General features: G+C 37.9%; 1 protein-coding gene, 1 non-coding gene and 1 pseudogene across 2 annotated transcripts; 2 read left to right on the top strand and 1 right to left on the bottom strand.

The window, feature by feature from the left end:
• Positions 1 to 4,290: 4,290 nt before the first annotated feature.
• On the bottom strand, positions 4,291 to 4,397 carry LOC129509180 (U6 spliceosomal RNA). Its single transcript, XR_008664294.1, has one exon. It is a non-coding gene; the product is annotated as a U6 spliceosomal RNA (small nuclear RNA).
• Positions 4,398 to 13,760: 9,363 nt separating this feature from the next.
• Positions 13,761 to 48,872, top strand: RNF138 (ring finger protein 138). Its single transcript, XM_055324557.1, has 7 exons — positions 13,761 to 13,981; positions 29,924 to 30,089; positions 31,267 to 31,382; positions 41,770 to 41,826; positions 42,637 to 42,745; positions 44,284 to 44,391; positions 46,522 to 48,872. Exons 1-7 carry the CDS (start codon positions 13,872 to 13,874, stop codon positions 46,588 to 46,590), a joined length of 735 nt encoding a protein of 244 aa, XP_055180532.1. The 5' UTR covers positions 13,761 to 13,871; the 3' UTR covers positions 46,591 to 48,872.
• An 8,085-nt stretch (positions 48,873 to 56,957) lies between these two features.
• LOC129508649 (60S ribosomal protein L17-like) lies at positions 56,958 to 62,236 on the top strand (annotated as a pseudogene).
• The last annotated feature ends 9,853 nt before the right edge of the window (positions 62,237 to 72,089 follow it).

Raw genomic sequence — 72,089 nt, 5'->3', positions numbered from 1 at the left:
TTTTTTATTCATTCATGAAAGACACAGGGAGAGAGAGAGAGAGATAGGCAGGCAGAGACACAGGCAGAGGGAGAAGCAGGCTCCATGCCGGGAGCCCAATGTGGGACTCGATCTTGGGACCCCAGGATCACGCCCTGGGCCAAAGGCAGATGCTAAATCACTGAACAATGCTGGGATCCCAAAAAAATTTGGGACAGCACACAACCTGGCGGGGACGGTGGCTCGAGGGAGAAGGAGAAGCAGACTCTTTGCTGAGCAGGGAGCCGGATGCATATTTCCACCCCAGGACCCTGAGATCATGACTTGAGCCAAAGGCATGAATGAGCCAACTAGGTGCCCCTCCTTTCTTTTTTTCTTGTTTTATGAGTATTAATCCCATCATGGGGAGATCCACTCTTATAAATTCATCTAAACCTCTTTACTTCTCAAAGTAATAACTCCAAATAGTATCACATTGAGAGTTAGGACTTTGACCTGAATTCTGGGAGATAACATTCAACCATAATGATAAATATGCAATGAAGGTAAATATATAGTTAAAAATGAAGAAATATTGGAAAGCACATATGTAAAAAAACATGCAAATGTTACCAGTTATCTGAGATATTAACTTGGACACCATAATGATACCATTTTTTTTCTCTCTTGACACAATATCTGGCATTGTGTGATCTCTCGATAAATTTTTGAATCAGTATCGGCAAAATTTCTCAACTGATAGTTTTTCACACAGGAAAGATGTAGTAGAACTGACACACTGTGGTGATGGTAGTGGTATAATTTATACATTCCAAAGCAGTTTGGTAATGGTATCTTACCTCTTGACCTAATAATTGTACTTCTGGAAATATTTCCTGGCCCTCTAATCCAGAATGGAACCTCTATGCAGGATCGTAATTATTGCACTGCCATCCATACTAACAAAAAAAGAGAGGGTATAAATTAGAGCTATTTTTTATTTTTGCTTTTTCAAAGGCCTCCTTTTTTGTTGTTTCGTTTTGTTTTTGTTTTTGTTTTTTTTTAAGTAATCTCTATGCCTGACATGGGGCTCGAACTCACAACCCAGAGATCAAGAGTCACATGATCTATTGACTGAGCCAGCCAGGTGCCCCAAGTCCAGTAATTTTTAAAACATAGCCTTTTTATTGACACTGTCATTCAATATGTTAATACATAATTCAGTTTACTGTCAGGTCAGCCTGGGAAGAAGATTATATCTAAATTATCACACTTAAACTCTGTCATCTATGGTTAGTTTTAGTTTAACTCCCAGAGAGCAATCCTATTCACTATTTTCAAGCTCTTTTTATTTTTTTTTTATTTTCAAGCTCTTAAAATATTTTATCATTGTTCTAGACCTTTTACCCCCAATACATTATATTGTTTCCTGCCTCTGTGATTTTGTATACTTTTTTCTTAGCCTAAAATAAATTCCATGATTTCTCTGAAAAGACTTTTTTGAGTGATCCAAGTAGAGTCAATGACACTATCCTTTATATCATTACTATCCCTCCACCACACTTTCATTGCTACAGCTATTCTATTTCTTTGTTTATATGCCTAATGCTCAGGAGACTGGAATCTCCTTAAGGGCAGAGAATGATATTGACTTTATCTTCACAAAGCCCCACTATAAACTCAATACAAGTGTCTTAGTCTGCTAGAGCTGTCATAATAGAATACCTTATACTGGGTGGCTTAACAGAAATTTATTCATAGTTTTGGAGGCTGGAAAGTCCAACAACATGTTCCACCAGCATTTGGTTTCTAGTGAGAGCTCTGCTCCTGGCTTGCTGATAGCCACCTTCTGCTGTGTCCTTACATGAGCTAGAACACTCTTATGAGGCACTAATCCCATCATGAGGAATTTGATATACTAGATATTTTTTAATATACCTTTAAGTGCATTTCACATTGTCCCTTTGATACATTTTTAATAATGTGTGCAAGAAGGTCAAAATATTTTTTTAAGAATTTACTTATTTATTTATGAGAGAGAGAGAGAGAGAGAGAGAGAGAGAGAGAGTATGAGAAAGGGAGAGGAGGCAGAGGGAGAGGGAGAAGCAGACACCCTGTGAGTGGGGAGCCCGATGTGAGGCTCAAATCCAGGACCCTGAGATCATGACCCAATTCGAAGGCAGCTGCCCAACTGACTGAGCCACCCAAGAGCCTTAAGAAGGTCAAAATCTTTTTTTTAAGATTCATTCATTCACTCATTCATTCATGATAGACATAGAGAAAGAGAGAGGCAGAGACACAGGAGGAGGGAGAAGCAGGCTCCATGCTGGGAGCCCGATGCGGGACTTGATCCCGGGACTCCAGGATCCCGCCCTGGGCCAAAGGCAGGCGCCAAACCGCTGAGCCACCCAGGGATCCCCAGAAGGTCAAAATCTTATAAATAAACTCACACTGTCCTTTGATAGTATTTCAAAAGTATGTTCTCCAAATATTCAGGTTTGAGGCATGTTGGTTTGAAAACTATCTTAAAGAGAGAAATAATAATTTCGTTATAAAAAAATTTTAATCATCTAGTAAAACTATTAGAAACAAAATGGAATGGTGGTTGTCAGGTGCAAGAGGAAGGGGGTGTTATTGGTCAGTGGATATAGAGCTTCAGTTTTAAAAGATGAAAAAGTTCTGGAGACCCATTGCATAACAAGGTGCTTATGGTTAACACTAGTAAGCTATGCACTTAAAATGGTCAAAATGGTAAATTTTATGTTATATATTTTTTTACCACAACAAACAAACAAACAAACAAAATTAGTATGTGGGTAAACCAAATACCATGGTGTATATATAATTCTACACTACCCAGTTTGGAAAATTATAATTGTCAGTGAAATTTAGGAAAGAAGTATCATCTCACTGGTAAAATTCTTGAGATTTCAAAAATAAAGTATTTAAATATAGAGAGCAAACAATTCTCCTCCCTGTTGCTATTTTTTCCACCCACAGGTCTCTCTCCAGACTTGGGATAAAGTTTAAGGCACACAGCTTTGTTTGATTCTTTTTTCCCCTATTTGTAGTGGTTGTACATTCTCTTAGATATTTATTGTTTTGAGTCAGCAATCTGGGTTTGTATCACTTATAGGTTTTTTGATGGAACGCTTAAGACAAGAAGGCAGTTTTTGTTTTTGTTGTTGGTTATGCTGTTAATGTTGTTTTTTAAACTGAGAATCCTAAACTCAAATAATTTCGTACTTGGAGACCACTATGAGGGAAGTATGCCTGAGGCTAAAGTGAATTCAAGAAAAGCAGAGCCAAGAGGAAGTGAAAAACTCAATCCTAATGATATCTTTTGAGTCTCTGGTTTCAAACACGCCTCATCTCAGCTTTACCACTGGAATTATGTGAACTAGAAAATTTTATTTATTGCTTAAGACATTTTAATATTTGGATTTCTATCACTTGGAATGCAAAGAAACTTGATTAATATGGATTCCATTCGATATTTCTGCACCCTTAAAATGCATTTCCCCCATCACCTAGTTCAAGTTGGGTTCTGTAATGTGACCACCATAGAGTTCCAAGTGATAATAGACATCAATACCAGAAGTGGGATCATTGTTTCAGATCATCAGAGAAAATGCATAACTAGCTGAGCTGTGGCTCTGTGGGAGTTGAGGCAGTAGATTCCTGCAGGTAGAGTTAGAAATTTAAGATTGTCTAAGTTATAAAGCAATGGCCAACGCTATATCCTTAAATTTCTTGGGCTTAAGGCATGTGGTTGTGAAGGGTAAAACTTTAGAAAACTTAGAAGCAAAATGTCAATGGGTCAGTCTGCCAGTTATCAGTCTATTAATTCTTAAGTTCCAAATGTATTCTTTTTGCTTGTTGTGTGAAAATAGATCTGGGCCCTTAAGTACTTTTCCTTTGCCAGCTGGCACTATACTAGATTTTTCCAACAGATGGCACTAGAGAGAAATTGCAGGAGGAAAGGGGTATTGTTTCCCATTTCTGATGTGCTTGCTTCGCTATAGCGCACAGGGTCAACCCCAGCTTCTGCAGTGCGCAGTGGCCAGCAGCACCCAGCAGATAGCAGCTTGCTCCAAAGTCCCCCTGGTTGGTTTTATAACAAAATGCCTCCATGAGACACATCTCTGTAAACAGCTTTCCCTTGCATCCTAGAGGATGTATTTCCAGCAAGTTCCCCCAGCATGATACTATAGAGACTTCTCTGCCATCCAGTGAACCAGGGCTGCGTCCTCTCCAGCAAGGTCAGGATCTCCATCCTACTGGTGGAAGGGCCCTTCTCTGGGCAATCAAGTCTCTTTTAATTTTTTTTTTTTTAATATGGAATGCTTCGTGAATTTGCGTGTCATCCTTGTTCAGGGGCCATGCCAATCTTCTCTGTATGGTTCTAATTTTAGTACATGTGCTGCTAAAGTAAGCATTGAAGCCTATATTCTTTAGCCTCCTCTTTACTTATTATACCAATCCCTTACTAGAGTTTTAAAAACTTTATATTAAACTTGCTCTGGATGGGGCATCTGGGTGGCTGAGCTGGTTAAGCATCTGCCTTCAGTTCAGGTCATGATCTTAGGGTCCTGAGATCAAGCCCCACATGGAATGTGGCTCTCCACTCAGCAGAGAGAGTCTGCTGATCCCTCTCCCTCCGCCCCTCCCCTTTCTTGTGTGCTTGCACTTTCTCTCTCTCTGTCAAATTAATAAATAAAATCTTTTTTTTTTTTACTTTTTCTGGTCAAATTACTATGTGATTTTTTTCTCCTGATTATACTCAGACTGATAAATCAGATTATGCTGATTTTTCCTGAGTAACTTCAATAAGATACAACAAAAAATTTGCATGCACCCATCAAGATTTTCCTGCATATGGAATGCCTGGGTAGCTCAGCGGTTGAACGTCTGTATGCCTTTGGCTCAGGGCCTGATCCCTGATTCCCGGGATCGAGTCCCACATCAGGCTCTTTGCATGGAGCCTGCTTCTCCTCCCTCTGCCTGTCTCTGCCTCTCTTTCTGTGTCTCTCATGAATAAATAAATCTTAAAAAAAAAAAAGTGGTTGCTTTTATCTTTAAGCAACCCCGTAAAAAAAATTAAAAAATAAAAAATAAAAGGTTTTCCTGAATGTGAGCAGGAAAAAAAGAGGAGTTGGGAACTAATAATGCTGAGGTCCAAATCAAGATAGACAAAAGTGCAGAGAAGTCAAGTTCTCAGACTTGCTTCATTTTCTCTGTGTAACATTGAAGTACTGACTGAGAAAATGGAAGATCCTGTCAACTACAACAGGGAGGAATTAATGGAGGATGTGGGATACCTGATACCCTGAGCCACACCACTGGGCCTCACACTCACTCTCCTGACAAACAGGATGATGCTGCCATTGCAAACTACACTGGCCTGGAATTTGCGGGTAGGGTGCTATTCTAGAAGAAAAAGAAGAGTTCTCGGCCAGCTCAGACAGTTTCTTCACCCATACTGTCCTGAAACAAAGTTTGCCAAACAGAGCGCACTAGGTATGTGTGGTCCTCAAAGTTGCGACTAATGAACAGAAAATTTATCATTATAGCCCAGCCTTGGCTCTTCAACTCAACAACCATGCTGACCTGATAAAGTTTTTGTTGTTTGATTTTTAGGATGTTGCCATAAAGTGAAACTCATAGGTGACTATGGTGTTATTCGAATTGTAGCACCAGCAAAAACCAAACTATATAACAGGCCTGTGATGCACGGAAATCAATGGGACAGAAGAGCCCAATTCCTTAGATGGCTTCAGGCCATTTTTAGACCCCCATACAGTTAACAAGTGAATTGCAAATGAAATATACCCTTCCTTCCCAAATGGGTTGTCTAATGTCCTTATATGTATTCCCTTGGCGATAGGAATGATTTCAGCAGGCAATATCAGAGAGCCACATTAGTCGACAGTAGAATTCTCACCACTGCCAAGTCAACCAAATGATGCTCATGAGACTCAGTGATTCATTCACTACTTTGCTTCATTACCTCTGTCCAGCAGCAAATGATACATATTGCATGATTTCTTCCCCTCTCTCTGTGTTGTTCTAAATGGAAGTTTCCATTGTAGTTGTATTTGCTCTGTGTTGTGGTACATAAGAGGTGGTTGATAGGGATTACATTTATGATTTAGTCTAGGCTGTAGGATTACGAGATATTACAACTGGATCAGATTAAGACTCAACTAAAGGAATAAATAAATAATTTAGAGACACTGGACTGGAAAAATAGTGGTTTCATGACATTGCCTCTAGAAGCATAGCTAGAAGGTTCTTTGGATTGTGTTCTTCTGAATAAGTAGTTATGTGTATGTATTGAGGGGGAATGGCTGGAATAATTGAACTTTCTGTATAGAAAGAAGGGTGTATATTTCTGCTGGATAGTTCTTCTATTTCTTTAAAAATTAGGCTTTGTTTGCTTTTTAAAATTGGTGTCAGGCTTTTGCCTCCACTGTTATGCTGGAACTGTAGTTGCCTTTATTCAAGGTATGTGCCCAGAGGATGTCGATAAATATGTGAAGTGAAAGGGTGGAGGGGGAAGGAAAAAAAGGGCGGGGGGGGGAAGGGGGGGAGGAGAAGAGAAAGAGAGGAGAGATGTTTTAGCTTTAAATTTACATATTTCACCTCCAAACCAGCTCTGCAAGAAATTTTAAGGGGGACTCTTAAAACTCCCCTTTAAGAAAAAGTTCAAGTAACTCTGAACGTGAATGGGCTTAATGACCCCATCAAAAGGCGCAGGGTTTCAGACTGGATAAAAAAACAGGACCCATCTATTTGCTGTCTACAAGAGACTCATTTTAGACAGAAGGACACCTACAACCTGAAAATAAAAGGTTGGAGAACCATTTACCATTCAAATGGTTCTCAAAATATACCCTAAAAACTACAGAACACTTCTGAAAGAAATTGAGGAAGACACAAAGAGATGGAAAAATATTCCATGCTCATGGATTGGCAGAATTAATATTGTGAAAATGTCAATGTTACCCAGGGCAATTTACACGTATAATGCAATCCCTATCAAAATACCATGGACTTTCTTCAGAGACTTAGAACAAATTATTTTAAGATTTGTGTGGAATCAGAAAAGACCCCAAACAGCCAGGGGAATTTTAAAAAAAGAAAACCATATCTGGGGGCACCACAATGCCAGATTTCAGGTTGTACTACAAAGCTGTGTTCATCAAGACAGTGTGGTACTGGCACAAAAACAGACATATAGATCAATGGAACAGAACAGAGAACCCAGAAGTGGACCCTGAACTTTATGCTCAACTAATATACAATAAAGGAGGAAAGACGATCCACTAGAAGAAAGACAGTCTCTTCAATAAATGGTGCTGGGAAAATTGGACATCCACATGCAGAAGAATGAAACTGGACCACTCTCATGCACCATACACAAAGATAAACTCAAAATGGATGAAAGATCTAAATGTGAGACAAGATTCCATCAAAATCCCAGAGAAGAACTCAGGCAACACCCTTTTTGAACTTGGCCACAGTAACCGGAGAAGGACAAACAGTGTATGTTCTCATTCATTTGGGGAATATGAATAATAGCGAAAGGGAATATAAGGGAAGGGAGAAGAAATGTGTGAGAAATATCAGAAAGGGAGACAGAACATAAAGACTTCTAACTCTGGGAAATGAACTAGGGGTGGTGGAGGGGGAGGAGGGTGGGGGGTGGGGGTGAATGGGTGACGGGCACTGAGGGGTACACTTGACGGGATGAGCACTGGGTGTTATTCTGTATGTTGGTAAATTGAACACCAATAAAAATTAATTTATAAAAAAAAAATAAAATAAAAAAAAATAAATTTACATATTTCTCTCAAAGATGAAAAAAAAACGCAGCATCAAAGCAAAGTTGAAATGTGAGTTAATTGGTTGGACTGTATTGTCATTTCTGGTCTAATCTATGGCCCTGCTTCTTAGGACAGCATAGTGTAGTCCATGAAACAATATCAGCTGCATTCAAAATGTCTGTTTCATTTTTGGTTTGGTCTATCTACTGATTGACTTTCTCTGCTTGGGCAAAGGAACAGGGTGCTTATTCCTCAGATCATGTTAATATAACTTCCAAGTTAAGGCACTAATAGAGACTGACTAGAATATAGGGATCTCAGTTCTACCTTCTGGGGAGAGAGTGTAACTGGCACACAGTGGTGCTATATCTCCTCTATTTTAATCAGTTGTAGCACGGAAGCTGGATTCTATGGGATAACTAGGGCCACTAGGGCTTCAAATAGGAATATTAGTAAAAATGACAGCTGTCCAACAGATTATAAAATACTGATGATAGGAAATTAAATGTCATTAAATAGCATGAGAAATGCATATTCATAATGACATTTATGAAAGAGCTGCAATGTAACTGTCCCAAACTGGGGTGGACTATAAAAGGGTAAATTCCCTTATTTTCCATACTTAATACTAATAACAGCACTTTTGAGTTTTCATTTGTGTTAATTTGCAGAGTTATGAGGAGAGGATTTAAACTCACAATGACAAGTAACTTGGTTCCTTCTCTTCGGGGAAGAGGAACCACTTTTGCAGGATTCCATCCTCCTTTGCCTTCCTATCTCCTCCTAAAGTGTTGATTCTGTTAGGAAAATCCATCAAGGTCCAATCAGGACAGAGAACGTTCAATAAGTAGTTCAAAAGAGGATGTTTAATATGGAAAACAATTGCAAAGATGTCAGAAATGCAGAAAGACATTATGGGAGAGTGAGGCAAACCCCAAAGATGCTGAGAAAAGTCAGGGACTGCCCAGCAGGCTCTGGGACCCTAGAGGGAAAGGTGGTCTTCCAGAAGTTGAAAACATGGGAAAAAAATGAAGCCACAACCAGAAGCAGAGAGAGGGAGAAACGCTTGGCTGCTTCTTTCTAGTCTCCCATCAGTGCCTGCCATTGACTGAATATAGACAGATGTCAGTGGGCAAGGGAAAATAGGAAACGGTCTGTAAGGGTCAGCTCCAGCAATACAAACCAGAACAGGTGACAGGTAGGGAAACAGAACTGATAATCAACCAGCAAATGTCTGGCTCAGATATTGCAAGCTACAAGTAACAAAAGAGCCAACTGAGAATGGTTTAAACTAGAAGGGCTTAACAGGAGGTCGGACAGTTTCAAAGTTAATTAGATTTTTAGAATGGCTTAACTACATTAAGGACCTGGATTCCCTTCCATCTTTGTCAGCTCGCCATGGTCAGCATATTGGCTTATTCTTTTCATGGTTTCATGATGGTTGCAGAGTCCCAGGGGGCACAGATGGACAAGAAAACATTCAGATGTAGCATGGAAGTATTTATTCCTATTTGTTTTTTAAATCAGCAAAGAGAGGCACTTGCCCCTCAATGGAACTTCCCTCACACATCTGTGGTCATAACTGAATCACATGCCCAGGCTTAAACTGCTGGCAAGAAGAAATGACCCATTCAGATTGGTTCATCTCAATTCTGGTATTTCCCCTTGAGCTGGGAATGTCCTCTTAAAGGACACATCCAGGAAAAAAAGAGAAGATACCTAAACAAAAATCATGATTTTTTAGAGTGGCGGATGGAAACAGGATTTATAAATGTTTGTTGATGGGAACATAATGCCCTGTATGGCTTCCCTTTCACATTTTTATTCACTTGACCTCCTTCCTACTCAGCCTGAGGGATCCATCTGCCTGTATGTGTGTGGGGGTGAGGTAGGGAAAAGAAGAAATTAGGATTAATTTATCAGGAATGTAAAGAATGTTGCTCTTTTTTTTTTTTTTTAAAAAAAAGAACATTTCCAAAACAGGCATAAACAATGAAATTATATGCCTTCAGCTAACAGGTTGTTTATGTCCATGGTCAGGACTAACGTGAAAAAATATTTAACAACTGGAACCAAATGGGCACTGGCCATTCAGGACAGACTATTGCCAAATCAGAGTGGGCAAGCTGAAAAGCACTAGCAGAGATGTACTGGTGCAAACCAGCTGAATGTCGACACTGCACATGGTACCAATTTAAAAAGATACCAAAAGGTAGACAGTGAAATATGAGCCTCCCTCTCATTCCATTCCCCAGTTTCCCAGTTCACTTCTTCAGAGGCAAGCAACTACTTTTACTGGCAAAACAGACTTTTGAGGCTGTAAGACTGTAAGACTTTTGAGGTAGTAAGACAAAGCCAGGCTCTGTGAAGAAAGAAGTTAATTTTCTAGATTCACCTATCTCCTCTCTTAGTGTGTTAATTACCTGGCCAAGTGGACTTGGCTGAAAAGTTTTGCATGTGGTGGTGGGAGGCGTGGGCAATTGGGAGTAGGAGGCAAGGTGAAAAGGTCCATTCTTTCCAGTCCAAGGGATTGTGGTTGGAAAAGAAAGGCAGAATAGGGGAAAGGTGATTAGATAGGATGAGGAAAGTGGTGAGGGCTAGGGAGCTGAGAGCACATTGCCTTCTGGGTTGTACAGAACGAAGCTGGGGGTCAGCACTTCATGCAAATTCAGTGATGCAGAATGTTTAGAAGGAATGACTCTCCATCTCAGAGTGAGAGAGGAGAGGGCTCCAAGGGATGCCATGGAAGGTAGCTGTGTTGAGACCAGAGCAAGAAGGGCCTTCCATGTTGAGGATCAAGGCACTGGAAGATGATTGCGGCAGAGACTGAGAGGGTTCTATAGTGCTAGTGAGGCTGACTGACTCAACACAGGGCCTTGAGTCAGCTGAGACAGGCGGGAGTAGTCTTTACCAGCAGGTATGAGCAGCAGAATGTCCAGCACTCATTGCATTTCAGAAAGGAGCCAAAATTAGCCTCCCTGCAGCATAGTCCAGCAAGAATTCAAAGGAGACCTTGTAGGTACCAGGACTGACATTCTCAAGTTCATGTCAGCTACCCCTTGTCTTCCCTCTTTTCCTTCCAGATGTTATTTTGAGAGGAGCAGAATGAGAGAGATGGAATATTACAAGCTTAATGCTTTAGCCTAAATGTAAAGGAACTGATTAAATTATTGCAACAGACTAAGTTTATCAAGTTGGGTGTAATATGTAGGGTTTCCCCCCTATTGCCCAAAGGATGAGGATATTTTGAGTAAATCTGTGACATTGCCATAAAAATATCAACTAATTTTTCACATGAAATGCTGCCAAGACAGCAGATTGTCTTTTGGCCATTATGGTGTATTTGTCTTAGTTAACACTCAGAGAGTAACCACATTTTTTTATGGATTTCCACATATTAACAACTATATGCTTACATTTACCCCCCAAATGACTTCTTAGCATATATGATGAAGTAATGCAAACATGTTTCCATTACAGCATCAGTAAAGCTGCCAGAGGAAAATGAAGCAAATAAAATTAAAGCCACAAAATTAATGTTCTGGTTAAAGATTCCCAGTGAGTAAAGGGAAATACTTTATTCAACAGAAAATACACTTTACTTCTTAAAGTGGTCAAAAAGAGTGGGATACGATTGGAAATATATTAGCAAAAAGGTGAAGTTTGAAATCCAAGAACCATTTTATAAATAAATTTGAGAAGTACCTGTACTATGCTATTTGGTGTCCCTCTTGTCAAGTGCTCTTTCTCGTCCCAGGAAATCTGAAGCTAAAATTAGCTTTCCTGCTCTGCTTCCACTATTCTTCCTAGGGAAGAAAGGGCACAAAAATACAAAATGTATTTTGGTAAAGGGAATTAGCTGTTCATTGAACAAACAATTCAGTATTTTTCTAGGAATTGTTATTTTAAGATGTACATTAAGACCCATCTCCTCAACAGTGTATGTTCTCATTCATTTGGGGAATATGAATAATAGTGAAAGGGAATATAAGGGAAGGGAGAAGAAATGTGTGGGAAATATCAGAAAGGGAGACAGAACATAAAGACTCCTAACTCTGGTAAACGAACTGGGGGTGGTGGAGGGGGAGGAGGGCGGGGGATGGGGGTGAATGGGTGACGGGCACTGAGGGGGACACTTGACGGGATGAGCCCTGGGTGTTATTCTGTATGTTGGTAAACTGAACACCAATAAAAATTAATTTATTAAAAAAAAGACCCATCTCCTCAATCAGATTTTTCTGTAAACCTATACAAATCCAATCATTCCACTTCCTATCCTCATTAGAGCCTCTGTTTATGAAAAATGATACTTTGGCAGATATCCTTTTTTTTTTTTTTTGGCCTTTTGTTAGACACCCAAGAGTGTAAACTAGTTGAGAACAAAGTTCATGACACCAGTGTAACATCTAACAGTTCCAAGGGCAATGTAGACAATAAATGACAGGCCTGCATTAACTATTCAATGGCTCCTGCGTCTGATTCAGAGACTGTGGTGGAGAGCTTTAAGCTAGCATGGTAATGAAATCCTTTTTTTTTTTTTCTGAAGCCAATTGAGGATGCTTTATGAGGTTCCAGATTTTCCGTAGCTCCTTTCATGTGGTTGTGGCCCCATCTTCTGATTTATCAATTGTGTGGCTATATCTGGGAACTAAGGGCTCATTAAAAAAAAAAAAACCACAAACATTTAAATAGTGAACAACGTTGATGAAATGCTTAGATCCATGCTTCTACCTCACTTTTCTTCAAAGCTATCCAAAAAAGTATTGATGGCGGAAGACTGCCACCTGCGACTGTAACTCGTCAGACTCGTGTCGAGGGCGAAAGTTCAAACCCTCTCCAGGGAGCTTATTTTTAGCTTTCCCTCCCCAAAGGATCAAAACCCCGCAAAGGTATATTACTTGCTTCCTAACACATCCTGACGTACGTCCTGTCAAAGGCAAATGGCAAGGACCATCCATGCCTTTAACGTTAGACGGTGTTTTGTGAGGAAAAAAATTCCTGAAAAACCCCGTATCCTCGACAGCAGCGGTGAGACAGGGGGTCCCCGCCGCAGGGAGGCTGCGGGGCGGGGGTACGGGAGGACTCCCAGCTGCTGAGGTCACAACCTGCGGCGCGAGCCACGCGCCGGTTGCTATGGAGGCCGCCCTCCCCTCCCCGCCCCGCCCCGCCCCGCCCCGCCCCCTCCTCACCCCTCGGTGCCCCCGGTCGCCGCCCTCCTGTGTTCGGTGACCCACCCCTCCCCGACCCCGGGCGGCGGCGGGCGGCGCAATGCCACGGAGAGCGGCCGGAGGGGCGGCGGGAGGCCGGCGCACCATGATGAGCCTCGGGCCCGGCCCCCTTCGGGCCGCTGAACCCTGAGCGCTCCGCTCGCCACTCCCCTCCCGGCCTCCGCGGCGAAGGCAGCAGCGGCCGGACGCGGAGCCCGAGGAGCCGCAGCGCCGCTTCACCCCCGCGCGCCGGGAGAGCCGCTCCCTCAGCGGCGCGGCTCGGGGGTTCCTAAGTGAGCCGCTAGGCCCGCGGAGTGGAGGGGCGGGGCGGGGCGGCGCGGGGCGGGGCGGGGCAGGCACCCGCCGACCTGGGAGGGCAGCAGCCGGCGGCGGGGTTGCTGCGCGGGCGGGGGCGGGGGCGGGGCGCCGGGGTCGGGGCCGGGGGCGGAGCCGCGGCCGCCTCGGGAAGCCAGGTGAGGGAGCGGCCCGGCGCTGGAGGCCGTCGGCCGGTGGCGGCGGCTAGGGCCCGGGTCGCCTTCCTTCCCGGGCGGAGGGACGCGGCCTCCCGCGTGCGTGCGAGCCCGCGTGGAAGCGAAAGCGAAGGCGAAGCTCCCGGCCGGCCTCCCGCCAGGCCCCGCCCCCGGGGGAGGAGCAGCCCGGGGGCCGGCCCCCGCCCGGCGCGTGCGGCCCCAGCGTCCCGGCGTTCGGCCCCGCCCCCGCCCCGCCCCCTTCCTGGCGCGAGCCGCTTCCTGACGCGATTCCCCTCCCCCCCGCCGGGTTCGCGTAGGGAGTCGGGCCCCGGGCCGCCACCGCCTGCTTGGCCGCTGTCGCCGCCGCCGCCGCCGCCCGCCATCGCCTCGATCCCCCATCCCCCGCCATGGCCGAGGAGCTCTCCGCGGCCACGTCCTACACTGAAGATGATTTCTACTGCCCTGTCTGTCAGGAGGTGCTCAAAACGCCCGTGAGGACCGCGGCCTGTCAGCACGTGTGAGTAGACGCGTCCTCCCCCGCGCGGAGCCGGGTGGGCGTTGAGGCCCGGCGTCCAGCCCCGGACCCTCGGCCGCGGCCCGGCGGGAGCAGAGCCCACCGCGACTTGCCCGGGCGCCCCCGGGCGCGGCCCGCCCTCCTCCCGAGCTCGGGGCCGGCTTCCTGCCCCAGCACCCCACCCCCCACCCCCCTCACCCCCCTCACCCCCCGGCCCTCGGGGTGTCCATCCCTTGCTTGCGCGCCCCCGGGGCTGTGGCCGGGCTCCTCCCGGTCGTGTCTTCAGCCCCCGGAGGCCCCCCTCTCCTCCGGGCCCGGGAGGAATGGCAGGGAACGTGGAGCCTTTTTGTTTCCTAGCAACCTGAGTGAAGGCTGGGGTGTCGAGTGTCAAAACCGGCCGAAGGTGCCGGCACGGGCCCGCTCCCCCCACCACCCTCTGTGACCTGCCCTGCTCTCAACTTTTCTTTTAGAACCTGGGGCCCTTCTTTCCAGATCCTTCAGGAAGTCTTCTCTAACTTGCCTTCCAGCCCTGCTTCCCAGGCCACCCTGGAAAATGTTCCCTTTCCTTTAAAATTCGGTACATGTTGGAATGATCTAGAATGGGGTGTCTTCTCTCCTGTGTTAGAACTGACAGGATTTCCGGGTATTGAAGTGACAGTTTCCCTTTGTTTTACCCTTCTGCTTATTATTTGGTTGCTACCAAGGTAGAGATAGAAAAGGAAGATTGCTGTTCCATGGAATGAACCGAAGGCAAGGCAGTGACTCCAGGGGTGGGTGGGTGGGTGGGGACACAAAGGGATTGGGTGAGATGGCACAGTGCTCTGATTTGGCATATTTCTAGGAAGAACTTCGATAATTTTACAGACGGCCTGAGTGTCAGTCAGGGTTGGAAGGAGCCCTTCTTGTAAAGATACATAGCACATCTGACAAACCTGGCTGCTGATCAGAGTCCTTGGGGAACTTTTTAAGTAAACATACCAATACCCAGGCTCCATTCCAGATTTACAGAAGAATTTCTGGCAGGTGAAGCCTGGAAATCTTTATTTGAAAAAATACACTCAAATTTGAAAGTTCTGTGTGCTTGCAAGTAGCTGAAAAGAGTGGCACAAGTTTATAAATATATTTCTTTCTCCACCTTTTTTTTTTCTTTTTGAGTGTATTTTCTTCTATGATTTTGTAAAGAATGGATTGAATTTGGGGTTCTTAATCAGATGTTTTATTATTGTTTGATACCCATTTTTCTGACTCTGATCCCCACCTTCTTCCTATTCTGCAGTCATGTAAGCCAGGAGTATGTAACTTTTCATTATAGGAGTTGTGCCAGTTATGTTTTGCTGTTATGGGAGATGAATGACAGTCCGAAATTGCTTGGTGATTTGGTTCAAGAAATGCAGATTGCTAAGGGAAATATTTTGAGATTTTCACAGCACAATGTATAACTTTTTGGCCTTTAACCTATCCGTATTCGTTATTATAACTTGATGCCTTTCCTGTGCTTGTGCTGGCAGTGAGTGGACAAAGGGGAAGGTAGGAAGTCAGATTGAGAGGAAGTAGGTGTTTCTGGACAGAATCGTCTCAGTCACCCTTTGGGTCATTGACCTCATAGAACTCATTGTAATCTTCAGCTCTCCTCAAAGTTCCATGCAGTTTGCTCTAGTTCATTTCCCTTATGGGACATTTTAAATCAGACTAATTTGGCCTGACATCAACAGTATGGAAAAGAGAGTGGAGATGGTTTTTGAGGACCGTTTTCTAATCATCTCATTGGACTTGGATATGACTAGACTAGATGTGGAAATGAAATGTAGAGTAGATATTGTTGATAGGAAGAATGGACACTTAACTGCTTTATCACTGTCCTCCTCAACCCATTTTTCTTTCCACCTCCACAAACACAGTTGCTCTGAGGTTCAATGAATCAAAAGAAGGCAGAGGGAGGGAAAAGTTTTATTTGGAAAGGATGGTGATGGTGGAACAGGGTCTTGACTGACTGGAAAGAGTTTGGTGGGGAAATAGAATTGTTAATCTCGTTTACCATGTCATTTGCTCCTCCTTTTTCACAAAGGACAAACCTGGTGCCTTTAGAAATACTTCCATTTAGCTACAAAATCAGTTTTTGACTCATAGGTAGTAGGAAATGAGGTGATAAGGGCTTTGGGTCACTCTGAATATGTTAGAAAATAAAAAAATTTCATTTCCCTTTCAATGACTGCAAAGGATTTTCCCACTGACTATTCAAATGAAAGGAACAAGTTCATTGTCATTAGAATAACTTCATCATAATATAAATTTCTATATAATTCTTATTTATTTTTTCAAACAGCAATTGTTGAATGTCTTCTGTATGTCTGGTACAAAGAATACAAGGTGCTCTTTCCCTGGGGAAAAGTTAAGACTGTGTTAATAGTCTAATGGAGAAGACCTAAGCATGGATGTGATTGATATGGAAGTGATTTACGAGGAAATTTTTATGTGAGCATTAAGAGCAGCATCTAAATCAGCCTATGACTAAAGGGGAGATTTCCTGGATGAAGTAATACTTTAGATCAAAATTGGTTATTCAGGGTTTGTTGGGAAATACCCTGATTAGATTTATGGCTTATGCAGAGGCAAGGAGGGGTTAAGAGGATGACAGTTTCCAGGCCGAAGCCAAAGGATGAATATAGTAGAGATAGAGTTTAGAGATGTTGGCAGGAACTTTCTGTGTAAGCCAATTTGAACTTTTTCCTGAAAGCCATGGAGACCTACTCAATAATTTTTGGCAGAGGAGAAGCATGATCACATTTCAATTTTAGAAAGTTTACTTTAGTAACAGGATTCAACTTCTTGGTGTAGCGGTGAGACTAGTGAAGAGGTCATTCATTGCTGTGTCAGAGAGAGAAACGGTTAGAACCTGAATCAAGGTAATGATAGTGGGAATGGAGAGAAGAGATTCCTGACATTTTAAGGAGATGCATGTAAGATTTGATGATGCCCAGTAGTTAAGAGTATCTATGTGGATCTGGAATACTAAAGCTGTGAGTTTGAGTGTAGCGGCTGAGGGAGGTCTGTAAGTTGGAAGATAGCAGAGGGCAGAGGGCTAGATAAGACAAAGTGCTGGAGAATATATACTTAAATCTGGAGTGGAGAAAAGTGCAGCCCGAGAAGGAATGGACAGGATAGGAAGAAATCCAGGATAGAGTGTGACAGGGGAAACTGAGAAGAATTTTTTTTTTTTTTTTTTTTGGAAACTGAGAAGAATTTTAAGGAAACAGTAGTTAGCAGTGTTAGGTAGCTGCCTTGCAGTGGTCAGATGTAGTATTTTAAAAAGCAAGTAAGTATGAATTAAGAATATTAAAGTTGAGAAGGTATTCAAAGTAGGGTTTCAGAAGAATGTACAGACTGGCATAGTTTTAAGGTATTTCTTTTGGTGTTTTCAGTTGTAATCTTCAAAGGCTCTTTGAACCAAACCTCCTCTTCCCTGTTTTGAGTGGTTAGGGGAATAACTTTTGTACATGGTTAAAAGAAAACTCCATCACAATGAAAATTACATGTAGCAAGATACCTTGCCAAACTCTTAAAGATGGAATCTTAAAAAAAAAAACAAAAAAAAAAACAATTCATTTACTTGAGAGAGTAAGAGAGAGAGAGAGAGAGAGCATGAGAGGAGGAGGGGCGGGGAAGCATGTTCCCAGCTGAACAGGGAGCCAATGGGGGGCGGGGGGCTCTGTCCCAAGACCCTGGGATCATGACTTGAGCCAAAGGCGGATGCTTAACCAGCTGAGCCACTTGAATACCACTTAAAGATGGAATCTAATTTGTTTGTTTTGGGGCATCTCTGTAAGGAGTCATCTTTAAAAATGAGCTAATCTAAATCAGTTTTCATTTCTTATTAGGCACATACTAATATGATTCTCTCTCGACCTGCTTTAGGTTCTCTTCCTGAATTTTCAGTTTATATTTCTTATTTTATTTATTTTTAAAGATTTTACTTATTTATTTTAGCACATATGCACACAAAAGTGGGGAGGAGGAAGGGGAGGCGGAAGGGGAGGGAGAAGCCGACTCTCCACTGAGCAGGGAGGCTGACACAGGTCTCTACTCCAGGACTCTGAGATCATGACCTGAGCTGATGGCAGACGCTTAACCAACTGAGCCACCCAGGCGCCTCACATTTCTTATCATTTTAACAACTTTATGGGTACCTTATTCTTTGAGCAGTCATGCTCTAAATATATACTTTTAAAATTTCTACTTTCCTATAGACTTGTTACAATCCTTAAAGCCAGACAAATAGGTTCTTGCTGATTTAATAAATGCTTTTCTAGACCATTTTTTTTCTTAAGGATGTTAAGACTACCAAATTCTCTTGACAAATATTAAATGACACGATTAGAAAGCAATTATGCTATTTACTTATGTAACAGAAGGTTGACTTAGTTTTAAGTCCTGAAGACTATTTAAAATCTCTGATTTTTTTTTTTTTAAGTTTGTTGTTTTGGAGTATGATTTTGACTATAGACTAGAAGATAAAGAGTGCTAGATTTTAAAGTAAGATGTGTGTATATATGTATGTGAAGGCATGTGTGTAGTATGAACATAAAAAATACACACACATGAAATATTACTTAGCCATAATAAAGGATGAGATCTTTCATTTGTGACAACATGGATGAACAACATGGAGGGAATTATGTTAAGTGAAATAAGTCAGGCAAAGAAAGACAAATACCATATGATTTCAGTTACATGTAGAATCTAAAAAACAAATGAACAAATAGACCCATAAATAAGAGAACAAACTCATGGTTGCCATTGGGGGATGACATGTATAAGTGAAGGGGAGATTAAGAGGTACAAACTTTCAGTTATAAAATGAGACATGGGAATGAAAAGTACAGCATAGGGAATATAGAGTCAGTAGTACTGTAATAATATTGTGTGGGGACAGATGGTGACTATACTTACTGTGGTAGGCATTGAGTAATATATCCAATCACAATGTTGTACACCTGAAACTAATATAACATTTTATGTCAACTATGCTTCAGAAGTATAAGAAACTAAAAAACCCATTCTCAGGAATACTGAAAACTTACTTGACAGTTGCAACTTTTTTCTTTCCAAAATTAAAATAGTTTTATTTTTCTATTTATAAAAGTGATATAATGTAGAGTGCAAAAAGATGTAAGGAATGAAATGAAACTCACAATCATAGTACCTGATTGTAGTTGTAAGCAGTATGAAGTATTCTTTCCAAAGACTGGCTGGCTGACTGAAGGGTTTAACTGATTTATTTATCTTTACCTTTCTGTCATCTATCTATTAATATTTGATCAGTTAGGTGGGGTGATATTACATGTGCTGTTTTATAACCTTTTTCTTTTCTCTTTTCTTTTCTTTTCTTTTCTTTTCTTTTCTTTTCTTTTCGAGAGAGCATGTGCATGAGAGAGTCGGGGTGGGGGGTAGATACACAGAGGGAGAGAAAGAACCCTAAGCAGACTCCCTGCTTAGTGCACGTTCACTGGGTGCAGTCTCACAATCTTGATACCATGACCTGAGTGGAAATCAAGAATTGAACACTTAACTGACTCAGCCACCTATGCGCCTGTGACCTTTTTCTTTTGGTAGTTTGTTTTGGACATTTATCTTTATAATTTTAACTATTAAAAAAATGCTAGATTTTTAATTAATACTAAAATCAGGAGCATGATGAGTGGGACAGTTTTCCTCTCCCAGTGTCTATTGATCAGACTTTTGGTAGGAGAATGGGTAAAACAGAAATGCATCTGGCATGTGCTAGTTTAAAATTGTGGGAAACTTAAAAATAACCTTTTAAATTGCTTTTGGGTAATGAACTGTCCTTAAAGATACAAGCTCCTTTGATACATCAAAACAGTTTTAGTAATTTTGATCTGCATATTTTCCTTACCCCCCTACTTTGTTTTGAAATAGGTTCTGTTTAGCAAATTCAAATAGTTCAGCCAAAGGGAGATGAGGAATAAGCCAGTTTTATATCTGAGGAAACTTGGTGTTTGGTGGTATAGAGGAAGGAACAGTAGAATTGGAGATAAAGACCTTAATAATTTTCTTTGCACTTTTCACAGTTTATAATCTTAATGTTTTTGGAATCAGATGATTTGACTAATATCCTTCTCACTATAAGCTCTATAAAGGCAGCAACCTAAGTCTCCTTTTACCTACTGGAGTCTAGTATACACATTCAGTATTGAATAAAGGACTGAATGGGTTTGTGTTGGAGCTTATTGGGTATATAACTTTCTCAAGTCATTTAACTTCTTTTCACCCTGTTTCTTGTCTATAAAATGGGTAGAAACAATATTCTTCACAGGGTGGTTGTAAGGACCAAATTAAGTAATGTTTGTGAATAATAATAATATTATTTGTTTCACAGTTTTCAAAAGCTATACAAGTATTAAATTATTGTTAGTTTGATAACTGTAGCATCTAACACAGAAAGCTAGATTATTATCAAGATGGAAAGGAATCTATTTCAAGTTTTTTGGTCCAGATATTTAATACCAAAGGAATTGTTGTGAATGGAGAATATTGTAATTTACAATTTTAAAGTTACAAAAGGTGAGGATCCCTGGGTGGCGCAGCGGTTTGGCGCCTGCCTTTGGCCCAGGGCACGATCCTGGAGATCCGGGATCGAATCCCACGTCGGGCTCCCGGTGCATGGAGCCTGCTTCTCCCTCTGCCTGTGTCTCTGCCTCTCTCTCTCTCTCTCTCTCTCTCTCTCTCTCTCTCTCTCTCTCTCTCTCCGTGACTATCATAAATAAATAAAAATTTAAAAAATAATAATAAAGTTACAAAAGGTAATATGTCCTGTTTCCCACGATCACTGTTAACCTTACATATCTTTCCAGAGATGTGTATATAAAAAAGGTTATAAATATTATTTTTTTTTGTTTTTCACAGAAGGAACAGCATTCTATGTACATTATTTTGTACCATGCTATTTTCATGTTATTTTGGAGATCATTCTGTATCAGTACGTATATACATGTTTTGGTTGTAGTTTTCTCCATTTATTCAACCAACACTGAGTAGCCATTATGTGCTAGTAGTATTGTAGATACTAGGGCTAGAATATTCAACAAACCAGATAAAAATCCCTGACTTCATAGAACATATTTAGTGTTCTAATATTTCATTGTTTGATGTATCATCAAACAAATCATCATCAAACAAATCATCATCAAACAAATCATCATCCATTGTTTGATGATTTATTTATATAGTTTCATATTGATGAACATTTAGGTTATGTCTAGTCTTTTGCTGTTACAAGTAATGCTGCAGTGATTAAACTTGTATGAATGCCATTTCACGTGTGAGTTTTTCCTGTAAGGTAAATTCTCAAGTGAAATTGCTGGGTCAAAGGGTGAATACAAGGGAATTTGTCAGCTCTGTCACACAAGGATGATTGCAGCTCTAGAGGAGTGTTTACACATGGAAGATGCTTATGGTTTTAACATGAAAACTAGATTCTTTCTTTGAGTTAAACAATTTAACAGTTTGGAGATTAAGGTAAATTAACATTCATAGCTTTAACAAATATGAATGAATGCCTCCTAAGTGCTCAGCTCTGTGTTACAGTGCCGGACATAGAGTGGTGAGCAGGTAAATGTGATACCTGCCCTTGAAGCTGGCATTGGTAAGATATTTTAATTCAAATAAACACTCGGATAAACTTGTAGTTACTAACTCACAGGTTCTGAGATAGAGAGCATAAGAAGGAAACCAGATTTAGGGTGGTTGATGGGTGGGTGGGTGGGTAGGTAATCAAAGATCCTTTCAGAGATCTAAATGGTGTGTAGATGTTAGTTTGTGGAGGGCTGTTTGTGTATAGAATATTCTGGGGAGAGGGAACATTCTAGGCAAAGACCCTGAGGTAGAGGGAACATGCAGGGCCTTGTATTTTAATGAAGAAGCATCTTTTAGCCTTCAGCCTCTTACAGGTTTCTTAACTTTTCATTTTTTAAAGTCTTCATTTCCTTGACTAAAATAAAGGACCATTTAAAATATTTACAGTATTATTTTTAAAGGATTCAAGATAATGAATATGAGGTATCCGGAACTTTGCCTACCACATTTTAAATACTCAACAAATAGTTACTACTATTTGTATAAATGTTCTGATCCTTGACACAAAATTTGGGTAGCTTACAAAATGCCTTTAGTACTATAAAAGTATATCTGTATTCCAACATCTTTGCCAACCATGTTTTTTTTTTTTTTTTTTAGCAGTTTTTTGTTAGTTTAATAAAGTTCAAAATGGGGGCTCTAGGATGGCTCAGTTGGTTAAGTATCTGCCTTTGTCTCAGGTCGTGATTTCAGGGTCCTGGGATTGAGCCCCAGGCCTCAGGTTTTCAGGCTCCCTGCTCAGCAGGGAGTCTGCTTCTCCCTCTCCCTCTGCTCCTTCTTCCCACTTGTGCACATGCTTTCTCTCTCCCCCAAATAAAGAAATAAAATCTTAAGAAAAAATAAAGTTCAAAATGGCTTCTAGAAAATGGTCTTTCTTTCTTTCTTTCTTCTTTCTTTCTTTCTTTCTTTCTTTCTCTCTCTCTCTTTCTCTTTTTTTTTTAATTTTTATTTATTTATGATAGTTACAGAGAGAGAGAGAGAGATGCAGAGACATAGGCAGAGGGAGAAGCAGGCTCCATGCACCGGGAGCCTGATGTGGGATTCGATCCTGGGTCTCCAGGATCGCGCCCCGGGCCAAAGGCAGGCGCCAAACCGCTGCGCCACCCAGGGATCCCTCTTTCTCTCTCTTTCTTAAGATTTTATTTATTTGATAGAGAGAGTACAAGCTGGGGGAGCAATAGGCAGAAGGAGAGAGAGAAGCAGGCTCCCCACCGAGCAGGGAGCCCCATGCAGGGCTCAACCCCAGGACTCTGGGATCATGACCTGAGCTGAAGGCAGATGCTTAACCGACTGAGCCACTCAGGTGCCCTAGAAGTCACTTTAAAATGTTTTTTTAGTTAGGCTGTGTGTGTTTTTCCATATTAAATTTTTATATTTTTACTGCTCACAGAGTGCTATAAGTATATTGTGATCATTTCTATGGCTATATTTTAATGATTACTATAATTTATTACTTAAGCTTGCATTTTTTTCTATTTAATGCTTTCCTTTTGTGTATTATTACATCTTCCGCAGTCAGATTTGAGATATTTGATTCTCTTTATCTAAAGTTATGATGATACTCAATTTTATTTGTTGAGTCTCTTGAAAACTTTTTCCAGTTTTTGGACGCATTGGAAATCTACTGAAATATATAATGTGTGCCTTTGAATCTTAATTTGCCATTCTTATTCATTTGATCTCACTATTTCTTCGAGGGCATTCTTTTTCCATTGTTTTAAAAACCTTTTTAGTATATTTGAATTCTTTTTTAAAATTTTATTTATGTATTTTTTAAGTTTTTATTTAAATTCCAGTTAGGTAACAAACAGTATAATATTAGTTTCGGGTGTACAGTAAGTGATTCAACACTTCCATACAGTATCCGGCACTCACCACAACCAGTGCACTCCTTAATCCCCATCACCTATTTAACCCATCCCCCCACCAAATTCCCCTCTATTAATCGTCAGTTCTCTATAGTTAAGAGTCTGTTTCTTGGTTTGCCCCCACCTTTTTCCCTATGCTCATTTGTTTCTTAAGTTCCTCATGTGACTGAAGTCATAGGGTACTTGTCTTTAGTGTATTTGAATTCTTAGAATAATTTGATTCTTTGGAGATCCTTCCCTTTCAATAATCTTTCTGTTTTTAATATTACTTATTAAATGTTTTTTGGGGATATAGTATATACACAAAAACCTGCCACAAGTACCTACATGCATATAATGCGGTAAGTCCCATCAGGATAGGGATTTTGTCACTTCTGTTGTCTATTGTAAACCTAGTGTTTGTTGTGTAGTAAATTTATATAGATTTTTATCAAGTTAGTATGTATTATAGTATATGGACATAATTTTTAGAAGTCTGGTAAGGTAGATTTATTATTTTTGCTTTTTTTTATATAGCTTTTAAGTTAAATTTATTTGAGATCATGGTAGATTCACATTTAGTTGTAAGAAATAATACAGAAATCCTATGTACTGTGACCCAGTTTCTCCCAATGGTAACATCTTCTAAATAAAACTAGGATATCCGGGCAGCCCCGGTGGCTTAGTGGTCTAGGGCTGCCTTCAGCCCAGGGCCTGATCCTGGAGACCTGGGATCGAGTCCCACGTTGGGCTCTCTGCATGGGAGAGATACTGGCTATTCTAGATGTCCTTTAGTGGGTAAATGGTTAATCAGAAGGTGGTACATCCTACCACGCATGGATTGTACTCAGCAATAAAGGAACAACTGATACATACAGCAACCTAATTTCCAGAGAATTATGCTGAGTGGAAAGGGAAATCCCCAAAGGTTACATAGTGTTTGATTCTACTTACATAGCATTGTACAGCACCTAACATTCTTTTTTTGATGATGACTCTATTGAGATATAATTCACATACCATATACTTTACCCATTTGAAGTGTACAATTAAATTGTTTTTACTCTATTTACAGAGTTCAATATATAAGAATCTTGAAGTGACAAAATTATAGAAATAGAGAACGCAAGAATGTTAGTGCTTTCCAAAGGTTAAAGAGGGGCGGATGGAGAGAAAAGTGGGCATGGCTATAAAAGGGCTTTATGAAGGATCTTTGTGGTGATGGAAATGTTCTCTAACTTTACTCCATTGGTGTAGATATCCTAGTTTTTTTTAAACTAGATTTTATTTATTAATGAGAGAGAAAGAGGCAGAGACACAGGCAGAGGGAGAAGCAGGCTCCATGCAGGGAGCCTGACGTGGGACTCGATTTTGGGTCTCCAGGATCACACCCTGGGCTGAAGGCAGGCGCTAAACCGCTGAGCCACCCAGGGATCCCCAAGACTTCTTTATGTATTCTGGATACTGGACCTTTGTTAGATATGTGATTTACAAATGTTTCCTTCCAGTCTGTAGTTTGTCTTTTTATCTTTTTAATAGCAGATGTTTTTTAATTTTTATGAAATCCATTTTAATTTTTTCTATTTAGAATGTGCTTTTAACACTAAATCTAACTGTGTAGCTCTGTATTGTGAATATTTTCTTTTTTCCCCCTAAAAGTTTTGTAGTTTAATGTTTTACATTTAACTCTGTATTGGTTCTGAGGGCTATTGTAACAAATTATCACAATCTTGATGGGTTATAATAACGAATTTATTTTCTCATAGTTCTGGAGGGTAGAAATCTGAAACTAATTTCATTGGGCCCAAATCAAGGTGTTGGCAGAGGCCTGAAGTCCTGGGGGCACACCATTCCCAATCTCTGCCTTCATCTGAACATGACTTTCTCCTGTGTGTCTGTGTCATATCTCCTTTTGCCTGTCTTACAAAGACACTTGTGATGGCACTTCTAGATAATCCTAGCTAGTTTCTCCACCCCCAAATCCTTAGCTTTAGTCTAGGCTATTGCAATATAAGGTAATATTCACTTGTTCTGGGCATTAGAAAGTGAATATATCTTTGTATGGCAATTTCCCAGTTTACTACAGTCTGTGACCTGTTTCAAGTTAATTTTTGTAAAGGTGGTAGACTTAGATTGAGGTACATTTTTGTGCCTGTGGACATCTAACTGCTCTAGCATCATTTATTGAAGTCTAACTCTCCTCCAGTAAGTCACTTTTTGCATCTTTGTTAGTCATTTTTGCCTTTAAAATAATTTAAAAATTTAAGTAAATTCTTTGCCACACACAGGATTTGAACTCACAACCTGAGATCTAAAGTCACGTGCTCTACTGACTGATCCAGTAGGCCCCCCTATCATTTTTGCTTTTTAAGATATATTCTTGCCATTCTTTAAGATGTTTCAATATCTATTAATAAAGCCCTGTTTTGTCTTTATTACTTTATTATGTGTATTTCCATTAGAAATCTTTTTTTCTTCATTTATGTCTACATTTTGAATAAAATCCTAATTAATTTTAAACCTGATTACCTTTTTTTTAGTTTTTTATGTGAATATTTTTCATTGTTTTTGATTCTGTTAATGATATTTAATAATACAATTACTATTGGAGAGTTTGTATTGTACAGTTGCTACGTATTGTAATATTGGGGGTTAATTGAAGATTTTCTAACAAAAACAGTTTTGTCTTCTAAAGTGATTTTTATTTCTTGCTTTTCTGTATCTTATGCCTTTAAATCTTGTTTTCACAACCATTGCCAATATTTTTGCTAGTGGTAAATAGAAATTAATGTATTTATTTTACTTTTTCAGTAAAAATTCATTCAACATTTAAGCATGTTTTGTACTTTTTAAAAGAATCATGTAGTTGTACTCTTACATCTGGCTTTCTTCAGCTCAACATAATATCCATATTCTCATTACAATATCTTATAGTTTTCATTTTATGAATATGCTACAATTTATTCATTTTTCTGTAATGAACATTTATATAATTTTCAGTTGGCTGTTACTGGTAGTGTGGCTGTGAACTTTCTAGAAATTTCTTCTAATTGTATATACTGTTCTGTTGGGTATAAACTTTGGGATGGAATTACTGGGTTATAGTGGATACTGTCAGTTTTCTAAATGATTGTATTAATTTTCCAAATGATTGTATTAGTTTGCATTCTCCTAGATCAAATGGGAGTTTAAGTTGGCTCACATCCCCCTCAACACTTTGTATTTTCTACCTTTTCCATTTTAGTCATTCTGGTTGGTATGTGGTGTTACCACATTTTTACTATTTTAGTTATTTAATCAGTGAGTGAGTTTTGAAATTTTGCTTTATTTTAGCTGCTTCCTTTAACTACAGCATTTGTTTATCTTGGTTTTTCAAGATCTTTTAATAGTCTATGTTTATGTTTTATTTATAAGTAATTGTTAAATTAGCCAGCATATTGACTAATTTACCTTCTAATAGTTACTGTTCTACTTCATTTCTTTCACTCAAGCATCATCATTTTATGCATGATTATCTCTTTGTAATGAATTTTGCTGTTATGAACTTTGTGGACAGTTTTCAATTCCTTATTTAAAGAGGAAAGTTTGGGATCCCTGGGTGGCGCAGCGGTTTAGCGCCTGCCTTTGGCCCAGGGCGCGATCCTGGAGACGCGGGATCAAATCCCACGTCGGGCTGCCGGTGCATGGAGCCTGCTTCTCCCTCTGCCTATGTCTCTGCCTCTCTCTCTCTCTCTCTGTGTGACTATCATAAATTAAATAAAATAAAAATTATTAAAAAAAAATAAAGAGGAAAGTTTAACTTAATTATCTGGTGACAGTTTTACTTTCATCTTTTTATTATTTCTCTTTGATAGCTTATTAAACTTGTCTTCTCTAATATTACTTAGTCTTCTTTTTCTCTGACTCTTCTCTCTGAACTCTCCTATAAATGTTTATATTTCTCTAGATTCTTTAGTGCTCTTTGCACTTTATCAGCCCTCTATATTTTTCTCCGTAACTCCCAGATCCATATTTCTAGTTGTTAACTGAATATCATGCATTGAGGTTTTTGTAGGTACTTTGAACTTGCATCTATCTTTCCTCTGTCAAACCAGCTCTTCCAATATTTCTTAATTTGGCTAATACAATTAATTGCCTTTTACTTACTCTTCTAGGTTAGAAATGCTTATCTTTCTCATCCTCCCACAAGTAATTGTCAAACAATTCTGTTGATTTTATTTGTTAACATAGGAAGCTCCCTATATACACAATCAGAAACTGAGAACTGTGTCTCTGAAGTAGAGATCCTCTGTTTCTCCTACCCCTGCCTTAATGTAGACCTTTCCATGGTCTAGACCATTGCTCCGGTTAGTCTTCCTTTTTTTTTCTGACTCCTTAATATAGACCTTTCCATGGTCTAGACCATTGCTCCGGTTAGTCTTCCTTTTTTTTTCTGACTCATTCTCCCTTCTTTTTTTTCCCTCTTTGACAGTCCCTTTGATTACAGAATGCAAACAGTGACTGAAACAAGGAATTTAAGTTAAAAACTTATTATTTCAGAATCTACAAAATATATAGACAATTAAATTTCAGTTTTTAACAGTTGAACTTACAAATGATGATTTTGTAGCTTTCTAGTTTTCATACTTTCCAAAATTATTAAAGTTCAGAATGGCACTAAGACTTTTAGGATGCCCTCTTTAAAGACTTTGATAAGTACTGACAAATTGTTACCCAGAAATATAGATTACTCCTGTCTTTTATATCTCTTCTAACACTGGTTATTATTTTTAAAGCCAGTTTTTAGTTTGACAGCTGAAAGATGGTATCTCAGTCATGTTTACTTTGCATTTTTTTGACTCTAGGTTATGATGAATTTTTTTCTTATGATGATAAATATTTTTAATATTTTATTTATTTATTTATTTATTTATTTATTTATTTATTTATTTATTTATTTATTTATTTATTTATTTATGATAGTCACACACAGAGAGAGAGAGAGAGAGAGAGGCAGAGACACAGACAGAGGGAGAAGCAGGCTCCATGCACTGGGAGCCCAACATGGGACTCGATCCCGGGTCTCCAGGATCGTGCCCTGGGCCAAAGGCAGGCGCCAAACCGCTGCGCCACCCAGGGATCCCCTATTTTTAATATTTTAATTTGTGGCCTTAATACTCATATCAAATTCTATGTTAGTGATATTAGTTACTATGAGGACTTTGTAACTGTCAAAAATACTGTGATAAGCATTTTACTGTATTACCTCTTTTAATCCTCTGAACAGTTGTTTCAACTGTAAGTATTTTATGGGTGAGGAAACTGCAGAGGGAAAAGTGACTTGTTCAATGCTACATAGTTAGGAAACTCATTTTCTATGATCACTTATTACCTGTTTGCTCTCAACTTTTATTAGAGGAGAAAGAATGAATATTTGCATTTATAGGTGATTGGATTAAATTTATATGTACTTCTGGACTCCAGATGCAGATGGCTGTCATTTATCTATTTTTTTAAAAGATTTTATTTATTTATTCATGATAGACATAGAAAGAGAGAGAGAGGGCGAGAGAGAGAGAGAGAGAGAGAGGCAGAGACACAGGCAGAGGGAGAAGCAGACTCCACGCTGGGAACCCGACGCGGGACTCGATCCCAGGACTCCAGGATCGTGCCCTGGGCCAAAGGCAGGCGCCAAACCGCTGAGCCACCCAGGGATCCCCTATTTTTTTTTTTTAAAGCTAAATGATCAAGTTTGTTATTTGTGTTAGGAGAAAAGAAATCAAGATTTTTAGTGAGTTTGGTTCTAATTAGAACGTTTAGAGATGTTTAGAGCACGAAGGGTCTTTAAATATTTCTCAAATTGTGTTCCATTGCACATTGTTGTGGGAAATTTTCATATTTCCTGGCAATATAAGTTTGAGTAATACCTAACATTTTTCCTAGCAGAAAAACTTGAATGTTATCCTAGAATTTCCCAAATCAATTTATGCACTATTTGGTGGTAGACCTATTAATATCTTGTGGAATATCTTGAAGTATATCAGTTTGAGACAAAAGCTGATGTGGTCTATTCTTTCATTTTATAAGGGGAAGAAATGGAGATCTAGTATCACTGAATGTGTTGCATAAGATAACAGTTACTAAATGATACAGGAGAAGCCAATCAGTCATTGCTTTGTACCATCCTTCCTCTGATAATGTTATGTAGTGTTAATACTTATTTTTCATATATTATGTTAAAAAGTTTAAAGCATAATTGAGTGCAATATCTTTTATATTCCCATTTAGTTTAATTATTAACCTTAGACTCTGAGAAATATGTGTATAATTTTTAAAATTCTATGAGTACATTTAAATAGCCTAACTCATTTAACATGAATACATATCCATATCCACATGATTGTGTTTAATCATAGAAATGAAAAGAGTCTTTTTTTCTGTAGTTGACATGTCACAATGTTTGGTTTAGTTTCTGTAGAAAATGTTTCCTGACTGCAATGAGAGAAAGCGGAATACATTGTCCTCTCTGTCGTGGAAATGTGACTAGAAGAGAGAGAGCATGTCCTGAACGGGCCTTAGACCTTGAAAATATCATGAGGAAGTTTTCTGGTAGCTGCAGATGCTGTGCAAAACAGGTAGAGTAAATTTGACATACCTCTTCTTTGAAAATGAAGGTTCTATTCAGCTTTGAAAGTCAAATTCCTGTTGGAATTTTCTTGGTAGGTGCTGGTTTGAAGAGAAAGAAATTAACTTAAATTGGGTAGAAAGGCCAAACAAACTGATGGTAGATCTTAATAGATTATAAACTTGTTGAGAACAGAGACTGAAAGATACAACCTGTGAATTTGTCATAATTTTTAACAGGGCATTTTTCTCAAAGTAATTGTTCACAGATTACCTATTAATTGAGCAAACTGGCATTTAACTCATTTAAACCTTATTCTGGTACAAATTGTGATGGTAGCAGCATCATTATTGTAATTTTGTATATAGAAATGGGCCAAATGGATTTATGTAGTCAAGGAAATCTTTAGCTGCCTGCTTTACCTTGTATTCATGTGTTTAAGAAATCACAAAATATTTTGCAGAAGGCTAACTTTTAAGGAACGGGTAAGAAAACCAGGTGTTGGCAAATAACTGGCATTAACTCTCCAGTCTGGATTTTATTCTATCAGTTGAAGAGGGCGTGAAATAGGAGTGATTAGGCTTTGAGTATATCCATATGTTTATGGATTTATTGCAGCCACTTTTTCAAACAGCTAATAAAGTCAGTGAGCAAAACCAGTTGCTATTTCATGCATTCACACAAGTCAGATCTGCTTTTCCATCTCTTTGAAGGAAGTGTTAACTGACAGGGCAATGAAGTGAAACTGGAAAATACACTTGAGAGATTCAGGCCCTGCTCCTCAGTGAGAAACTGAAAAATGTTCCAGATGTTAACCTGGGAACCTAATTTTTTTTTTAAAGCACTTTCTAACTCTACCTGGACGCAATAAAGAATAAAGAAATGCCCAATAACATAAGGCAGTCTATTACTGCTTATTTTAAGACTATTATCGGTAGTGTAGTTTCAAATGTAAATTTATTTGTTAATATTTTTTGCAGTGAGTTTATATCTGTATCTAAAGGACAAATACTTAATACTTATTTTCAGCTTCTACTTAAGAATTAAACATTTACATGAAAAAACTCTTGTTTAAATGGAATATTTAGTTACGTTTATCTTGTTTTTCTCCTGTTGACAATATCTCAAATCTTATGAATTCTATTTGAAATTAAAAATCACATTATATTTTGATCAATAATTTACAGATTAAATTCTATCGCATGAGACATCATTACAAATCTTGTAAGAAGTATCAAGATGAATATGGTGTTTCCTCTATCATTCCAAACTTTCAGATCTCTCAAGATTCAGTAGGGAACAGGTAAGCAATATTTATTCTTATTTTATAATTGAAATGGAATTGTTTGGGGAATTATATAATAAGGTGTTTTTTATTTTGAGTATGTGTGTGTGTTTAAAGTAAATTGCCAAGTAACAGATCTGTAAGATTTGTCTTCAAGTTTGTTTAACTCCTGTAAGATTGTATCTGGGAGAGTATCTTCATGATATGCTTAAGCTTATGTTATTTGAAAATAATTCTAAAAAAAAAAAACAATCTACATTTTGAATAAAAAACAAAAGTGAGAGTTGAAGGCTGTTTTCTTTTGCAACTGAAATTAACTTAAACTAAAGAAATTCCCTTTCAACTAAAATCTTTATTTGCTATCTGAGAAAGAGTTGTTTGAAATTTTAATTCTCATAATAAAATGTCATATAAAAATGAGACTTAGTATATTAAATTCTTAGTTCTATTTTAGTTCTCCCTTTTTTTAAGCTAGATTTTGGTTTGATATATCTTATTGTCTCTGATGTTTGTATATTAAACATTTTTATGGAATGTATACTTTACACAGAGTAATGACCAAAATACACATGTATGATTTTTTTAAGTAGTGATAAAACAAATATCCAGTTACCCACTATAAACCAGATTGAGAAATAGAACATTCTTCAGGGTATTAGAATCTCCTTGTGAGCCCATGTCCTTTTGAACCACATGCTCCCAGAGGTAACCACTCTTCTCTTTTAGGTTATCCATTCCCTTGCTTTTCTTTGTAATATTACCTCCTATGCATGTATCCTAGATGATAAAGTGCTTAGATTTTAAACAATAGCAAGCACACACATAGTTGTGTAAGGAAAGGCAGTATTGGCAGTATTATAGAAAGACTTTCAGGAGAGAGTGTGTTAAGCAGAGTCTTTTAAGATTTTGTTTCAGTGGCGTTTCATGTGCTGCTAATTTTCAGTAATGAACCACTTTTAAGCACTCATACTATACGTTCATACTCTGTTCCTCATTTGAAACTGTTCTGGTCTTGAGTAATTTTCTGATTGCCTAGTCTGCAAAATTCTTTTAGATTCTCATTTTACTTGGCTTAATGTCATTGGATGAAATGGGTCACGCCTATTTTGTAATTAAAAAAAAAATCTCCTCAGATTTCTTCATCCCTGTGCTTTATTATTGTGCTTCTACTGTACTGAAATTACTCAGCAATTTGTTAGTGGCCTCATAGATTATTCTTACGTGTTAGGTGGTGTTTGTCTTGTTTAACATTGTACCTCTGGTTCTTAGCAAAGTTCCTGGTGTATGTATGATTTGTGCAATCACTGCTTGTTAAAGGACTGGAGTTTCTTCTCAGGAGTCTTGCTGCCTTCTCTCTTACTTCTCAGATCCAGTTTGATTTCTGATAGCAGTATTCCTCATCTATGTTTTTCTTCTAATACTGTTTGTCACTTCTCTAGTTCGAGCCTTCATCATCTCTCACTCAAACTATTACAGTAGTCTTTTTGTTGGTGGTCCTCTAACCCGTCCTGTTCACTGTTGCCAAAGTGATATTTCACAAGTGCTATTCTGATCTCTTTCATCCTGTCCTTATTCCTTTCTCCTTGTACTTTGTCAGTGAATTAACATGGCCCCCTACGAGTGTTTCTTATCCTGGACTCCATGGGCCAGTAAAGACTCTGTGAACTACCTGAACTGCCAAATTTTTCTGGGGAAAGAATGCTGAGATTCTTAAGAGATTCCATGATCTAAAATCCAGCAACTGTTTTATCCAACAAAATTCTCTATTCTGAGGTGCTTTCTGATCTGGCACTTTCCCATGCCTTTTTTAGTCTTTCTTTTTCTTGGCTAACCATCATTGCATCATATGCCTTAACCATATTGAATTATTTGTACTATTTCCTTGAGAAGCAGTATAAGTTAGTGATTTTTAAAAAATGAACTCTTGGAGTCAGACTGCCTGGGTCCCAGGCTCTGTCACTTACTAATTGTATGATTTTGACAAGAAACAGCACCTCAGTTTTTTTTTTTTTTAAATCTGTTTTAAAAAGGAGGATAGTAGTGATACTATTAGTACCTCATTGGGTTGGGAGACAATAAATAGGTTAATAAAGATAAAGCATATTGAAGAGTCCCTTGCTTGGAAATGTTAGTTTTTAATTATCACCTTCATCATTCCCTCACCTCCATACTTTTACTGGTAGTAGTACCTTTTCCCACCACCCAACCCATACTTAGCCAGTCGGTGGACTTTTTCTTCTCTTGAAGATTTAGACCAAGTATTACTCAGTAAAATCTTTCCTGACCTCTAGAATTTCTTCCTTTTGGTAGAACTGTTCTTTATTCTCCAACTAGACCCTCTATCACTTTATTATATTTATTTGTTTACTGTCTATCTTTCTAAAATCTAGAAATCTAGAAAGGGCTTCTTGGCCTTAATTTTAAATCCTATACAAAATTCTAATTGTAATGGAAAAATTAGGTTTATTTATGAATAATTAGGAAATTGGTGAAGAAAGGGAAATAAGGTGTTTTTTTTTTTTGTTTGTTTTTGTTTTTGTTTTTTTAATGGTAGGAAATAGAAGATGTGAAGCCAGAATATATAGTAAAGGTCTTGGGAGGAAAGAGATAGTATGCTCAAATTAAGTAGTTTGAGGAGAATTTAGCCTTTAAAGGGACTATTTTCAAAGAGTAGAGTGTTGGATATACTATGTGAGCAGCTAGAAACCACAAGTAGTGAGTGATGTACTCTGCTGAAAGCAGGGGAGGGGAAGAAGTAGATACTTTCTTGGAAGAAAGTAAGCTGTATAAAGAGAGCAGTTGGGAGGTATGCAGCCAGCTAAGGCACTTTTGCTGGGAAGGAGTCTGGGAAATAAATATCCTAACTCTCCTCTTGTTTTACCCTTCCAATTGCCAGCTGGGCTGAACCCAACTGGGAAGCAGAGAGGGGAGCCTTTTGATGCAGGTTAGTCTGTCAGTACACAAAGCATGATGAAAAATGGAGGAGAGAAGATCGGGGGAGGCAAAAGATACCAAATATATAAGGATTTCAGTTAGTAGCCAAATATATTGTAATATCTTATAAACTATGTTTCACAGTTTTCAAGTAGCTAGTACAAAGAATAAAACATCCATTAAGTTATTAACAGTCTGTGATATTGTAAACAAAATAGTTTCTAATGAGAAACATAGGTATTCCTGACACTAAAAGAAATGATACTGAAATGATTTTGCCCATAGCATTCTGAAAAGGAGAAACCATGCAGTTAAACGTCATCTTTCCTGTGGTAAATACAAAACAAGGTACATAGGGCTGTAATTTAAAGGCCTCCTTCACTGTAGCATATGGTAAAAACTTTTCTTCTAGAGACTTTTCTCTGGTATTTCTGGCTTAATCTAGGTGTGGTGGTAGGATGGAGAGAATCTGTATATTCATGTAGTTTTCCTTGAAGATTATTGCCAGAAGCTAAGCGTTTGATAAACAGCTCAGTTTGGAAAATTTAAGGTCTTACTCTTTGTCAAGTAACTATAGAGAACAGATACATTTTATATTGCTGATTAAGAACAGAGCCATATAATTAATAGCTGAGCAGGATTTAGTGGCATTTTATGAATATTCATTGCTTTAATAAAGACCTCTCTGTGGCAAAGTCAAAAGACTACCTAAGAGTAGAGCATGTGTTTTCTCAGAATATAGTTTATAGTATCCCCTCATATGTACAAATGGATGATTTAAACTCTGAACTCCATGGCTGTAGAAATTCTTAAAGTGGTATTTGCATGTACCTATCTCAGCAGTAAAAAATATTTCAAAATAAATCCATTAGATCATTTGATTAATTCAACGTGGATGTATCGTACTTTTAAATACTGGGCACACTCTGCATGTTCTAGAATATACAGGGATGAGTAAAACAGATGCAGTCCCCTTTTCTGTATATATAAACAGTTTAACTACCAGTTGAGCAGTCCAAGATAAACTAGCCCACTAGTTTCAGTCAAATCATTCAAGGTAGAACTGCTTACTATAAAGTAATAAATGTTAGAGGTTATTTAACAAAATTATTGCATTAGTAAGGGGTAGTTTGTCATAATTATATAGCAGGGCTAGTTGTTTAAGGCCATTTCTAGTTCATAACAATAAAATTCTGGTTTTAATCTATAAGACTATGCTTTCTGTTTTCTTTAGCCTCTATAGAAGTGAGGAAGAGGAGGAGAAGGAGGGAAGATGCATATAATCATTAAGATACCAGACATATTTTATTTATCTTCCTTGGAAATTGTTTGGTCTGTTTGCAGGCTTTTCCTACTAATTTTGACTCTTTGTAAACATTCATAAGTAGGTATCAGTAGGTTTACATAGTTTAGTCCAAATACAGCTCTTCACAAAGACTAAGAGAATGAAAGTTGCAAGCAGTCTTATGTTGTTCCTAACAAATTTCTCTCCAAGATGTTGAACATTTTAAGTGGCTAAAAAACCTTTTTTTTTTTTTTTTGAGAAAGTGCAAGAGAGAGCACGCAGGTATAGGGCATGGGCGTGGGGGGCACAGAGTGAGAGAGGGAGAGAGAGAATCTTAAGCATTCTCCATATCCACATCCAGTGAGGAGCCCATGTGGGGCTTCATCTCATGACCCTGAGATCATGACCTGAGCTGAAATCAAGAGTCAGATGCTTAACCAGTTGAGCCACCTAGATGCCCTGCTAAATAACTGTTAAGGAATCTGGTACAAGTATTATATAAAATTTTTCTTATTTATAAGCATTCATTATATATTGTGGTTGCTAATCCTTTATTCCATTTATTTGTGTGTGTGTGTGTGTGTGTGTGTGTGTGTGTGTGGTGTGCTTGTGTCTGCATATATATATATATATATATATATATATATATATATATATATATATAAAATTCAGAATTAAATGTGTTTTTTTGGCCATTTTGTAAAACACATAAACATAGACTTTGAAAAAAAAACAGACTTTGAGATTTTTCTTCATATTTTTACATATTTTTAAAAATCTAGAAATACTTTAGTAGTTTGAAAGCTTTGCTTTAAGAACTATTGCAATTTATAGTGTTTAATTTGGCATAGTCCTACATAATTTTAATTCTTTTTTCTTTCTTTTTTTAAAGATTTTATTTATTCATAAGAGAGAGAGAGGCAGAAACATAGAGTGAGAAGCAGGCTCCCCTGCAGGGAGCCTGATGTGGGACTTGATCCCAGGACCCCAGGATCACAACCTAAGCCAAAGGCAGATAGATGCTTAACTACTGAGCCACCCAGGCCCCCCTCTTCCTTTTTTTTTTTTTTTTTAAGTTTTATTTATTTAAGTAATCTTTACGCACAACCTGGGGCTGAAACTCACAACCCAGAGATCAAGAATTGCACTCTTTGAACTGAGCCAGCCAAAGGCCTCTTTTCTTTTCTTTTTTTTTTTTTTTTTAATTTTGGGAAGGGTACTTAACATGAGCTGGCTAGCTAACTTATTTAATAGATTTTTAAGTGTGTCATATAGTATTCTTACTTATAGTATAGGCACAGTGTTGTACAGCAAATCTCTAGAACCTACCTTGCATAAGTGATATTTTATACATGTTGATTAGTAACTCCCATTTCACCCTCTCCTAGGCTCTGGCAGCTACCATTCTATTCTTTGCTTCTCTGAGTTTGACTATTTTGCATACTTCATATAAGTGAAATCATGCAGTATTTGTGCTGTGACTTGCTTATTTAACTTAGAACATTCTCAAGGTTCATTCATGTTGTCATTTGCAGGATTCATTCATTTGTAGGATTTCCTTTTAAGGCTGAATGGTAAATATATACCACATTTTCTTTATCCATTCATATCTTTGTATATTTATGCATGCATAAGATTGTTTCTGCCTCTTGGCTTTTATGAATAGCACCACAGTGAACATAGGAATGCTAATATTTCTTCACAATCCTGATTTCAGTTGTTTTGGATAAATACCCACAGGTAACATTGCTGGATCATATGATAGTTTTGGGGTTTTTTTTGGGGGGGGACCCTCCCTACTGTTTTCCACAGTGGCTGCACCATTTTTGCATTTCCACCAGAGTGTACAAAGGTTTTAATTTCTCCATACCCTCACTCACACTTGTTTTATGTTCTTTTGATAGTAGCTATCATAACAGGTATGAGGTGAATATAACTCGTTGTGGTTTTGATTTGCATTTCTCAATTGTTTAATGACCTTGAGCATCTTTCCATATATCTGTTGGCCATTTGTATATCATCTGAGAATTATTTATTCAAGCTTTTAGCCTATTTTATAATTGGGTTGGTAGTTTCTTTGCTGTTAAGTTGTAGGAGTGCCTTAGATATTTTGGAGATTAACCCTTTATCGGAGACATAGTTTACAAATATTTTCTTCCATTCCATAGATCATCTTTTCACTCTATTGATTGTTTCCATAGCTATGCAGAAGCTTTTTAATTAAGGTAGTCTTACTTGTCTATTCTGGCTTTTGTTTCCTGATGACAAATGTCTTTGCTCAGTTTTTGGCTAGTTTTGTTGTGGTGTCTTTTGATGTACAAAATATGTGTGTGTGTGTGTGTGTGTGTGTGTGTGTATAATTATTTATGATTTTTGCTTTTTGTGTCATGCTTGAGAAATTTTTTCCTATATCAAGGTTATAAGATCTTTTCTTTAATGTTTTAAATCTTTGCTTTTCACATTTATTTTGGATGTGTAATGTGTGGTAGGAAAAATTTACCCATGTCATTAGTCATTTGTCCCAGTACTATTTGTTGGGTCAGTTTTTTCTCACTGATTTACAATGCCATTTCAGTCCTATACATCTCTTTATTCTGTTCTGTTGGTTCACTTGTTTATTTCTCTGATATCAGGCTATCTTAATTACCATGGCTTTAACAATAAGTCTTAATGTCGGGTAAGGAAAGTTTCCTTTCTTGGAGGGAATTGACATCCTATGATACTGATTATTCCCTCCTAGAAATACAGCCTGTCTCTACCTTTTTTTCCTAAAGACTTCATTTATTCATTTGAGAGAGAGAGCACAAGTAGGGAGGGGCAGAGGGAGTGGGGAGAGCCCACCATGGGGCTCCATTTCAGGACCCTGGGATCATGACCTGAGCCAAAGGCAGAGACTTAACTGACTGAGCCACCAAGGTGCCCCATCTCTTTTTTAAAAGAGCATTTTTAAAAAATGTAGTAAAAGAATTCCATTTAGAGCATGTATGTTTTGTTATATCTTTTCCTAGTAAAACTTTATAGTTTTTGTTGCTATACAAATAGATCTTTTTTCCTGTTTCATAATCTAAGTGGTTATTACTAGTGAGTAGGAATAGTACAGATTTTTACATTAAGGTTGTATTTAGCAACTGTTGACTTACTAGTTCTGATAGCACCAAATAATTTACCTGTAGATTCTTTTAGATTTATTATATGGAAAATTATTTTGTTTTCTTTAATATAATTTTATCTCTTAGTGCTTCATGTCAATTTATTGCTTAACTAGGATATCTATTCAATATTATATAGCAAGCACCTTTTTCTTTTTTTTAATTTTAAGTGAGAATGCATCTAAAATTTTACTATTAAGTATTATGTTTACTGTAATTTTCTAACATAGGTATTCTTTATCTGTGTAATGATGCTATCACTCTGAATTTAAGATTTCCCCATTAAATGAGTCTGTTCCAATCAGCATATTTTATGAAATTAAAAAATTATGTATATTAGGCACCATTCCCAGGTATTCTGATAGAGTCTAGGCATTTGTATTTTTAAAAGAATTGTGATCAGGGTTTTTGTTTTTGTTTCCGTTACGGAGGTTGAATTTTATTGAATGCTTTTTCTGCATCAAATGAAATTATCTTTTTAAAATTTTAATTGATAATAGGGTGCCAGTAATATAATTTCTGTTGTTGAACTCATTCATGCTTTTTTGGAATAAATGAGTAGGCTACCAGTAGCCCAGATGTGGTATAGGATGATTAGAATGGGCTTGGATAATGAATTATCATCAGTTCTATTGAATTATCATTAGTTCTATTGGAAAATAGAGGACTGTAATGAAAGAGGGAAGGGAGAAAGCATTTGAAAAGGGCATTAAATTTGATATTAAAATGTTTTTATTTTTTTAAATTTTATTTATTCATGAGAGACAGAGAGAGAGAGAGAGAGAGAGAGAGAGGCAGAAACACAGGCAGAGGGAGAAGCAGGCTCCATGCAGGGAGCCTGACGTGGGACTCAATCCCAGGTCTCCAGGATCAGGCCCTGGGCTGAAGGTGGCACTAAACCACTGAGCCACCCGGCCTGCCCTTAAAATGTTTTAAATCACTTTTGTGATTATATACCCCATCAGTGAAAAAAAATCAAGTATGCATATGTTTATTTAAAAACTGTATGTGGGGCACCAAGGTGTCTCAGTTGGTTAAGCGTCTGACTCTTGGTTTTGGCTTAGGTCACGGTCTCAGCGTTGTGAGATTGAGCCCTGCGTCAGGTTCTGTACTCAGCACGGAGTCTGCTTCTCTCCCTCTGTCTCTCCCTCTGCTCCCTCTCTTTCTCTAAAATAAATAAATCTTAAAAAAATGAAATATTAAAAACTGTTCATGTATTTTACAGTACTGGTACTTTACCTACATTATACATGTAAAATTTAAGTGAGATAAAGATGAAATCATTACTTTAAAAATTTTACTTTACCTAATGTTATAAGAAATTTTTGTTAAAGTCGCAGAAATACTTTTACTAAAACCAGTATTGTTGACTATACTTTCTAGATTTTTTTTTTTTAAGATTTATTTATTTTATTTTATTTTTTTTTATTTATTATTATTTTTTTTATTTATGATAGGCACACAGTGAGAGAGAGAGAGGCAGAGACATAGGCAGAGGGAGAAGCAGGCTCCATGCACCGGGAGCCCGATGTGGGATTCGATCCTGGGTCTCCAGGATCGCGCCCTGGGCCAAAGGCAGGCGCCAAACCGCTGCGCCACCCAGGGATCCCAGATTTATTTATTTTAGAGAGCGCTTGCACAGGTGTATGAGTTGGGGAGCTAGAGGGAGAGGGAAAGGTCTCCATAGTTTGAGTTTATTTTAAAAAGGTATTTATTCTTCACATTGTTAAAATGCCACCTTTACCTGAAGAGGCAGATTAGTATCTGCTGGAAAGATACAGAAAATAGTGGTTTACTGGTCTCCTCTTTGGAAGTGAAAACTAGGAGGCTTGCTTGCTGGCTCAGCATAGGATAGATGTATGTGGGGAGATAACATGGTTATCTTCATAGAAGGGACTGTCATTGGGAGAGTGCCTACATCAAATACAGCCTTGTTGTATGTAGTTTTATTATGAAAAATCAAAAAAAGAAAGTTCAAAAAGAAAAGGATATGTTAGGCAGCTGATATAGTACTGCTTGTTTTTTTTATAAAAGAAAAATGAATAAGCAGTTTTCTAGGTTTAAAAACTCTTTTAACTCTGCCATTGAGATATAAGAACAGATATCTATATGATAGTTTTTTGCCCACTGCCTGTCTAATTTCTGTTAATGTGTCTGCTGTTGAAAGATCTTATTTCTATAAAATTGACCACTTTGATGAAATTCTGTAAGGCATAAGTGACAGTCTCCATCTGGGATATTTGCACCCTTCCCTCTGAATTTCTCTGAGACTGCATATAACATATGGCTCTGGCATAGGGTCCCATTGAGGATGTCATATTGTTCTGTATATTAAATGTTGGAAAGCCTATTTCCTTTTTGAGAAATATGAACATAATGAACATTTAAATGTTTTCTTAGACCTACTCTACTTTGGAGGCCGCAGCTTTAAACCATATTCTGTGACAAGTCAAAAAGTTCACAAATTCTTGCTTCTATCCCACCCTTCAAAAACCTAGTAGGCTAGGTAGAAGAGTCTCTTTGAAAGTCTGAAGAACCTGGGGAAATGCCATGCTAGGGATTTAAGATAATTCTGCAAAATTCTATATTCTCTACCTATTTGTAACTACATCAATTAATTTTAAAGGATGTGAATAAGGATTTAATAAGCAATTTTCTAACCAGAATTTATTTAAAAACTAATTAAGGGCACAATTATTTCATAGTTTAGAACTATTTGAAGTTGCCTTTTTCTTTTTTTTAGAGAGAGGGCATGTATGTGCAGGGGAGGAGCAGAGGGAGAGGGAGAGAGAGTACCTCAAGCAGGGTCCACACCCAGCATGGAGCCTACATGGGTCTGTATCTCACAAACCTGAGATGATGACCTGAGCCGAAATCAAGAGTCGGACACTTAACTGACTGAGCCACCCAGGCATCCTGAAGTTCAGGCTTTTAAAACAAATTCAGACTAGTAATTTTCATTAGTGATTCAACTTAATGAGTCTGTAATGTACTTTATTACTTGAGGTATTAACTTTTCCCCCTCTATGCTTCTTAGTAATAGGAGTGAAACATCTACATCTGATAACACAGAAACTTATCAAGAGAATACAAGGTAAGCTTTTGAAAATTCTGCTACTTTAGTAAATATCTGTCACTTTATAATAGATTTTTTTAAATAAAATTTTTTTATTCAATGAAATCATCAGACATAATGCTAGATTAGCAGTTTAGAAATAAATGCCACAGATACTTTTACAGATCACATTAAATTAGAATAGTCTAGCTCTCCTTTTTCACTGTGGTCCGGTTTCTTCCATGAATAATTTAAGTAGAGTTGTCAATATCGAACTGTCCTTTGCTGAAATTCTGAGGTATTAAACTTCAGTGATGCATGATCCTCAAAATGTTTTGAAATGTTGATCATTCTGATGATTGATGCTTTTGTTTTTCACTTTTCCTATGAATTTTGTACGTTAGATTCCTAGACACTGGGATAGACTAAAGATCTGACTTTGATGGGAGTCTTTTTAAAAGTTTTGAGTTCTTAGATATGCGTTTTCCAAACTGGGACACCACAGGATATTTACAACTTTCAAGGGAGTTACAGTGACATCTGTTGGCCTTATCTGAATGACTAAACTTAACTTTTTAGGACGTAACAGCTAAGTTTGTTTTTGTTTAGGCCAAAGGCACCATAAAAAAAATGTACTGAGATATTTTAAGGGTACTGTAAACTGAGATTGTTTGGAAACATCTGTTGTAGATCATTTACTGAAAATAGTTTTTTCAAAATGAGGGAATCTTTGAATAATCTAATAAGTATAACTTAAAAAAAAGACAGTAATTGTCCAAAGAATAGGAAAGCATCATTTTTATGTTTTGATTTCAAAGTAAGTACATTTCATTTAAAATTATTTTATAGTTCTGGGCATCCTACCTTTAAGTGTCCCTTGTGTCAAGAATCAAATTTTACCAGACAACGTTTACTGGATCACTGTAACAGTAATCACCTATTTCAAATAGTTCCTGTGGTAAGTACCCATATTGAAGACAGTCTTCTGCTTAAATATGTTGTTGCATTTATTTCACTTAATGTGTACAAGAGAAAGTAGTTGATTTAAATTTCAATGGGGCATTATCATTAAGGTAGGTTTTTGTCAACAAAAACATTAATGCCTGTGAAGCAGAATGAGATATTTAAAATTCCAGTAACTCACTTATAAAAAGGGAGATGCTTACTGTAAGGTTATATAGGAGAACAACCTGGAGGAAAGTAAAATCGTGAAAGGTGAACTGGGGATTTTCATTTGAGGAGTGGCAGAACCAGACTCTCTTGGAGCTTCTTGATTTCTTAGTCTATAGGATGCAGGCAACTGGATCTGGTCTGATGGCTCTGCTGCAGGTAAATATACACTTACAAATAAGATTAAAGTCAGCAGGTATTTTTAATTGTATCCTTACAGAATCTAGTATATGAATGCATAAAGCATGGAAGGAAAAGAAACATACTTTTTGATGCATACATATCTTTTTGATGCCATTTTGAGGCTGTGTAAGAAAGGGGTGAGATCTTTTTGATGAATGAGGGAGACAGAGTGGAGTGCGGGATTCCAGCATTGTGTTAATGGTCCTACAAGTCCTCTTTTGGAACATGAGTCACACAGGTAAGTGATTTCAACTGTGAATGGAACTGGAGAAACTGAGATGGAAGAGCAATTTCTTTTTCAGCTGTACCTTTTGATATATAAGTATTTTCTTCAGACATGAGTAGTAGGAAAATTTTATAAATAAAAAGGATTATAGGTATTTCTAAGTGGTTTTATTTGCTTATACTAGAAAAAGTTGTGAAAGAATATGCTTCAGTATCTATTGAGGCTGCCTTAAACTCTTACATAGCACTAAGGGAAACACACCACCTACTTTGCTCATTAGGGGAGCGTCAGTTACTGTTCAGTAAACAAATACAATTGCCAAAGATGTCTCCAGGAAAAAAATCTCACGTTTAAGATATTTCATTTGTTTTATATTACATCGGCAAATTTTTGTTTCTGCATTATTTTCAGCACAGCATGAACTTTGGCTAGAAAGTTCTAAAAGTTCCCAAAAGTTTCTTCTAATTTCATTTGAACGTACCATCCATTCACTTTTTAGTGTGTCCTTCATTTGAAACCTTAAGGATATAATTTAAAGTTTACTTCACTTTCATTTTACTTATAAATAAAAATTAAGCTAAGAATTATAGTTTTGTGGCTCAAATGAGATTACATACTGGTTAATGATAGCAGCTATGATTGGTATTATTAAGCTTGGGTGTGATGTTTCTGTTCAAACAGTTGTGTAGTTGGCAAGTTAAGTAACAATATATAAGATCTGTATTTTTATTGTGTTAGTATAATTTATCTGAGGTAATTTGATTAGGAAATGATTTTATCCTGAAATTTGGATCTTAGAAATGGTTTTCATGTAAATATTTTCAGTAACATAAGCCTGTGTTGTTTTAATACTTTCAATAATTAGTATGTTTGATTATTTTTCATTATTTTTTACTTAAACATTCTATTTCTCATAGACATGTCCTATTTGTGTGTCTCTTCCTTGGGGAGATCCTAGCCAGATTACTAGAAATTTCGTTAGTCATCTAAATCAAAGACATCAGTTTGATTATGGAGAATTTGTGGTAAGTGAAATTCTTTAAGCTTAAGAAAGTACCCTATAAATATTCAAGTTAAATTAACTTTTTCGATCCAGACTTGAGTTTTGAGACAAGTTGCTGTATCATACTGGATGGTTATAGAGCAAGTTCTGTTGTTTTTACAATAATATAGGTGTTTTTATAATAATAATTTGGCTTGTGAGAAGTGGTGAAAATTGAATTTACTGTTCATCTCCTATACTAGAGGGATAATTAACATAAGAAGAGCAAACCCCTAGATTGACAAAATGATGATTTATATGAAAACTGTCTAGATTTAAGGGATAGTTGTACCAAGTGCTTATAGAAGTAAAATTGGTACAACAGATGGAGAATGTATTTCTCATGTAGTATAGGTTGCTTATTATAACAGAGTTCTCATATCTACATGAGACACATTCTTTTTAAAAATGAGGAAACTTAATTATTAAATAAAGCCAAGTTGAGTAGAGTCTGGTCTCAGATGATGGCTTTAACAGGGCATGAGGGAAGTTATATAATATAAAAACAAATCCCTAAATCAAAACATGGGGTTACTTTATACCTCCCAAATGTGTCATGATTTTTTAAAAAAAATTAGATGACTTTTTTTTTTTGAAATTACATTTTATTCAACTTGAATGAATTAAAACCATACTAATTCAGTATTAATCCTGACAAAGAATGACTGACACTTGTTTTCCAGTTTAGGTAAGCACAGGCAATGTGCAATTCTGACAGTGGCATGGACAGAATTTACATTTTTCTCTTTTCTAATTTTCCATTGTTAAAATTATATCAGGCTTGATAAATGCTTTTATATTTTGTGGAATTTACATGTTTATTAGTCATACTGTTTTAAAATAACAAACGTAAAATTCAAGTGTACTTTTATAATTTTAGCATTTTTATGAAATACTTGTAGATTCTTAAATTCTCATTTTAAGACAGTTTACTGTGGAGAACTGTGATTTGGAAAAACAAAAATATATTTTATGAACCACTTTTGACCTAATTGTCCAGTTCTATTATGCCACAAAAGAGTATGTAATTTTAATTATTTGAGATTGTCAAGTGGAAGCCTATTTTAAAGCAAACCCATAGGACATAACTGATAGCAAGTAGAATTAAGTGAAGAATGGGAGTATAACTAAGATTGATGAGCTATAGTTTTTAGCTTCATGTTATGAATAAGCTGCTATTCAGTTCTCTTCATTTAATAAATGCTTATTTTCTTTAAAATGAATTTGTTGGGATCCCTGGGTGGCCCAGCGGCTTAGCACCGCCTTCAGCCCAGGGCATGATCTTGGAGACCCAGGATCGAGTCCTGCATCGGGCTCCCTGCATGGAGCCTGCTTCTCCAGAGGGAAGCTTCTCCCTGTGTCTCTGCCTCTCTCTCTCTCTCTCTCTCTCTCTGTGTGTCTCTCATGAATAAATAAATAAAATCTTAAAAAAATGAAATGAATTTGTTTTTAGACACTTGACACTCTTTTCTAGCGATGACAGAATTTATTTATTTATTTATTTATTTATTTATTTATAATAAATTTATTTTTTATTGGTGTTCAATTTACCAACATACAGAATAACACCCAGTGCTCATCCCATCAAGTGTACCCCTCAGTGCCCGTCACCCATTCACCCCCACCCCCCGCCCTCCTCCCCTTCCACCACCCCTAGTTAATTTCCCAGAGTTAGGAGTCTTTATGTTCTGTCTCCCTTTCTGATATTTCCCACACATTTCTTCTCCCTTCCCTTATATTCCCTTTCACTATTATTTATATTCCCCAAATGAATGAGAACATACACTGTTTGCGATGACAGAATTTACTATCATTTATAATTGTGGGTTACCTTTACCTATACTTTTAATTAATAACCTCATCATAAGGCACTGTAGCTCTCAAATTTCATTCTCTGCTGATCCCATTTGAGAATAATTGATAAAAATTATTCTTGATTAATTAAACTGAACTTAATTACTAAAGTTCAAGTATTTAAATCATATTTTAAAGGATAGTGTATATATTGTAACGTAAATATAAACCATTTCAAGTGTGTGTAATGTATTGGGCAAAGTATTGAGTAGTTGAGTATGTTTTTTTCATATTGACATGTTAACGTTGTTGTTTTTAGAATCTTCAGCTAGATGAGGAAACCCAGTATCAAACTGCTGTTGAAGAATCTTTTCAAGTAAACATCTGAAGGCTATAGACATCTCTGCATCTTTGTACCTGCAAGTGCCATCTTTAAGGGGAAAACTACATGAAGTCACCGTTTCAGTAACTTGATGTGTATATTAATAAAAGTAATTCAGTCTATTGATTTAGGTTTTTAATTAAAAAATAAAGATGGGCTGTCTAAAAGCTTCATCTTATTGATAAGTTAAAAATTGAAAGTTAGGACATATCTTTAAAAATACTGAAAGGATTATATTTCATTAATGTAATGAAAAAAAAAAGGGTTTCCCTGTTGTACTTAGCTTTTTTTATATTACACATTCTTGAATTTTTCCTTATGTTGCTTTTGAAATTTGGTGCAGTTCTTCCCATTGATGTTCTTGTACACAGGTAACACACGGTAGATGTGATTGATATAAACCTACCAAATCTGAGCCAGTTATCAGAGTTGCAGAATGGAGACTTGAAGTGCTAAATGAAACAATCCAAAGGAAATTTTTTAATACAGATTCTAGCTGAAGAATTCAACTATAAGAAAATTGTATTTATATAATGTTTAGTATTTTTGAAGACTAGTGAGATTTCTTTAATAATTATAACTTTAAAAAATGAAAGTTCATTGTAAAGATACTCCCTTTTTGCTTTAGAAGGAAATACTAAGAAAAAAATTTATTTCTTAAGTGGGCGGTTGGTAATTTCAAATCCTGTTTGGCTAATTTGTAAGCCTAAAGTATATTAAGCTGAATTACAGCTCTTTGGCCTCAGAATTTTCAATAGCCAGTATTTCTCTTTAGCTAAGATGAAACTTTTATTAGAAACTTTCAGTTGGTGATATCATAGTCTACATGTATATTTAAACGAGAGGTTTGGCTTCATCTCAGTTTAGAAATTCATCCAAAGCTAAAGATGTATATGTATATATGCATACACTTTCGTATGTGTATATACACACATATGCATGCAATTTGTCAGGTTATATACAGAATTTCTATTAAAATTTTAAAAATGGACAAGCAATATGGAATTGAAGTATTTATCTGATTTGATTAAAATTTTATATATCACCAAATTTTTAGAAAGTAATAATAAAATGCTAAGTGGTCTAGTTGGCTACTATTACACCTTAAAAGTTGAATTTACACGCACACATAATTACCTTATTTATATGGTGCTCATTTGTTACTCTCAAAGGTAATGCATGACTATGAAGTAATGAGAATGGGTGCTATCAGCCACTCTTTTTCACTACTCCTTAGTCAAAACTGGGTTTGTTCTTAGTATTTATTAATGAAAATCACAAAATAACTTGTACTAGAAGGCTTAAATCACAGAATAAAAGAGGAAGAGTATATCAGCTGACATTCCATACTAATATTCATTGTTTACGCTTTCTTTAAAATAACTAAAAGAACATAAAAGAAAATCTCAAAAGTAGTTTGCTGCTAATATATACATATATTGTACGAAAGGGTATATTTTGGTTTTGTTAAAACCGTTGTTGACTTTTCTACAGTGAACATTTTTTTAACTTGATTTAATAAAAATGTTAATTTTGGAAGTGGAGTTTTGTAAAAATGTTTTTCAGTCAAACAGTAATAACTATGGGTAGAAATAACAATCACCAAAAAAGCCATACATCTTGATGAACATATGCCTTTGTTCTGTCATTCGAAAGAGTGATGTTTACTATGTGCTTGAACATTTTCTCTGCAGTTACATGAGTGTAATTGTAAGAATAGCTGTTTAATGAACTCTTTTTTAAAAGATTTTGACCATAGGTTTTTCCAGTTTAAAGCAATAACTTTACTACTTTCTTTCAAAGTTAATACTTCGAGTATATCAAGTTTTAAACCATTCTGAGATTTGAGAGTTTCTTTAAAGCAAAATTGTAGTAGAGATCATCTTGATGAAATTGTGTTTTGAAGTTTGTGGATTAGTTAAATATCAATAGTCTTGTGTGTCTTTCCTATAAACGTTTTCATAAGGAAAATATTGACTATTTGCTATTATCTGGGAATTCCTCAGTATGGAAATGTTTGTTTAAAATCTCACCTTTTGTCAGTGGATTAGGAATAGGGACAGGCTTTACAGATTTACAGTTTAAATTCATGAAAAGGTCCTTATTTTTAATATGCTTATAGCTGAGTCAGAATAAAGGAGGGAAACTATTGATTTCTGATAACCTAAATGTCACAATACCACTTATAGGAAAGCTATTTCCCTCAGCAAATTACAGTTTATGTTGTTAAACAGAGTCTTATTTGAGATGTATTGCTTTATTTTTCAATTAAAAGTGGTTTTCTCCTACTTGTGTGTCTAATTAAAATTTTGTCTAGAGGCAAACATGATAACATTTAATTCTCATAACTCACCCTGGAAGACATGTAGGAGATAACCCGTTATTTTGCACTTCAAAAAGTAGATAGGGGAAAGCTACTACATGCTGATGCTATATGTTGGATTTAACTTTATAAACCTATTTTATCTTTATTTCAAGTGTTAATCAACTCATAAGGCTATTTTGTCAAGTGTTTATGCAACAAGATTTTCAAGTCCTATTAGCAACGAGGCAGAAAAGTAGTTAAGTGGTTAATAAACACTTTTATATGGAGAAGTTACCCTTAAGTAAGATATCAGAGTTGTAAGAACATATTGCTAAATACAATGTCATATACCTTTTGGGCTGCTTAATAAGTACTAATTATGACCTTCATTGAATCCTAACTTTTATAGAAATCCATTAAGGCTGCTACTCAAAAGAATAAACCTTTTGAGGAGGTGATGACATTTTAGCCTTTGTGACCCAGAAAACATGTAAATACATGTAGAATAAAATTCATGATAGAAATATGAATAAAGTAATCATTCCATGATTCGACTTAGTGTCAATATAATTTTCTGATTATGCAATACAATTTTGAAAAAAATTGTGGAATAGAAAGGAGTTACATTAAGAAATTAAAAGAATATAGGAGCCTCAAGAAAATGAGTATTACCACTTCCATTTGCCCCAAATATGACAGCAATTGTCCAAATCTGGGATTGAGGTGACAGTCACCACACACACATACACACACCCCAAAATAAGAAAGATAATGTGTGTATTCCATTATGTACCTAACTGACAAACTTGCATTAAACTAGACCACAGTTTATTGTGTTTGTTTGTTTGTTTGTTTATTTATTTATTTATTTATTTATTTTTAGTTTACTGTATTTAATGGAAGTTCTTGAGAGTGTAATGGTGAAGGATATACCGTTACAGAATTCAAAATGAGCAGGGCACGAAACTGAATGTGGAGGAGACCTAGTCACCTGAATTACAGCCATTCTATGTATATAGAGAGAAGGAACACATGAAATGTGAATGAAGAAATTTCATACTTGTCAGTATGGCAAAATAATGCATGATCGTGTGCACAAAGTGAATGATAGCCCTTAGATCAAGACAAAACATTACTAGAATCCCATAAATACCCTTATTTTGGCTTGCAGTCAAACTCGTCACCACCACTAATTTTTAATACCACAGGTAGTTTTGCCTACTTTTATACTTGATAGAAAAGGAAACACACAATAAAAATTCTATCTGGCTGTTTTTGCTCAACATTATTATTTTTTAAGATTTTATCTATTCATGAGAGACACAGAGAAAGAGGCAGAGACACAGGCAGAGGGAGAAGCAGGCTCCATGCAGGGAACTTGATGTGGGACTCGATCCCGGGACTCCAGGATCACACCCTGGGCCGAAGGCAGGCGTTAAACCACTGAGCCACTCAGGGATCCCCCTGCTCAAGATTATTTTAAGGTATTTATATGCAGGTTTTAATTTATATGTAGGTTTAATTTAATTAATATATAGGTTTTAATATGTGACTTGCCTTTTGTGCAGAACAGAAAAGCTAAAATAAAAAGCCTTTGTGAAAGTTAGATCTATTCCAAGTGATTGATGTATGTTGTTGGCACTCGCAGGTACCAGATATAGGTGAAAACTAAGAACTGGCTGGCCTTCCCTCCTCAGTAACTGGGAGAGATGGATGAAGAGAGTAGCCCCTGACCTTTCTCCTCAGCTGCATGGAGGAGGTTCTTTCCAGGGCATTTTGCAGGCAGCAGATTTTCTAAAAGTCAGGACTCTATTTCCTGGAAATTGAGTCTAATGCTACCAATAGAAACTTAAAGAGGAGTTACACTGAATACAAAAGAAGGGAAACTGAAAATGTTTAAAACAACCAAGCCTAGTTTCTTGGGTTAGAATGGTTTTGATGATTCTGTGGGTTGATACTTAACATGATTTTAGACAAATTACTCAGCCTCTCACCTCTATGAGTTGTGAAGATTGAGTAAGCTAATAATACAAAGTGCTTGTTACCTTTACTGTTCCCATGTGTTCAGTCCATATATACCAGTTGTTTATATCTGGCAAGTCTCTCGGTAAGTCCTGCCAGGAAAGCCTGGGGTAATATATTTTTCCTTTCAGAATATAGATCCTAATGGGTTATTAGTTTTTATTATCCTAAACTTTTGCAGGAAAATCTGATACATTTTTTTGTCTCCAAGAAGTACAAATGCTCCAGATAAGGAGGAATCCTAAATAAAATAATATATCTTTTAGAATAATCCTTATAAAGAATAATCAGTTGATACTCATACTGAGTAATCAAATGTAGACCCAGGATTTATTGATGAGAAATTTATTTAGCCTCTTCTCTCCCTGGCCCTGTTTTATTGAGATTTAATTGATATACAGCACTGTAGAAGTTTAAAGTGTATAACATAATGGCTGATTGGCCAATTGTGAAATGATTACCACAGTAAGTTTAGTTAACACCTATCTATACATACAAAAAAAAAAAGAGGGATTTTTTCCTTGTAATGAAAACTCTTGTGATTTACTCTTTCGAAGACCATACAGCAATGTTAACTATAGTCCTCATGTTGTGCATTATGACCGACTTTATTTTAAACATGCCTAGTTCTTAGCCAATAACTAACATGAAGAAACTTGCTGTCTAGAAGAAAACTTACTTTGCAGTATTAACAAATCACTTGAATAGTTTATATATCATCACTTGAATAGCTTATATAGATAGGTTTATCTAGGTTATTCAGTAGTCTTAAAGGGTTTATTTTTTTAAAGATTTTATTTATTCATGAGAGACACAGAAAGAGAGGCAGAGACACAGGCAGAGGGAGGAGAAGCAGGCTCCATGCAAGAAGCCTGATGTGGGACTCGATCCTGGGACTCCAGGATCACACCCTGAGCCAAAGGCAGACGCTCAACTACTGAGCCACCCATGTATCCCTCTTAAAGAGTTTACATAGTTTTTATGAACTTTTTGAAATATTCCTGAGTGTTGAGAATATTGCTTTATGCTAACTTTGTTTTTCCATTTCTAGATAGAATTGATGCATTGTATCTTAAAAGCATTGTATTTCATGGTTAAAAAGTCATTTTAGGCTCATTAGACCAACAATTCTTAACCGTCTTGGTCTCAAGACACCATGACACTCAAATGATTGATGTAAAAAAAAAAATTCTGCTGTAGCATATGATCTAAGTGTAAAAAAAACGGTAATTTTCTAAACATTTACATAGTTGGGGTGTATTATTATTTTTTTAGTTAGGGTGTATTAACAAAAAAGTTCCTAGAAAATGCTCTTTTAGAATTGACACACTCCCAACCGATGGTTGTCTGTTCCTCCACTTAGGATCTAATCAAGTAAGATGTTTCCTAACATAAATTTATTCCTTAAAAACAAAAAAGAATCAAGAAAATGTCCTAACAAACATCTTATTATGGCAACATCCTTAACATTGTATGCAGTTTCTTTTTAAAACTTTGCAGTTCAAGTAGAAGTCTTTTAATTACCAATCCAAGCATGCTTCCATACTTTACCTATGTATTGTGGGAAACTTCATTTTTGTGTACTAGCTGATGCTTTTTGTAATTTGGGTACTTTAAGAAGGTACTTTAGGGATTCCACAGAAAAACAAGTATTTTATACCAGATTAGGCAGATGTTAGTTACCAAGAAAAAACTTTTTTTTTTTTTTTTGCTTTTTTTGCATTCTGCCTTTTGAAATTTAAGCTATGTCTTTAGTTGGTAAGCTGCAGAACTCTGGCAGTTTATGGGGAAGACTGAGTTGAACAGAGGTGATGGCTTAGCAAACAAAAATAGTAATCAAGTCTGTGAAGTTAGTGCTGTATTGCTGAGAGGAGCACTTGCTGAGCTACTGAGATTTTCCAGAACATTTTCAGGCTGTAGCCTGATGACATCCCATCTAAGCAATCTCCACAAAACAACTTCATCATTCTATATTTTATCCTTTTTAAAGATTTTATTTATTTATTCATGAGAAACAGAGAGGCAGAGGCAGAGGCAGAGGGAGAAGCAGGGTCCCTGTGGGGAGGCCGATGCAGGACTCAATCTTGGGACCCTGGGATCATGACCTGAGCTGAAGGCAGACGCTCAACCACTGAGCCATGCAGATGCACCATCATCATTCTATATTTTAGTCTGATTAACAGTATTACCACCTCTGATTTTGTGTTTGTTTTTAATTGAGATAAGATTGACTTAAGTTTCTGGTGTGCAGCAGATCACCACAATAAGTCTGGTTAACATCCATCACACACAGCTGCAAATTTTTTTTCTTTTGATGAGAACTTTTAAGGTTTACTCTCTTAGCAACTTTCAAATACACAATACAGTGTCATTAACAATAGTCACCATGCTGTACATTATATCCCCATGTCTTAACTCATTTTATAACTGGAAGTTTGTACTGTTTGATCACCTTCACCCATTTTGCCCATCTGCCTCCTCTCCTGGCAACCACCATTCTGTTCTCAATTTATGAGTGTGTGATTTTTGTTTTGTAGATTCCACAAAGAAATGAGATCATGCAGAATTTGTCTTTCTCTAACCTATTTCACTTAGCTTAATGCCCTCAAGTTCTATCATATTACAAATGGCAAAATTTGTGGCCTTATTTGTGGCTGAATGTGTATGTGTGTGTGTGTAGACAGGTTTTTCTGTGTCTTGGCTGTTATAAATGCAATAAACATGAGAGTGCAAATATATCTTTAAGAGCTTGATTTTGTTTCCTTTGGATATATACTCAGAGGTGGAATTGCTGGATCATATGACAATTCTATTTTTAATTTTTTGAGAAAACTCCATGATGTTTTTCATAGTGGCTTTACCAACCTGCATTCCCACCAACAGTGCACAAGGGTTCCCTTTTCTCCACATCCTTGCCAACACTTTCTGGTCTTTGATTTTTTTTAATTGAAATATAGTTGGCATACAATATTAGTTTCAGGTATACAACATAAGGATTTGATAATTATATACATTATGAAATGCTCACTGTAGGTTTAGTTACCATCAGTCACCATACACTTGTTATTTGTCTTTTTGATAATAGCCATCCTAACAGATAAGAGGTGACATCTCATTGTGGCTGTGGTTTGCATCTTCCTGGTGATTGGAGATGTTGAGCATCTTTTCATGTACCATTGGCCATTTTTATGTCTTCTTTGAAAAAAACATCCATTCAGATCTGCCAATTCTTTAACTGGATTTTTTTTTTTTTTTTTTGCTATTGAGTTGTCAGAGTTCTTCATATATTTTGGATATTAAACTCCTATCAGATAAATGGTTTGCAAATACTTTTTCCTAGTAGGTTAGCTTTTCATTTTATTGATCATTTGATTTGCTGTATGAAAGCTTTTTGTTTCTTGTAATCCCACTTATTTTTGCCTTTGCTTTGGTGTCAAGTCAAAAAATTATCACCAAAGAGCTTTCCATTTATTATTTTTTCTAGGAGTTTTATGGTTTCAGGTCTTATGTTCAAGTGCTTTAAGTTTTGAGTTAATGTTTGTGTATGGTGTAGGATAGTGGTGTCCAGTTCCCCCAACACCTATTGAAAAGGCTGTCCTTTCCCTACTGTATTTTCTTGGCTCCTTTGTTGTAAATTAATTGACCATATGTCTGGGTTTATTTCTGGTTCTATTTTATTTCATTGTTCAATGTGTCTATTTTTTATGCCAATACTATAGTATTTTGATTACTGTTGCTTTGTAATCTAGTTTGAAATTGGAGTGTGATGACTCCAGCTTTGTTCTTTCTCAGATCGTTTTGGCTGTTCAGGGTCTTTTGTAATTCCATATGGACTTTAGCATTATTTCTGTTTTTGTGAAAGAATACCGTTGGAATTTTAATAAGGATTGTATTGGAAAAAAAAAGGATTGTATTGAATCTGTAGGTGCTTCTTCTTTTGAATGCATAAAGTAAGAAACTCTTGCAATATCAGGAATATATTTACTCCATTTCAGACTAGACTTTTTCATTTTCTTCAGTCATTCCTCATGGCCTGGTTTTAGTATCACTTACCTTTTGATCTTCATTAGCTGGTCCCAGTTCAGTTTTTAATGGTCTGAATTGTTGTCTCCTTGACTGCAATACAGTGCTTTACATTTTTTTTCTGATTGATGCAGAATGCTTTGGTACTATTATGTGCATTAAAAATTTTTTTTAAGATTTTTTTTTTTTAAATTTGAGAGAAAGAGCATGAATGGTCGGGGGCCTCCCCACTGAGCAGGGAACCCAACACAGGCTCTATTCCTTGATCCTGAGATCGTTACCTGAGCCAAAGGCAGACACTTAACTGACTGAGCCACCCAGGGGCACCCCCATTATGTGCATTGTATTAGAAACCATATTTTCATCAAAATTGTTCAAGAATATATGGGCATTAATAGCAGTTTATATCAGTTACAGCCTCTAAATTGTTTTTCATAATTTAGGACCTTCCATTTGTGACTAGTGAATTTTCTTTTTTAGTTTTGGCTCATTGTTGATACATATTTTTTAAAATTTTATTTATTTGTTCATGAGAGACAAAGAGAGAGAGGCAGAGACACAGGCAGAGGGAGAAGCAGGCTCCATGCAGGGAGCCCGATGTGGGACTCGATCCCAGGTCTCCAGGATCACACCCCGGGCTGAAGGACGTGCTAAACTGAGCCACCGGGGCTGCCCTACATACATATTTTGATTTTTAATTTTGGCATTCAACACATTAGCTATCACTCCAAGATTCATTTGCACATTGGGTAAATGAGGCCTTGACCTTCTTGCACATGACCAAACCAGCCCAGGAGCAAATCATTAAAGCCTGCTTTAGTCAGGTTTCATCTATTAATATTTGAGTATGGTTATCAAGCCCCACTTATGAATATGCTTAAATATTCTAGTCTCCAGCTCTTTAATAATGTTCACAAGACTAACAATTCTTCATCTAGTCGTCCATTAAATGTGTTAAAATATAAAATGTATTTAGTTCAGTTTGACTTAGTGAATATACAGTGGGTTATTTAATTACTATTTTCTTTTCTAATTGCTTACAAGCCAACTACTCTAGAACTTTGCCAAGCAACATAATTCTCACTGGTAATTTCTCTTTGGAAAATTAGCTCTTTCAGGAATGCTTAAAGGAGACTATATGTGGGCCATTGTATGGTCTTCAGTAGTGATGGGTGTATTATTTCAATAGAGCTGGAAATCTACGTTTCTTCAATTTGTTATTTAGGTCTTGAATATTAGGGAGGACATTCTGATTCTGAAGAATTAGTTCTTGCACAAAATTTGGGAGCAGTTTGATCCAGATAGTGTTTATTTCTTTTTTTTTTTCAGATAGAGTTTCTTAGGTACTGAGTGGTGCTTATTAAAGGCCTACAATATCATGAGTATAACACTTTTCCATGCAAACACATCTAAATAGAAGAGAAGGTTCTATGTGCAGCCATATTCCTTTCATATTCCTGATAAATGACCCTGCTGCTTATTATGTGATGTGGCCAAATATGATGTTAAGGAGGCAAGTTGATTTGAAGTTTGTGAAAGCTATAATACAGCAAAGGTTATATTTACTTTATAGCAATTTGAGTTGGGTTTATGACATCAGGTCATTTAATACAGGGGTAGAAATGTACACATGAAATCAATGAAGTCTGTGTCTTTGTTAACCTGGGATTTACTGGGGGCACCTGGTTGGCTCAGTCAGTGGAGCATGCTGCTCTTGATCTTGGGGTTGTGAGTTCGAGCCCCATGTTGGGCATAGAGATTACTATGAAAAATAAAATAAGCCTAGGAATTATGAGTTTACTTGTCTTTTGTCTTGCCTTTATCATTGCTCAAGAATTATTTGTGATAGTTCTATGATATCACAAGTTTAAAAGCGATTAACATCATAACCACTATAGATTGGTATTCAACCCACCTTGAGAATATGACAGGACTGCCTGCCCTGGGCTGTATGTCTTAGGTTATCTGTGGACCCAGGTCCAAAAATCAAAATCTTGAGGTGAAGCCAGAGGTCTATTCATGCATGTCCAGATCAAAAGCACTGAGTCTAGAAGGAAGAGGTAAACTACAATGAACTGGTTGGGGAAAGGAGATGCTTCTAGTCACAGAAGCAGACCCAGAGCAAGGAAAGAAGGAATGAAGCATGAGTATGCTGTGGTGTGGGTTAGATTCAGGTGAACCTTAGCAGAAGGAGATCCTCTGAACAGAGGCACTCCTTCCACTCTTTACATGCTCTCTGGAGATTGGATGTGAAGCTTTCATGTGGGAGGCTCTCAGCAAACAGCTATCATTGTCACCGTTATCATGAGATTGTCACTCTTACAGTGAGACACAGTTTATCTGGAACTAGAGATATGAATTCACACGAGGTAGCTATTTACTTGTATTCAGGTATCTCGAGCTTCGGTTCTCTGTTAACTATGTTTATGGTATATATTATTTTCCTTAGTAGAAAAGATGGGAGGCAGGGTTTGTATTCTGAGAACCTTAACATTGAAAAGTCCCTTATTTCCTGGATGGCAGTCTCAGGGCTAGTTAGTACTGGTTTTATTTTACTGTGCTGAAATACTGCTTTCTCTTGGCATAGGTAGCACTCTACTCTCCTTGGTTCTCCTTAGATCCCTCTCTTGCTCCCTCTCTGCTGGTTCACCTTAAATGCTAGAATTCTGGGGCATCTGGTGGCTCAGTTGGTTGAGCATCTGCTTTCTGCTCAAGTCGTGATCCCAGGGTCCTGGGATCAAGCCCTGCATGGGACTCCTTGCTCAGGGGGGAGTCTGCTTCTCCCTCTGCCTCCTTGCTCTCTCTCAAATAAATAAATCTTAAAAAAAAAAGTTAAGAGTTCTTCAAGGCTCAGTCCTGTCCCTCTTTTCTCACTGCACACTTAATCCCTCTTCAAGCATCTCATTTTTGCACATCAGTGATCATATTTGTACAGGTTTCAGGTACCATCTATGTTAACCAATCTCAAATTTTCTTCCACACCTGTCCTCTGAGCACTAGATAGGTACATCCGATATCTGCTCAGTATCTCTGTTTTTTTTTTTAATTTTTTTAAATTTATTTATGATAGTCACACAGAGAGAGAGAGAGAGAGAGAGAGGCAGAGACATAGGCAGAGGGAGAGGCAGGCTCCATGCACCGGGAGCCTGACGTGGGATTCGATCCTGGGTCTCCAGGATTGCGCCCTGGGCCAAAGGCAGGCGCCAAACCGCTGCGCCACCCAGGGATCCCCTCTCTGGTTTTTTTTTGCAGGTACCTCAAGCTCATGCTAGCTATCTTCTCATGCCCAGGCCTCTGTATTCCAGAACTCAGAATCACCTCCCAGCACTTACTTAAGTCAAAAAAGCCTGAGAGTCATCCTTGGAACTTGTATTTTCCCTTACCTCACATATCAAATTCAAATCCTGTTTAGTTTATCTCCTATCTCTTAAATATCTCTGCTTTTCTTCCTATTGACTATCATTCCATCACTCAGAGAAATCATTCCTACTCGTAGATTGCTACCAGTCTTCCTGAATCTACTTTGCTCCCTTTAGTAGATATCATCCTCAATTTTCTCATTTTCTAGATGAGATCATCCAATGTTCTCATGAGAAAAAGAAAACAGAAGTTCATAGGGCAGCTGCAAACCTCCCTGGTTTGCTTCTTGTTACACCTTCACAGCCACATCTATCACTGCTCTCCCGACTAGAGACCAGAGCAGGTTGGCCAGGTTCCCATCCGCCCAACGTGGTCAAATGTGTTCCTCCCACAGACTCTTCACACGTGCTGTTTCCTCAGCGGAGGATACCTCCACCCGCATGCCTTTCCTCATCTAACTAGCTGTATATGATCTATTCATCTGAAAACTCACTTCTTACCTCATGTGATGGCCATATACTGGCCATAGGCTTCCAGAGCACTTGCTTCCCACCTCCACTACAGGTGTTTACTGTGCTCCCCAAATAAACCACTTACACTTGAATCCTTGTCTTAATGTCTACTTCTTGTGGAACCCAAACCAAGCTATGCCATAAATCTCAGAGTGTGCTATCTGGACTAGAGCAGCATCAACATTACTCAGAAATTGGTTTCTGGAGCAAAAGTTTTGTGTTTGTTTTTTTTTAAAGTAGGCTCTATGCCCAGTGTGGAGCCCAACGTGGCACTTGAATGGACTACCTTGAGATCAAGACCTGAGCTGAGATCGAGAGTCAGATGCTTAATTGACTAAACCACCCAGGCACTACCAAAATGCAAAGTCTTAATCCAGACCTCTCATACAGTAACTTTGAAGTTGGGAGTCAGCAATCTGTGTTTTCACAAGGCCTCACAGGGTGCCTGGGTGATTCAATCAGTGAAGCATCTGCCTTCAGCTCAGGTCATGATCTCGGGCTCCCTGCTCAGGGGAAAGTCTGCTTCTCTCTCTTCCCTCTGCCCCTCTCGCTGCCCCCCTCCCTGGCTTGTGCTCTCTCTCTCAACTAAATAAAATTTTCAAAAGAAAACCAAAAACAAGGTCTTGAGATGATTCCTGTGCATCCCAAAATGTCAGAACCATTGGAATAAGTCATACCTGCTTCCTCAAACAGAAAACCTAGCTCTTTTCCCCTTTGTTCCAAATATATCTCTAAAAAATTAAAAAATAAAATCTTCAGAATTTTTTTTTCAATCTTCAAAATTTTATAAGAATCTTAGCTATCGGGATGCCTGAGTGGCTCAGTGGTTGAGCGCCTGCCTTTGGCTCAGGGAGTGATCCTGGATTCTGGGTTTGAGTCCCACATCAGGCTCCTTGCATGCAGCCTGCTTCTCCCTCTGCCTGTGTCTCTGCCTCTCTGTCTCTCATGACTGAATAAATAAAATCTTAAAAAAAAAAAAAAAGAACCTTAGCTATTTGGGGACTAAGCTTCTTAAAACAATTTAAGAGTTTTAGACCATCACAGCTACTTATTCTTGTATATACTTATTCTTGTATTTGATTTAATTTAATTACATTTAAATGTACCCATTTACCAGACTGATCCCATTAAAAAAATTGATGTTAATCAGACATGCTGTTACTTTGATTTCCTTAACTGTTTCTCTCTTTACTTCCTCACTGACATCAGTTTATTATAACATTATTAGAATACTTTTTCTAATACTTTTTTCTTTTTAATGAAAAGTCTCTTTTTAAAAAAGTCTTTTTTAATGAATGTCTCTGGGGATCAGGGTACCTTTGTCTAAACCATTGAAATCTGAGGTTTTTTTTTCCCCCACTGATTCATGAGTCTTCCTCCAGAAAATTTTCCCTTAAAGAATGTTTTTTCCAATCTACTAAAATATTCCATTTAGAATTATTTTCGGTTGTACTTTGATAATCTGCTTTATTTTAGGTGATATTTAGTCCCAACAATATTATAGATTTTCAATGTCTTCCAGTATTGAATCTTTAACTGAATCTCTGTTCCTATCTTGTGCTTCTGTAATGAAGCCAGGCGCTTGCCAGTTTAGCTTCTTTGGTCCAACTATTATTGGAGTTTTGAACACAGAAAGATTAACTTCATCAACTTTTTTCCATTCTAAAAGTGGAGGCAGTCAGTGGTCTTGTTCATAGGAACACATATCCATAAAGAGAAATATTTGATGACCTTAGCATTTGAGTGTTATTTTTGAAAACTATCAATTGTGTACTGTTTTGTTCTTTGATCTTTACTAACTTCTGCACACTATAGAACAAATCTCTAGCATGAAAATCAGTGCAGTTTTCCACTAGTTTCCATTACACAATCTATAATCTGGTTTTAGTTAACTATTTGAAATTCTTCCCAAACACTCTTCACTTACTCTCATGTCATTTTTTTCTTTATAGTATCTCTGCTTTGAATGCTTTTCCCATACCTCATCTTGCTGAAATTTGATTTATTCACTCTCAAAGCTACAGCTCGACAATATAATTAAATGGCTAGCTTAGATATGTTCTAGTGCTTAAGATACATCAGTAAACAAAACAAAGATCTCTGTCTTCCTGAAGCTTATATTCTCCTTGATCTTCAGGCAGAATTTAGAACTTTGATAGCAATTTGTTTATACCCCTAACAGAACATTACAATTAATTTGTTTTAAGTCTTTTTCCCAACTAGACCAGTTTTCAACACTGCCTGCTCCATAGGATCACTTGGGAAACTTTGGAAAAGCACTCATATCCAGGTTCCATCTCTAGGGATTTTGACTTTTTTTTTTGGTTTGGGGGAAGTCCCACATGATTCTAGTGTACAGCCAAGGGTTAAGAATCACTGCACCAGGGGCACCTGGGTGGGGCAGTCAGCTAAGCACCTGGCTCTTGGTTTTGGCTCAGGCCCTGATCGCAGGTAGTAAGACTGAGCCCAGCCCCGGGCTCTGAGTGAGGTGGCTTAAAACTCTTTGCTCTCCCCCACCCCCCGCTCAACTCTTGCATGTGTATATGTGCTCTCTCTCTCTCTCTCTCTCTCAAATAAATAAATAAATCTTAAAAACAAAACAGACCAGACTATGAAATTTTTGAGGGTGTGATTATGGCGCTCATTTGGTACTACCCAACACCTAGCACAGAGTGAGCAATCAATCCGTGTTTGTTGAACTGTTTTGGCAGTAAGGAGAAATGGTTTGGGCTCTCCTTTTACTGACGGACTAAGATGTTGAGATGGATGGGCACTTTAAGAAATTGGATTAATTCAAATTATTAAGATACATAATCAATAAAAATTAACAGACAATAACCAGCTTTTCCCATAAGTGGCCTGAGGTGATCTCCGAAAATAGTTTGCTTTTCATTTGCCCCAGAAAATCCTATGAAATCTTGCAAACAAGAGGTTCAAATTTTCATGTGAGCTTTAAGAACCCACGTTAAGCTGCTCAGGCCATCAAGGGTATGCATATCTGAAAAGCCACCAAGTATCTGACAGCTGTCACTTTGCAGAAACAATGTGTGCCATGGTTTGCTACAGTGGTGGAGCTGGTAGGTGTGCCTAGGGCCAAACACTGGGGCTGGACACAGGGCTGGTGGCCCAAAAAGAGTGCAGAATTTTGACAGTACATGGTTAAAAATGCAGAGAGTAATGCTGAACCGAAGGGTTTAGATATAGATTCTCTGGTTATTGAGCACATCCAGGTAAACAAAGCCCCCCAAATGCAGTATTGAATTTACAGGGCTTGTAGATTAACCCCTACGTGAGCTCTCTCTGCCACATTGACACGATCCTTACTGAATGAAAAAGGGCAGATTGTTCCTAAACCAGAGGAGGAGGTTGCACAGAAGAAAAAGATATCCAGAAGAAACTGAAGAAACAAAAATTTACGACCTGGAAGTAAATTTTGCATAAAATAAATGCAAATAAAAAAATTTAAAAAACCAGATAATATCCAGAAAAACAATAGAAAGCATTTCATAGAGAAACTTAAGACCCTGAGGGTTTAAAAAAGGAAAGATAAGGAATAAATTATGTATTAGGAGACACTAAGGAGGAGAATCATGAAAGAAAAATAGTTTGAAAATACCATCCCTCTGTTTACTTTTTACTTTTTGATTTTTTAAAAGATTATATTTATTCATGAGAGACACAGAGTAAGAGGCAGAGTGATAGGCAGAGGGAGAAGTAGGCTCCCCGCAGGGAGTCCAATGTAGGACTCGATCCTAGGACCCCGAGATCACCCCCTGGGCTGAAGGCAGACACTCAACCACTGAGCTAGCCAGGCATCCCCAGACTATTTTTTTAATTTTTTTTATTGGAGTTCAATTTGCCAACATATAGCATATCACCCAGTGCTCATCCCATCAAGTGCCCCTCTCAAGTGCCAGTCACCGAGTCACCCCAGCCCCCGCCCACCTCCCCTTCCACTACCCCTTGTTCGTTTCCCAGAGTTAGGAGTCTCTCATACTCTGTCACCCTCTCTGATATTTCCCACTCATTTTCTCTCCTTTCCTCTTTATTCCCTTTCACTATTTTTAATAGTCCCCAAATGAATGAGACCATATAATGTTGGTGCTTCTCCGATTGACTTCCTTCACTCAGCATAATACCCTCCAGTTCCATCCACGTTGAAGCAAATGGTGGGTATTTGTCGTTTCTAATGGATGAGTAATATTCCATTGTATACATAGACCACAGCTTCTTTATCCATTCAGCTTTCGATGGACACCGAGGCTCCTTCCACAGTTTGGCTATTGTGGACACTGCTGCTATAAACATCGGGGTGCAGGTGTCCTGGTGTTTCACTGCATCTGAATCTTTGGGGTAAATCCCCAGCAGTGCAATTGCTGGGTCGTAGGGCAGGTCTATTTTTAACTCTTTGAGAAACCTCCACACAGTTTTCCAGAGTGGTTGCACCAGTTCACATTCCCACCAACAGTGCAAGAGGGTTCCCTTTTCTCCGCATCCTCTCCAACATTTGTGGTTTCCTGCCTTGTTAATGTTCCCCATTCTCACTGGTGTGAGGTGGTATCTCATTGTGGTTTTGATTTGTATTTCCCTGATGGCAAGTGATGCAGAGCATTTTCTCATGTGCTTGTTGGACATGTCTATGTCTTCGTCTGTGAGATTTCTGTCCATCATGTCTTTTGCCCATTTCATGATTGGCTTGTTTCTTTGGTGTTGAGTTTAATAAGTTCTTTATAGATCTTGGAAACTAGCCCTTTATCTGATACATCATTTGCAAATATCTTCTCCCATTCTGTAGGTCGTCTTTTAGTTTTGTTGACTGTTTCTTTTGCTGTGCAGAAGCTTTTTATCTTGATTAAGTCCCAATAATTCATTTTTGTGTTTGTTTCCCTTGCCTTCATGGATATTTCTTGCGAGAAGTTTCTGTGGCCAAGTTCTAAAAAGGTGTTGTCTGTGTTCTCCTCTAGGATTTTGATGGATTTTTGTCTCACATTTAGATCTTTCATCCATTTTGAGTTTATCTTTGTGTCTGGTGTAAGAGAATGATCTAGTTTCATTCTTCTGCACATGGGTGTCCAGTTTTCCCAGCACCATTTATTGAAGAGACTGTCCTTTTTCCAGTGGATAGTCTTTACTGCTTTGTCGAATATTAGTTGACCATAGAGTTGAGGGCCCATTTCTGGGTTCTCTGTTCTGTTTCATTGATCTATGTGTCTGTTTTTGTGCCAGTACCACACTGTCTTGATGACCACAGCTTTGTAGTACAACCTGAAATCTGGCGTTGTGATGCCCCCAGATATGGTTTTCTTTTTTAATATTCCCCTGGCTATTCGGGGTCTTTTCTGATTCCACACAAATCTTAAGATGATTTGTTCTAACTCTCTGAAGAAAGTCCATGATATTTTGTTAGCGATTGCATTGAATGTGTAAATTGCCCTGGGTAACATTGACATTTTCACAATATGAATTCTGCCAATCCATGAACATGGAATATTTTTCCATCTCTTTGTGTCTTCTTCAATTTCTTTCAGAAGTGTTCTGTAGTTTTTTGGGTATAGATCCTTTACCTCTTTAGTTAGGTTTATTCCTAGGTATCTTACGCTTTTGGGTGCGATTGTAAATGGGATTGACTCCTTAATTTCTCTTTCTTCAGTCTCATTGTTAGGGTGTAGAAATACCACTGATTTCTGGGTATGGATTTTGTATCCTGCCACACTGCCAAATTGCTGTATGAGTCCTAGCAATCTTGGCATCCCTCTGTTTATTAAATACTCTATAATTTTAATGTACTTTGGGGCCCCTTGTTTTGCTTGAGTTTCACTATGACGGTGTACAGGGCAAATATCATTCCCATTTTACAGATGGGGACTCCGAGTCGTGGTAGATGAGGTTAGGTGATGGTCCAGGGTTATATTCCAGCTTGATAGTAGGTAGAGCTAGGACAAGAACCTAGTCCCTGGTTTTAATCCAATGCTCTTTCCACACCCTGGCTACCCACCAAGGATGAATCGTCCTTGAGTTTGATTGTCTAGCAGAAGACATTCATGAATCCACATTCCCTTTCTTCTACATGTCTGGGTCTTCCCTCCAAGGACCTCCTGGCTTGACCTCCTGGTTTCCCTCAGCCTAGGTTCTTCTGTGAAGACATCACTGACCCCTTTGGAGAGATTCCAGTGCTCTTCCCCAGCCCCAGCCTTCAGTGTAGGGGGATCCCCAGAGCAAGCAGATTGCCTCCAGCGATTTTCCCACAGACCCTCATGTCTCTTCTCAAGGTTGCGGCTCCCAGGAGCTCAGTAAACGCCCACGAAGGAAATTTGCCATTGCTTGTGGGATACCGCTATTTTAAAATAAAGATTACATGGCAATTGGGACAGGAGTAAACTATAATTATGTGTAGACTCCAAAGTGATGCTCAACCCTGCCATGATTTTAAGCTCTTGGGCCAGTTGTTATCCTGAAGGATATAGTGTTAATCCATTTTCATGATTCTGTGGTAGGAAAACTGGCAGCTCCAGAGGAAGGAAGCACGTATTTCTACTTTTTTTTTCTTTTTTTAAATCTGTCACGTAGGTAATGCATTGCTCTTACATGCCAGTGGAGTTCGCTGTAGTGATGAAAATGCAGAAGGTTGAGGAGGGCTGGCATCAAATTACGAGTGCTGGTGAGGGCCGGCTGACGCAGGTACATGGAACAGCCACAAGGTGGCAGCTTAGAACTAGGACATTCTGGATCAAACGTCCGCAGCCGGAGTACCTTGCAACACTCTCCAGAGTGGAGAAGGGACGACAGGTACAGTGGGGCAATTTAAAAGGAGAAAATAAATAAATAAATAAATAAATAAATAAATAAATAAATAAATAAATAAATAAATAAATAAATGGAGAAAGAGATGGTAGTGCTTGCTGCATACATCTTCATACTTTTGTTTCCCCTAGAATAAAAGTCCAGCTCACATGTCCACACCCAGACCCCAGAAAGTCTCATCGAATGCACCCCGAACCTGCCTCACTCTCAAGAAGCCCCACCGTGAGTCTGAGATGTTCCATGCCTGACCTGGCTGTCCTCAGGTGGCCCTCATGCTTTCATAGACTCTTTAAGGACTTCCTGAGGGTAATTGTGCTTTTATTTGATTTTCACCTAACATGCTTACTTTTGAACTTCACCCTCGTACAATATGTTCCTCTACCCTGCTTATGAAAATATACTTTTATAAATGTATGTATAGATTATACATAAACACACTGTATGTATTATAAAAATATATGACATACGCTGATACATCAGGGAACCAGTGCTTTCCATCATTCCTTGCATGCAGTAGGTACTCAATGTATGTTTACTGAAGGGAAACAGAGATAAAGTGTCCAGAAAAGGAAGGTGCAGACTTGGCAGCAGAGCAAAAATTCAACACGGTATAGAGGTTGTAAAGAGTCACAGTGTAGAGGGTCATAGAGGGTCATAGTGTCGAGGGTCATAGTGCAGAGGGTCATACACTATTCAACATAGTGTAGAGGGATAAGAAAACAACAAGTGAAAAAGAGAATGCCCACTTCTCTGCCTCTTCTCCGAGCAAACCTACCACTTCCAGAGGTCCTTGAGACCCAGGATATCTTCCTCAGTTTTGATCCAAGCTGATACCATGTTCACATGTTCCTTCTAGTGATTTGAACACCAGTTCTTCTAAGATGAGAATGAAACTTTAGTAAAAATAAGACTTTAGTAAAAATAAAAAACCTGATTACTAGAGGGCAAAGTTTTGATGGCACATGCAATCTGAACTATTCCCAGTACTGTGCTCAGAGTAAGTACTTGATAAAGCCCGATTACAAACCCAACCTGCCCAAAAAGAAGTTCAAAAGGTAAGCACCGAAACACATGGATATAGGGAATGACTGGAGTCATTAAAAGGAAATGTTATTTCTAGTAAACCACTTGTGTATTACTTAAAACATAACTCTTGTTAAGTATCTACCAAATCGAAATTACATTTTAGCAAAATCATCATTCCCCAGACACACACACTAGGCTCAAAACAATGCCTATAGGTAGGGCAAAGGTCACTATTTCATTCTGCCTTTGAGGAACTGGTAATGGTGGGAAAAAGTGACATGTCTATACAAACATATTGAATAATGAATGGCAAAATAAATGCTGTAGAAGCCCAGAGGAGGGAGAGATCCCTTTTCTGACATTGAAGCATTCATGAAGGAGACTGCTACTGTCCTCGACTTTGGTACATGAATCACATCTAGATAATTCTAGGATGGAGGGGGGTGGGGGAAGGGCCATTCTTGGAGCAGAGGACCAAGAAACAGGCTCAGGAAGGTGTGCTCAGAAGATGGTAAAAAAAGCAGGGTGGACAGAACAGAAGTTCATGGAGGGTGTGGCAGGAGATAAGGCTGAGATACCTTCAGGGCGCCAGAGCTGAGGACTCCCCACGGGCCAAGCCAGCAGTCTGTTCTTTACCAACCACACTACAGGTCTCTGATGAGGCTAGTGACTTGGTGGAGGCTGAATTGCTGACAGATTATGCCATGTATGTTGGTTTGGGTATGATGAGAGATGTAGATGATGATTTATTTATTTATTTATTTATTTATTTATTTATTTATTTATTTTCTTATTTATTTAATTATTGTTTCAGAGAGAGAGAGAGAGAGAGAGAGTGGCTGTGGGGAGTGGCAGAGGAAGAGGGGGAGAGAATCTCAAGCAGATTCTACCTTGAGTGCAGAGCCTGACGGGAGGCTCCATCCCAGGACCCTGAGATCATGACCTGAGCCACAACCAAGAGTGTGACACTTAATCGACTGGGCCACCCAGTTGCCCCTTATTTTTTTTTTAGAAGTTATCCAAACAATCTGTAGCTACTATGTGTATATAAATGTTCAAATGCATTACAGCCAGTAGATTTATTGCACAATTATAACTGGATCACAAAATAAATACAAGAAGCACATGCTATTTTAAACGCAGTAATTTTTAAAATAGATTTATAGATTTATTTCTTTATTAGAGAGGGAGAGCTTGCATACTAGTGGGAGTGGGGGGCAAGGGAGAAGCAGACACCTTGCTGAGCAGAGAGCCCCACACAGGGCTTTATCTCAGGACCCCAGGATCATGGCCTGAGCCAAACGCAGACGCTCAACTGACTGAGCCACCCAGGTGCCCTAAACACAGTATTTTAAGTTTTGATGTTACTGGGGAGTGGATGATGAATGAAGAGGAACAATGGCCATGGCTTTATTTAGAAGTCATGATCCAAACCCAACCTAGAGATTGGGTTTTTATTCAGAGCAGGATCTCAGTTTTGAAAGGGGTTTTTTGTGGCCAACATAACGGTAGTTTGCTATACCCCGTGGGGTGTCAAAGGGCCAGCTAACCTGAATCAAAATTTCTTATTCAAGACCTCCAGCCAACCTTCTGTAAAGGTTGCAGCACAAACCTTCTGTAAAGACAAATGGTATCCACATTTTCACTTGTGTAATGGGAAAATACACCTGCTGTAGTTTGGCAGTTCATCAAAAGATTAAATATAGAGTTGCCATATGAACCAGGCAATTCCACACCTACGCCCAAAAGAAATGAAAATATAGCCACATTAAAAACTTGTGCAAGAATGCCCACAGCAGCATTATTCATAGTAAACAAAAACTGGAAACAATCCACATGTTTATCAAGTGATGAATGGATAAATAAAATGTGGCATATTCATACAGTGAAATGTTATTTGGTGATAAAAATTGAAACATTGATACATCATATAATATGGATGGATTTTGAAAATGTTATGTTAATTGAAAGAAGCCAGACACAAAAGATCACATATTGTAACATTCCATTTATATGGAATGTCTGAAATAAGCAAAGCTACAGAGACAGAAAGATGACTAGCATTGCCAAGGCTTGAGTAGGTTGTGTGGAAATGGAGAGGTACACTTAAAAGGTATAGGGTTTATTCTTGGGTAAAATGTTGTAAAATTGATTGTGGAGCTTGTTACACAACTATGAATATGTTAAAAGCCACTGAATTCTACACTTCAAAAAGGTGGATGCGGCAGCCCCAGTGGCGCAGCGGTTTAGTGCCGCCTGCAGCCCAGGTCGTGATCCTGGAGACTCTGGATCGAGTCCCATGTCGGGCTCTCTGCATGGAGCCTGCTTCTCCCTCTGCCTGTGTCTCTGCCTCTCTCTCTCTGTGTCTCTATGAATAAAAAATTAAATTTCTTTTTAAAAAAAAGGTGAATTGTGTGGCATGTGAATTATACCTCAATTAGACTGTGATCAAAAGAGCCAACGGACACATGAAAAGATACTCAACATCACTCATCATCAAGGAAATGAAAATCAAAACTACAATGAGGTATCATCTCACACCTGTCAGAAGGGCTAAAATCAAAAACACAAGAAACAATAGCTGTCGGGGATGTGGAGAAAAAGGAACCCTTGTGCAGTGTTGGTGGGAATGCAAACTGGTGCAGCAACTGTGGAGGACAGTTGGAGGTTCCTCAGAAAAATTAAAAATAGAATTACTATATGATCCTCTAATTCCACTGCTGGGTGTTTACTTAATAAATAAACATTAATTTGAAAGATATATGCACCCCTAGGTTTATTTACAATAGCCAAGAAGCAGAAGCAACCCAAGGGCCCCTCAATAGATGAGTAGATAAAGAAGATACAATGGAATACTACTCAGCCATAAAAAAGGATGAGTTCTTGCCATTTGCAACAACATGGTGGATCTAGAGGGTATCATGCCAAGTGAAATCAGTCAGAGAAAGAAAATACTGTATGAACTCAGTCATATGTGGAATTTAAGAAACAAAACAAACAGAGACAAACCAAGAAACAGATTTTTAACTCTAGACAACACACTGATGGTTACCAAAGGGGAGGTCGGTGGACGCGGGTGAAATAGATGAAGGGGGTTAAGAATACACTTATTGTGATGATCACTGAGTAATGTATAGAATTGTCGAATCTATATTATATACATTAAATGAATATAACACTTATGTTAATTATACTGGAATAAAAAAAAAAAGAATGACCTAATGGGGTGCCTGGGTGGCTTAGTCCGTGAAGCATCCAACTCTTGGTTTCGGCTAAGGTCAGGATCTCAGGGTTGTGAGACTGAGTTCCACATTGGGTTCTGCGCTCAGCTCAGAGTTGGCTTGAGATTCTTTCCTCTTCCCTCTCTGCTCCCCTCCTCTTCCCCCTACTTATGCACTCTCTTTATCTCAAATAGTCTTTAAAAAATGACCAAAAGAAAAATACCTGCTGCTGTGTCCATAGTACTGGAAAGGATTTCAAGATATCATCTTACGTAGTTTGATCAATTAGATGTAGTTCATCTAATATAATGTCAACCAATTATTGAGCACATGTAATGTGCCAGGTGTTTGGATTTGATATTGTGAAAGCCCTGAGGAATGGCACTTGGCTTAAGCTGGATCAGAGATAGCTCCTTGGAGGAAATGATGCCAAAGCTGAGAGTTGAAAGGTAATCAGACATCAGCATGGAGGTACTCAACAGTTTAGGGGGTGTAGTTTTGGGGAGTGTTGTGCAGGGAAGCCATTAATGCTTAGTCTAATTGGTATATAAAGTACCAGGTTGGAAGGAGCAGGAGATGTAGCTAAAGAAGTAAATGTAGCGTGAGAGGCGTTGAGCACCATTCAGTATAAACTGGACCACCGAAATGTTTCCTCCAGGAAGTGGCACAGTATTTGTGTTTTGGACAGATCACTCTGCATGTGTGGAAGAGAGAGTCATCAGGGGGCCACATTGACAGAAATGATCAGTTAGGAGGTCAAAGTCTAGAAAAAAAAATGCCTGAGAGGGTGAAAGGGTACAGTAGGAAGGATGATGATAGAGGAGAGAAGGGAGGAGAGAAACGGTTTTCAAAATGTTAACGAGGAGGTATGAGAACCAGCATTCTGGTTGATGTGCCCAAGTGCAAGGAGCCTGTGACAAGCTTGCAGAAGATGGAGCTGCCCAGAGGAGACCAAAGTGAGTTGAGTTCTAGACCTGTTGATTTTGAGAGATGTCCAGCAGGAGTTGGATCTTGAATCTGCAGCTTATGGATAGGAGGCCAGTGAAACCTTGGGAACAGTTTAGACCACCCAGACTGACCGGTAATATTTAATACCTGTTACATTCATTACCCGCTTTCTGGGAGTTTGTATGTTATTAACGTATTTAATTCTCCCAACAATCCATTCAATTGATATTTTTACCCCGTTTATGTAGAAATGAGAGATTAGGAATAATAATGAGGACTTCTATAACTTCCCCCGGAATCTGCCTACCTGCATCACGTACTTGGTCTGCTGGCCTCAAGTATCTGGTCCACCGTGGACAAAAATCACTCTTCTCCAGAGTGCGATCCCTCCACTTAGGTACTAGAGCTCATCCTTTACTCACTGTGGAGAGTTTCAACAATTATCCCCTCTCTCCATCCATCACAAAAACTTCCATCTTCTACTGGATCATTCTTTCCAGCCTACAAACATACAATGATTTCTCCTAGTTCAAAGAAAGACCAAAACTCTCTCTTGACCACTATTCTGTTTTCTTGCTCATGTTCCATTCTTATTCTTCCTTTTACACCTCAGAAGAGTTGCCTCTATGCCTTGTCTCTAAGTTCTCTATTTCATCTTATTTGAACTCACTCCATATAGCTTTATTGCTTCCAGTCTGCCAAAAGTGTTCTTAGCAAGTGGCCAGGGAACCTCCTTTTGGCTAAACCCAAGGATCGGCTCTCAGTTCTCATCTTCTGTGATCTATCTGCAGCATCTGACTCAACTGACCACTCCCCCTCTCTTCTTGCTACTTGCTTTGGAGGCTATGACATTCTCTTGGATTGTCTCTTACCTCTCTGGTCACTCTCTTAGCATCTTTGGTTTATTCCTCACCTCTCTGAGCATTTAGCGAGTAGGGTCTCAGCAAGCTGTCCTTGCAGCTCTTTTCTCCTCTACTTTACATCTTTGTGGTCTCATCCAGTCTCATGGTGTTCAGCACTCTCTATATGTTGCTAATCCCAGATTTATGCCTTTAGCCTACACCCGTTCCCTACATTCTATGTTCATAGATCCAACTGTCAACTTCATTTTGATGTCTAAAGGAAAATGCAAACTCAACTTGTCCCAACTGAACTCTTGATCTTCCCCTTCCTTTCTAAGTGTTGTTGTCTTTCAGTTTTCGCAATTTTAGTTAATAGCACCTCGAATGTTCTGGTTGCTTAACCCAAGACTCATCTTGATTTTTCCTTTTCTCCCATATCCCACAC

The sequence above is a fragment of the Nyctereutes procyonoides genome, unplaced genomic scaffold (genome assembly GCF_905146905.1).
Source record: "Nyctereutes procyonoides isolate TBG_1078 unplaced genomic scaffold, NYPRO_anot_genome, whole genome shotgun sequence".
Classification (NCBI taxonomy): Eukaryota; Metazoa; Chordata; class Mammalia; order Carnivora; family Canidae; genus Nyctereutes; species Nyctereutes procyonoides.
The sequence above is the reverse complement of the archived record's forward strand: the minus strand, read 5'-3'. Positions and strand labels throughout refer to the sequence as shown.

What these genes read in the sequence shown, in the direction of transcription:
- RNF138 (XM_055324557.1), top strand. Translation starts at nt 13,872, where the DNA reads ATGGCCGAGGAGCTCTCCGCGGCCACGTCCTACACTGAAGATGATTTC. An exon ending in ACCGCGGCCTGTCAGCACGT is followed by an intron (nt 13,982 to 29,923) that starts GTGAGTAGACGC and finishes TGTTTGGTTTAG; the next exon opens with TTTCTGTAGAAAATGTTTCC. An exon ending in GCAGATGCTGTGCAAAACAG is followed by an intron (nt 30,090 to 31,266) that starts GTAGAGTAAATT and finishes AATAATTTACAG; the next exon opens with ATTAAATTCTATCGCATGAG.